Below are 72,089 nucleotides of genomic sequence, written 5' to 3'. Positions count from 1 at the left end.
TTGAAGGGGAAGGAATCGATTATGGAAGAGATGATAGGAAACCAGAGATTACGCACTGGGACTCCTAAATAGCAGAATGATGAGAGATTTGCTCCGTGGTGATCATTCCTTCACTGACTGCCCTACCTCTTCACAGATAATTTATTCAACATATCCAGAGGACACTCCTTTCCCAACTCCCAGGGGAAAGGATACGTATATCTCACTTTAGAGTGCTCTGCATGGGTAGATGAGAGAAAGAGTGTTGACTATTTCATCTATAGGCTTCCAATTAACCCTTCTCTTTTCAAGCCTATGCGTTGAATCTGTCCTCCTTCATATTTGTTCTCTTACAGCTTGCAATCCACTTAATCAGTATACTTGGTTATGGCCTTCTCCGCCTTTCTCCAACAGTCTTCAGACTCATCTGTCTGTTTTATTGTCTTATAAAATTTTTATGAAATTTCTTGATTACAGATGATTCCACTCTCATTCTCTTTGTTGCTGTGGGGTTATATCTATCTGTTCCTTTAGTATCAAGTATGACGGTGTCCCAAAAGAGAGAGGAGATAAACGCTGATCTCATATTGAGATATAAGCCCCTGCTACAATTTTGTCTAAGAAATTTTCTGGACTGTAAGTTCAGAAGAATTAAAGGCTATCAATATCCTAGCAAGACGCATACCATACAAGAGTTAATAGATACGTAGGTTTCATATAGCATCAGGCTACCAAGTATTACCCTAGAAGAGGAAGGAGGATATACCTTTTGATTGAGAGTGACAAGAGATTTGTTGCTTTTGAAAGGTGGTGGATTGTGATTTAGACGTTCACAGTCACAAATTCTATTCAATTGATGCAGCAATAGCTGACAATTATGAGGTATGTTGCATAGCAAAAATAGGTGATCAGAGGTAAAGTGATGTTTTAAATAACAAAGTAACAGATTATGGTATTTTTAATATATTGCAAGACAAAGAAAATGCACTAGTATATACTGACTGGGACTTTGAAATACTGAGAAACATCAAAGTTCCCTAAAAAGATAATTAGGGACCCCAAAATGTGCACAATGAATATAGTGGATCCTCTAATAACCGTTTAAAAGTTAAATACTCTCACATTAAGATAAGATCATTTCTTTCAGGAGGTAGACTGCTGCTATTTACAAAAGGCAAAGCATGTTCCAAGTGAGCAGACTAGCACTTTGTTTTGACTATTAATTTCTACAGGACACTCATTGATGTCAGCTATCATTTTCTAAGTGTTCACTTTATGCCAGCACTGTACTAGATACTTTACATGTATTACTAAGTATCTAGTATGACATATGCCTTTCCAATATATCTTAATAATTTTTAACTACATATTAATGCTATATATTATTTATTAATATAAATCATTGTATATCCAGTGAGCAATCTTATTCTGTCAGATGCATTACTTAACAAATCCAGTGATCAAAATCTAGAGAGAGCAGTAGTTAGTTGCCTGCACAAATGAAGTTTTATAAGGTACAAGTAGATTTTGTGAAGTGTCTCTTCTTATGAGACCACAGATATGCATAGAGTATTTTACACAGGTTGTATGCACTATATTATTTTTAAAATAAGGAAGAACATTTTAGCATTACAAGTTGTAGGAATTATAAGATGGAATTTTAAAAATTAAGTGAACAAATGCTTAGAAAAACGAATGATTTGTAAAGCAATCTCTTCATATTTCAGCATTGATATTGGAACTGATAGGCACAGTTTTCATATGATGTATGTTGCAGGCTTGGCCATGTGATCCCCAGGTAAACCTTCTGGAGACAATGAAAGCCACACTCAAATATGTTTAGATTTAGACTCTTCACAAAACCCTATGAAATAGAAAAAACTTTACTTGTTAAGCAGGACGGAAAACAGAAGCCCAGAAAAGTCACTTTGCCAAGAACATCAATGCTAGTTCAATGATAGAGTCAGGATTCAAATCAAGATCTAGGACTACAGGATCTCTAGCTTCTTTCACTACCTTGCCTTCATTCTCCAAACAGCAGGCAGTCTCAGTCCATTTGCCTCTTTGAGAGGCCCCTCACTTTATTTAAGAACTGGAAGGTAAGAAAAAAAAAAAAAAAGAAACACCTTACTTTTATGATTGACCCTGCAAAGGTATTCTTTATATGCTCACCTGGTAGGTCAAAAAACTCACTTCCACATTAGTTCCCTTCAATTCCATGCGACATAAGAAAGACAGGCCAGTGCAGTGGCCATGATGTTCAGAGAAAATTCTTCATCAAAATATTGAATTATGATTGCTATGAAACCTGACTGTCAGCATAATATTTTAAAAACCATCTAATTTGAGCAGAAGTATAGACAGGATGTAATTATTCACCATCAGCTCAGCTGAAAGGGTAGCCATTTCCTTCTGAAATTTGCGTCTGAAAACCCCAAAGTTTGAGCTGTCAGGGCACATCATTGCCCTGCCGCAGAGATGTTCTTCTGTTGCCATTTCTCTGAGCATCACTCTATTTCTCTGATCTTTGTTTTTCTTTCTTCCTGCACATTCTTGACAATGTGAAGGTCTGTGCAAGCCAATTCAAGTAGAATACCCCAGCTCTGTCTCAGCAATGCTCTAGTCTCCTGTTGACACTATTGAGGCTCTTACAGTCTATCACCATAATGCCCACATGGTTCTGAGTCTCTGGCCAAAGCAGAATTTTGCAACATGTTCCTTGTGCTGGGATGCCTGAAACCTTCTCCCCATTAAGGCACATCATCATCTTTCCTCTACACTTTTAAGCTACACCTTGACATAGAGTTATTTCTTCTTAAAATACCTTAATTTCAGTAGTTTTTTTCGCCATTCATTTTTGGCCCCTGGAAAGCCAGCCGATGGTCTTGAAAGAAAATGTCTTAGATTTAAATAGATAGTGCTTTCGTGTAAGTAACAATTTAAATCAGTTAGAATGAAGGGCCTAAAGTTGTTCTTCATGCAGAATTAAGCTCTCAATAAATGTTAGTTTGTTTATCTCCTCTCTGGTTTAGATATTGTGCTAGGTATTTATGTGTGTGTTGCTGTTGTTTTTGTTTTATAACTGTTAACTCAGATTGAATTCTTTAAGAATGTGCTGCTTACCTGGAGTTCTAGCTTGATCCAGGTGTTTTGTATATATCTACATCTTTCTGTAGATGCCTATAAGTCTATATCTATCTGTAGATACCTATTTATTTATCTATCTATGTATCTACATATATGTATGTATATGTCATTATATTAAGTGAATTTCTCTTATATCTAATGGAGTACTTAATAAATGTTCTTTCGTGGTGATTTGAGTCTCAGTTTCATCTTTATAAAGGAGTGGTGATAATCTTTAGAAAGCATAATTAAGCCAAAAGCCCTTGTGCCGGTCTGGTCCAGGTCGTCCTCAGAAGATGGTCTAACCTAGGATTTTGGCTTCATGCTTCAGGGCTCATGCAACTAATTTCTGAATGTTATTAGCTTTTAATTACATATGTGACCAAAATATAATCATTGCATAGTGTACTTTCCCCATAAACATCTGTAGATACATAATTGGTTTTTAATAGCATTTATGTAATAGGGTGACTAAGTGTATTGAGTGAGTTATGATATGTAAAATGCCCAAAGGAGTTCTGTGCATCTAATAAGGACCATGTCCGCATTTGGACTGTGAAGTCAGACCTCTTACATTCTGGTTCCAACTCTGCCACTTCCTAGCTGTGCTATCTATAACAATAGAACTGTTTCACAGGGTATTGTGAGATTAAATGTAGTAAAGTATTAAAATGCTTCAAATAATGCCCGGCAACAAAAAGCCAGCTACATTAGCTGTAGTTTATCAGTAGCATTAGAATCACTATTTTTAATGAAAGTTTGCATTTATCTACAGCTTTTGCGTATGATTCCCCTCCCTGATCTTCCATTCCACCCTTACCACTGGGCTCTCCTGTTAAAGGTGCTCTAACTTTACTTAGGTTGGCTCAGCAAATATTTTCTAGCTGCCCATTCTTGGCCTTACCTGCCCATGTATGTTTCACGTGATAAGCCATCTCTTTTCCTTCATTTCTTCTCTACTGCCTCCAAGAGCTTCACTTAAAACAAACAAACAAACAAAACTTTTTCTTGCTTCCCAAACCTGTTTTTATACAAAAAAGTTTATTTTTGCCCCAACTATCCCAACAGATGAGCTCATATACTCTCACATGTGACGTTGTCTCCCCAGACTCTGATAACAGACAGTGAGGAAGGTGGAAGGCAGGTGGATGATATTCTTTGAAAAATGCTGTCTGCCAGCTTTACTGCTGAACTGTGGAGGCCATCTCTCTAACTTAGGTGGTCTTTAGCTTTTGCCTTAGCCTTACTTTTTTTCTGCTCTGATTAGCATTCATTGCGACCTGCTGCTATTCAAGGGTGGGTGTTTTTAAACTCTCTTGTAGAAAGATAGTTCCTGGAGTTCAAGGTGACAGTGGCTTCCCGATTGTACAGCATAAGAAACTTCCTCTGTAATACCGTTAAATACCCCACTGGCATTACTCTTAGGTCAACTCCTGCACAACATGGTATGAGTTACACTTTCAAGTGTTATCACACACAATTCTTGCAACAGCCATTTGTAATATTATTACTGCTTAATAGACAAAGAAATGGAGGGGCACATTAGAACATCTATGCAGTCACCACTGTACTCTAGCTGTCTGAAGGCACCGGCCTCTTTACCAGTGTTGGAGACAGTAGAAATATCTCCTTTGCCATGACCCCTTGCATACCAACTAAAAGGTCAAAATGCTCACCTTCAGCTTCTGGGAACATGACCCTGTAATCAGCAACTTGGGAAGAGGCCCAGAACATAGTCATTTTAAAAGTTTCACTTAGAGTGAGTTCTAAGGCATGTAATATTAATATCTGTTTTGTTCTCACAGTTACAAGAGAGTTGGAAAATAAATGAGAGTTATTTTTCTCTATTTTTTAACTTCCTCAGAGCGACCAAGCCGAGAGTCCCAGAAGTTGGGCATTTTGCGCCCTTAGGGGCAAATGACCATTTTTATGTTTTTGAAAATCTAAACTCACCGAGGGAATGGATTGCCTAAAAGGTAATAGGCCTCAGAGTACAAGAAAAAGGAGATGTGATTTGACCTGGAAAGGAGAGAACTGGATTTCCTCACTCCTATTCAAGGTTAGCTACCTTCTAGATACTTTAGGTGGGAATGTTCACATAAATGCTTGAAAAAAATCTCTCCACTGCATCCCAGTCAGGGTAAAAGGTCCCATGCCCAAGCTTAGCAAGAGGCAGGGGGAAACACTTGCCTTCACAGAGCCTAGACTATGTGTAAGTATTTATGAGTGAATGTGTGTGTTTTTGTATGTATGCATGTACCCTACCTAATAAGCATCTCAAAGGCAGTCATGATGGTATGAAGAGACCTCTTTCCCCAATTTAAAGATTGGATATACCCTCTGGCTCTACTGAATAACTCCCTACAGAGAAGGAGAACTCCCTAAATATGAGAGGATTTCAAAAGGTTGATGGCGAATGTAATTAAAAGATAAAAACCAAAAATGTAAACTTTATTTCTCAACATAAGCTTCATCAATTCAAGACACTTTTGGAAGCAATGATATCAATCCCCCCTTAAGAACTGAGGGTCACGGGAATTTCACCATGTCAATGAAGGATTTTTCACATTATTAACTGCAGACAAATGGGTGCTTTTTACGGATTTTTTTAAGATTAGAAAAAAAAAAAGAGAAGGTACCAAATCAGGACTGTAAGGGGGATGCCTAATGATTTCTCACTGAAACTCACAAAATTGTCCTTGTTTGACGCGAGGAATGAGCAGGAACACTGTCATGGTGGAGAAGGGCTCTGGTGAAGCTTTCCCAGGCATTTTTTCTGCTAAATCTGTGACTAACTTCCCCAAAACACTCTCATAATAAACAGATGTTATTGTTCTTTGGCCCTCCAGAAGGTCAACAAGCAAAATGCCTTGACCATCCCACAGAACTGTTGCCATAACCTTTGCTCTTGACTGGATCACTTCCACCTCTTGGTAGCCATTGCTTTGATTGTGCTTTGTCTTCAGGATTGTTCTAGTAAAGTCACATTTCATCTCCTGTTACAATTCTTTGAAGAAATGGTTAAGAATCTTGATCCCACTTGTTTAAAATTTCCAGTGAAAGCTCTGCTCTTTTTACAAAGCTAATCTTGGTGCAATGGTTTTGGCATCAATCAAGTGGAAATCTTGCTCCACTTAAATTTTCCAGTCAGAATTGTGCACACTGAACCCATTGAAATGTCTGTGGTATGGCTATTGTCTGTGCTATGTATTGCTGGTCCTCTTCAATTAGGGCACAAACAGGATGCATTTTTTTCTCACAAACTGATGTAGATGGTTTGTCACTAAGGGCTTTATCTTCAACATTATCTTGTCCTTTGTTAAATGGCATATCCATTTGCAAATTGCTGATTTCTTTGGGTCATTGTCCTCATAAACTGTGAAGCATCAACAATTTCACCATTCTTCCACCCAAGCTTCCTTATAAACTTGATGTTTGCTCCTGCTTTAATTTTAGCAGAATTCATGTTGCTCTGATAGGATCTCTTTTCAAAGTGATGTCTTATCCTTCAAAGTGCTTCAAACTAAATCCTATTTAGACATGTTATAACAACTTAGTGTGAGTTTATTTTGGTGCAAAAAAATTTGAAATTCATAAATAGTGTGTGTCATAATTTTCCATAAACTTTTACAAAGAACATTTGCATGTCTAAGATTCAATTTATTAACTCTCTGATTAGTGAGGGGCTTAGCACAAGAGTAAATTTGATTTAGAACAAATGAAGCAAGGTAACATCTATTTTATCCCTATTATCCCTCAGAAATCTATTTTATCCCTGATATCCCTTAGACATCTATCAGTAAAACAGCTATCATAACTTGATTTTAGTATTCTATACAGATCCCAATTTAGTTCTGGATGGAATTGACGGCTGAAAAACTGGAAAATGAAGGAAGAATAGAAAAAATGTTAAGTAACGCAGTCGGAAAGAAGGAGAGGGATTTAAAATGAATGGTTAAGGGAGAAAGAGAAGGCTTCATTATGGCTTGTGAATTGTGGGTGCACCTGTGCAATGGGGTGACTGTGTGCAATACATGTGTGGGAGTGACTAGACATATTTACAATGGGTGAGAGAAGAAATGGGAAAGGCAGTAGACTTAGCACTATTTTCTAATTTTGGAGGTGGTTGAGAATTTCCCTGGTTGTTGTGGGACAGTTCTCTGAATAGCCTCAGACTGACCCACTTCCTTTTCCTTTCTCACTTATAGTTCTCAATAAAAACTGTAGAATGTGCTGGGAATACAACATCTTAATATAAAGAGAAATTGGCTGAAAACATCCTGGGCTTTGTTTCTGTCCCTCCTAGAACAAGACATTTTATACACTATAGCTCAGCGTGTCACATAATCCTGGGGTATGTAACCCATAGTGGGCTACTTTTCAGGGTCTCTCAGCTGAAGTATGATATGGAGAATGCACAGACAAGATTCCATCTCCCCTGTGTAGTTTTCCTGAGCCTTGGAGAACTAGCTTGTCTTAAATCATTGGCTTCTACTATCCCTTGCTGCCTATCTGTGAGTAATAAAGTTATTTCACTCAACTTGTTTTGTGAGTATTCTCTCTCACTCATGAAACTGGTAGAAATTACTACCCAAGATGAATGGGCTGAAGGGATAACCAGTGCAACATGAACTCGCTTTGCAGTTGTTTAGGACCAGACTTTCAAAGTTGCTCATGATCTAAGTTTTTAAGAGACGTGACAGCTATGCCTGCCCAATGACCAACAGCACTGTGCTGCAGCTTTATCAATGTCTCTGGGCTCTTGATGCATAAGAAACAAAGCCAAAGATAACATCTTATTGAGAAACTGAGTTGACCTTCTTTGGGTTGCATGCCTAATTTACACTTTCTTCCTTCCTTGGGAACTGCCCCGAGTCATAGCCCTTGCTGAAGGGATGGGTCTGAGTAGCTGCTTCTTCTGTTTCCCCCTCCTGTCACAACCTATCAGAATAGAGATAAACTCAGTTTGCCAGAGACAAGCCATATTGTTTATCTTGCAAGTCTGATGTTAAAGACACTGAGTGTGTACTCATAGGAAGGTGCATGCTTACATCCAGCTACCACATAGCAATAGGGCTGGGACAGGGTATATTTTCAGCCACGTGCTTTCCTGATTAGTAATAACAGCCCTCAAAGTGACACGGGTGAGGGAAGGAGACGAGAAAAGAGAAGCAAGGAAGGGAGATCAATTGGCTTCAGAGGAAAAGACAGAGAGAAGCAGAGCAGTTGCCTTGGTCACATGACGTTAGTGTTCCTAAGTCATCAAAGACCTTTCCTTGCACTTTCCCATATCCTTCCAATCTCCTTGCTTTATTTGAGCTTAGTTTAAATGAGAGTCTATTCTTTGCAGTCTGCAATTCCTGATGAAGAAGAGAAGCTATCATTTAACGAGGAGACTTTATAAAAAGGAAATTAACAAAAATGGCTTTCCCTATCCCAGCCCTCTATAGGAATACAGAAAAAGAACACTTATGAGAGGACCCTCTAATCCTAGGGAAAATAAATATTTATTAAGCCAAATTTCCATGTCTGCCATTGTGCTAAATGCTTTACAAATCATTTTTCATTTAATTCTCACAACAATCCTGCAAGGTATGTAATTATTTATCCCCATTTTACAGATAAAGGCAGAGACCCAGAAAAGTCAAGTAATCTTTCACTTTATAAGAAAGACCCAGGAATCAAAATCAGATCCTTTTATTCCTTCTAACATACTCTTTCATCTGAATTCATGTAAACTGGGATTTTGAAATTTTTCTTTCCCTATGGTACTGTTTTAAAATTTAACACAGTTTGTTAGTCTTGATAAGAAAAGTACTTTTAGTATTTGCGTCAGCATTGGCCTTTGTGTCCTTAAATTTGCTATTTTTGAACTCAGAAATGTTATTCATGATTCTCTGGGAACTTATGAAAAATTTTTACCTGTACTTCTACTTTGGGACTTTCAGACTCTGAAGCAGTTCTGAAACTGTTGAGAAAGTGTTGTTGAAACCAAAGGGATTCAGAGGATGCTAAAGGAATCTGGATAAATTTAAGAAGAATGCAGGATAATTATTCTGAAGAGCCCAATAATTCCTAGTGGTGGATTGTTAGCTAAGTAATTCGTGGGAGCCACCTGGTTGGCTGTGATTGTATAACATAAGAAATTACTGGAAGAATGTTAAGACGTTACTTATGAGACTTAAAACTTAGAGGGAAAAAAATATCTTGGAATCTGCCCTGAGGAAGTTCTGAATGGATTCCAGGCACAGCATACTGTTCTTTACTGATTGATGTTCTGTTTAGTTAAATCCTGCTGTTTTGCAGTTTCAGTGCCATCCTATAACTTCATAGAAATTCCCGGAGGCAAAATTAGCATCTGTCTCCTATTCCTCATCACCTTAAAGAATTAGTGCTAAGGACTGTGAGAAAATGTTTTAGGAAATTATGAGATGCTTAAATGTGTCCATCAATCAAAACCTTTTCTAATTCTTAAATAATATTTTAGGATATTTTCAATAAAATTTCAGGTGGCACTTAAACTAATTCAGATAAAATTATAATACTTAAAATCTATATTGCACATGCTTTTAACCCCTGAAGCATGCTAAACATCTTAGATATCTATGGATTTTGAAATGTATTTTTCAAGGAGAGAATTTTAATTTGAGCTCCTTTGCATGAATGCAGACTCAAAAGTCTGGCTGTTACGAGTTTTTATCATACAACATGAATGGGGAGACCTACTTATTAAAGATAGCTGTATTGGATTCCATTAAGGGATGCTCATGAAATGTAGATTTTCAGTTTATTGTAAACTGTCCAACAGGTTTTTAGCAGGAACCCCCGTGAGAGAGATCCACTTTCCCATCAGATTTCCATTAAGATCCATTTGCCAGAGCCGCTGTTTGTTACTCTGCTCTTGGAATGTCTTGAGAATCAATCATTCCATTTTATTTGCCTGAATGTCATGTGAATATAAAAACACATGGTCACAGGTTTGTGATCAGTTAATCATAGCAAGCGCTCCTTATATTTGTTTTTGTGTAGCTGTGCGTTTCAGTTATTGGAGCAAAACTTTTTGATGCTTGCTTCAGCGGGAGGTGTAAGGACTGAAAGTTGGCTTTGTTTGTAATAACTGCAGGCTCTGTCATGATTATTTTTTGCAAGTTTCTTCTAGGGTCATAATCACTTCCATGCTATGCTGTAGTACTAAACTCTGAAAGTTAATGCCATGTAGGTGCTGCCACAGACTAATAGCTGAATGTGCTAGTTTCTCATTCCTAACACTGCTCTAATTCTTCTTCTTTGGGATATAATTAAGTAGGAATGGGAATTCTGCAAAAGATTTAAACACTGACATGAAATAGTTGAAAGTTGCGATGGGCATTCCTTTCACAAGAGTCCTAAAACCCACTGGCCTCTGAGATTGAAGACCAAAAATTTTATCCATTTTTCTTTTTCTGGTTTTATAACTAAAATTGATTCAAACATTTGCCAAATATAATTCAGACTTTCTGGTTACAGACCAAGTTTTCACACTAAGCATTATGAATTTGCAATGAATTCATAACATTTAGTATTCATGGTAATAACACCGATCATTATGAAAAGATTTAATATTCATGAGGCTTACACTGCTATTTTCTCAGGTGCCATGATAATTTTTAATAATAATTCAGCATTTCTTAATGGGGAGTTGGCATAATAGAGTGTGATCCAAGAGTTTTGGTTAAAGGATATTAGAGGAAAGAAAGCAGGGCATTAATACAAATTTTAAAACTTGATCTTCCATGAGAACGTTTGATCAGTATTATTCTATATTATTAAAACAAGCTGTCTCTGTTAAATGGCTCTGAAATGTCAAACAAATCTCTCCATTGCGTATTCAAGCTGATGACTGGCACAGTTCACAGTTTAAAAGGGGAGGGAAAACAAAAATATCTTCAAGACCATTTTTCTGAGGGAAAAAATACTTTTAGTATTTGCTTCAATGTTGGCCTTTGTGTCCTTAAATTTGCTTTTTACCAGCGCATACACTTCAGAGTATTTTTTTTTTCAGCACGCCATCTGTTTCTTTGCAATTGGGGATGGTTGAATAATTTCCTGAGGAATTGCTGACAAGATGTGTCCCAGGAACAGTAATCCAGCAGGACTAGATTTCTCATTAAAATCGCTAAGCTCAGCTGTGTTATAGCAAGCTCTTGATTTAAGGTGGTCACCCTGGGCCAGCGAAGGTCAGTGGCCACCAGCTACCCATTTTTTTTTTTCTAAATATAGGACTGTAAAATCTATGCATGTACACTACAAATGATTCCAGGTACAAGATCATTTAGGAGGAAAAGTGTTACTCGTCCCAAAGGGATTTTCTTGGGGTCACCTTGGTAGCAGTGATCATCCTTGTTTACCTTCACATAGTACTATCTCTCATCACCTGAGGTGACTGATGTATGGGTGAACATCTCTCACTCATTACACCATTTTAGCGTACACTACTCTACTGCCCCCTTTTTCCCCAGTCCATAGATAAACTGGGATGCATATGTGCTTTTCTGGAACTTTCCATGGTTCTTTTAGCAGAACCTGACCCTTTTCCTGAGATGCTCTTGAACTGCTGGCTGATGGCAGGAGGCATCTAGAATTAGCAAGATTCCTAAGCAGGGCAGATTGGAATATGAACTTCAGCTATGTTATCTCACTTAATGTCCACAACAACCCCGTGACTTAGATATTATTATTTTTCTCTTTTTACAGATAAGAAAACTGAGTCTTGGGGCATTTAATAACTTGCCCCCAAACACACAGCTAGTTAGTAACAAATCAGGAATTTGTAACATCTTGCCAGCTTTCTTTACCACCTCCGGAGGCATGTAGTCTCATAATTCTATATTTCTAGACTAGTGTGTCCCAGAATGTTGTCAACTGATCACCAAAATCAGATGCAGCAGGAATGACTGTTAAAAATAAAATCCCTGCTCCACACTTCAGACACACTGAATCAGAATCTCTGGGTTGGTGGGCGCCTGGAGTTTTTAACAAGCTCCCCTGGTAATTCTGTTGCACACTAAAATATGAGAACCACTGCCCTACAGCATAATAAATGTTATTTAATTAATTGGTTCATTAAATATTGAACAGTTAAAGTCATTATAAAGCTAAGAGTTGAGCTGGGTGAAATTAAAAGTAAAACAAGAAAGCTATGGTGGAGGTGGGGGTGGGGTTGAGGCCCAGAAAAGAGAACCAGGCAGGGACCCTCTTCTGTGGAATAAATCGTAGCAAGATTTTTGCCATCAAAAATTTTGGTACTCAGTAACAATGACGGCCTTAAATGGAATAAATCCTGCTTTACTACCTTGTTTTGCATTTCAGTTGACCCAGTTGTAGGTGGACCCAACCATTCTGCCTGCATTTTTCCTATGGTGTCTCACTTCTCTGGAAGAAAACAGAAAAAGAGGCAGCTCTATGTTTGTATGGACTGTGCTCTGCTTAAGGAGGTCCCCATTTCAATTAAAGATTCATCATGTCATGTTTCTTCTTACCTCTCCATAAAAACTTGACTAAATTTGGATGGACATCTCTAAAGATATACTATGAGTTTCATTTTGCAGCCAGTCATTTTTAGGCAAAAAAGTTGTTTGGTTTTTATATCATACAATGTCTTGGATTGAACTTGATAAGGTTTGCGAAAGAGAATTACTGTTGAACTCATCAGTTCTTGATAACAGATTTGAACTGGCTTATGAAAGGAAAAGGAGTATTTGTTTTAAGGGTGTAGAATCGTCACAAGGAGCCCAACAGCCTGAATGCTGACAGGCAGTAGCATGCGTTTAGAAACATGAGCAGCAGTTCCCAGAACTTTCTCCCTGTCTCAAAGTATTGCTCCATCTCTGCATTACTCTTTGCTGTTTCTTAGGCTGATGGAAGGTTGCCACATCACAGGTGCCCATTTCATATCTCCTCTATTTAAAATAAAAACTCAGACTGTTTCTTAGATTCCACTTCAATTACGGGGGTAAAAAGATCTAATTGTTTAGCTTGGGGCAAATCTCTTGGCTTAGTGGATGCCTGTAGCAGGCAGGGAACCTAGGATGTGGGTGAGGGTCATACAACTGGCAGGGGAGGAAAAGATTCCTACCTTCCCAGTGAAGAGGGATGGGGAAGATGGTCCAAAAGTTAATCCTTTAAGAAGATGAACAGAACATACCTTGTCAATGCCTCGAATCTTGTTTTCTCTTTGGGTGGAAGGCAGGTGAGGATAGAATTGGGAAAGGAATGCAAGAAACACAGCTTTCCATAGAAAAACCAGAGTTTCACAAATCCTCTGAAATTTGACATCAGCTTTCTTCTTTGCTCTTGAGTTATCTTCTCCTAAGAGTGATAGTTATCCATCCTGGAGAAAAAATACACAAATAAAAACCATGTTAGCTATTTGAGGTATGGGTTTTATATGTAATGCATCTTGCAATTAAATCCTAATGACATAATATTATGTGCATAACTTTTTATGCATGACTTAATGTTATCATCTTGAAGGAATGTTCATCGTAAGTATGGGAAGGGTAGTAATGTTTCCAATTTGACATTTAATCAGGTGGTGAAAGTCCACACCTATTTCATCTATAATGACATCTTAACTAGGGATCTTTATGAAGTATTTGTATAACAGAGAAGAAATGACATTTGATGGCAACTTCTTTCAGTCATTTCCATAAATCTTAGCGGCCAATTCTCTTTATAGAACAAAGATGAAAACCAATGTTGTACCATTCCGACAATCCCAGCTGCTGGTCTGAAAATACCAGGACTGATGTATTCCTCAATTGGAGGGAGAAGCAGTGTATTCTAGGATAGTTTTGATGTCTTCATTTAGTAAGTATTTGTTGCCTATGGCACAGGTTAAAAAGTGGTGACCTGTGGGCTGGACTTGTCTTGAAAATGTGTGTGCATATGTATATGTACATGTGTCAGGGGCAGGACTATATTTATATCTGTATAGAGAGAGTCTAAAAATGTCTAATTGGTTGCCAACATTTAAAAGTTAGAATATTTCATATAAAAATCCAGATTTCAAGCTTTACTTGAAAAATCAAGAGATGTGGCAGCACCAATTTTACATATTTACAAGGTAATATTGGCTAGAAATCTGGAGTAGGAAGGGCCCTATAGATGAAGCATATATTCTCCAGTTTGCTACAATTCCCACCACTCCCTACCATTTGTACTTTTGACCAATTATATTCATTTGCATTTGCCATGCTTGTTCCTGTGAATGTTTGCATTTTCAATTCCGTATATGTTCATAGCACATTAAGTTAATTTGTATTAGAATGTTCTCTTAAGCTGTGTAACTTTCAAACAAGCTTCTTCTCATTATTTTTTTTAAAAATGCATAGCTTGAAAAAAACAGAGATCTAACACCAAATGAGATGCGATAGCTTTGTGACATAATTAATTCCAGTTCCTGCTTTATCTCTACACCGTGATGTGTGAAAAAGGAAGCATTGGAGTTAATCAAGTTAACCATTTACAGAGGGAGGCTACCGATGATTCTAGTTGCCTTACTTCTTGGGCCTTAATCCATAGAGCTGAGTTGTCTGCCTTTTATTCAAGTTCATTTGTGTGATGATTTCCCCAGATTCATGCCCTCTAAACAGAAGATTTCTTGGCTGGGGTTGGTTTGAGCCCAAAAGGTGAGAATAATATTTACTTTTCAATTCTTTCTCTTTCTGTATTTGGTAGCCTCCAAAATGATTATCATGGCGTAAATCTTTCTTCCTAATGTCTTAGTAGGGCAATGTTGGAAGTTGGTGGAAAGAGATACATAGGCAGAGAAGTGAATGAACACGACTTTTAATGTTGGAAGTTTTAGCCATGAAGTACTCCTATGCTATCTACTCTTCCTGGATCAGTAAATTGCTCATACTCCTGAAATTTGATGAGGACATCAGCTTAAAACAGATCATTTTACAGATCCCTCAAATAACTTGCTAAATTCCCCCCTGGGCCCAGACTAATTTAAATCCTACCTTCTCAGTAAATGAGTCCTTGTTTCCACCAACATAAGCTGAATTCACCCTACTAAACTTCTATTATACACCGTGTTTTACCAGCATTTTCCAAACTGCTATGAACTGAATTGCATCCCCCTCTCTCCACCCCTACAAACTCATATGTTGAAGCCCTAATGCCCAAGGTGACTGTATATGGAGATAGGACTTTTAGGAGTTAGTTAGGGTTAAATTAGGTCCTACGGGTGGGGTATTAATCTTGTAAGATTTGTGGCCTTATAAGAAAAGAGAGAGAGAGAGATCTTTCTTTCTCATCACGTAGAGACATAATGAAAAGATAGCCATCTGCAAGTCAGAAAAAGAGCTCTCACCAGAAACTTACCACACTGGCAACTTACTTTTGAACTTCCAACCTCCAGAACTGTGAGAAAATAAATTGCTTGTGGTTAATCCACCTAGTCTATGGTATTTTGCTATGGTAGCCCAAGAAGCCTAAGACACAAACCATGTCCTAAAAAATATTGGAGCCCAGCAGATGGTAATAAGTGCCTCAATATGAGGGGAAGGTTGCAATGATCAAGTAATTTTGGAAGTACTGAATTAATTTAAATAGGATTCTTTATCACATGACTTCTCAAAACCTTTAATTGTTAATGTACACTCATAAATCTCTAAAAGGAGATATTTTACGCAAGGTTTTCTGAACTTATTTAACCATAGAATACGTTTCTCGAGAAACACCTTTTAATATCTTGAGCAAAAGTAATATTCTATGAAGCACGATTTAGAAAATGCATATCTATTAATCTAAAAATTATTTTAAAACTGCTTTATGGTATCTTTTATTCTATTGGATTATTACTTTACTTATTTATTTAAGTTTTCCATCAACAAAAATTTACTTAGGACCTTCTGAGTGTCAAGTGCTATGCTAGTTGATCTCCCAGCTTCATGCCACTTAATCATCCTAACAACCCCATAATCATGATTTGACAGATTATGAGACTGAGGCTCAAATTAATTGGCTCAAAATAATGATTAGCAGAGAATATGAGTTGGTCTGATTTTATAGTCTATGCTTTTTTTTTTTAATAATCTCCCCCAAATCCACACAGAGATACTGCGACTGAGAAGTTCAGTAATCTGTACAACACCTCACAGTTAATACAGTGATGGTCTCGATTTCAAAACCTGGCTTCTTAGACTCCAAAGCCTCTGCTCTTTCCACTAGAATGTGTATATTCTAGGCCAGGGGATCTACATGAGCAAAGCCACAGGGGAGGAAAGGCACAGCATATATTTAGGAAATAGCACATTTGGCTGAAACACAGTTTGTAGAGGGTGGAAGGGTGTCAGGTGCAACTGAGAAGTAATGCTGGGAATGGATTGTGAATTTTTTGACACTATATGTATTAGTTAGCTTTTACTGCAGCAATAAGCAACCACAAAGTTACAGTAACTTACTACAAGAAATATTTATTTATTGCTCATGTTACATAAGGTACTCAGGCTTTTGCTAGCTCTTGCTGGGCTTGACTTGGTTTGATTTGTCTCAACTTGACTAGGTTACATGTGCCTTCTCATTCCCAGACCCAAGCTAAAGGCAGAGCCAACATATAGGATGTGTTGTTTTCATGGTAGGGGCTTAAGCTTCAGGGTGCAAGCAATGCCTCTTAAACTCTCTGTTTAGAACTGTCACACTCTCTTCCATCCATATTCTCCTGCTCAGAGCAAGCCACATGACCAAGTTGAGTGTAGCATTGTGTATTTTTTCTCATTCTGCCCGGTGGGACTGCAAAATCAGATGGCTAAGGGTGTAGATGCATTTTTTTTTTAATAGAAAAGGAGTAAAGTATTTGAAATGATAATCCACTCCATCATACTGTGATAAGGAGTATGGACTTTATATAGAAAATGAAGAGTTATCGAAGGTACTTAAGCATATTTATATTTCTTCTTTCTCCTTCCTAGATTAAAAAGCAAGAAGTGAAGTTTGATTCTGTTTTTATCTTTCATAAGACTTTTTACACCACCATGCATGTAGTAGGAACCCAGTTAATGCCCCTTTCCAACTCCATAAATATAATGTAAAAATAAGTTAACCACCACAGAGTTTTTCAGTTTTGGCCTCATAAGAGTTAAACTTTCCCTTTAAATCTGAACTTTGTCACTGATAGACAGCTGTTGACACATTTATTGAAAAGCAGAAATAATTCCTTTTGGTCTGGAAAAGTGGGTGTCGGCTGTATGTGTGAGAAAGAGTTATGTTGGATAGACTAGTTATTTTCCATCGCAGAGTGTGGTGTGTAGGTAAACTTTTGTGGCAGAGTGGAACTCTGTTCCCTTATCACTTTTGTTTCTCCCCATATTCACATTGGTATGAAGGGTTGTTAAAATCCTTCTCAATGTTACTAAGAGAGAAACTGAATTATCTTTTATGAACTCCAATCTAAAGAATATCCATTTCCAGTCGTACCTTACCAGGAGGAGGGGAAAGAAACCTGCTTCTATCACCTTGGACAGAAAGACAGCAGTAGAATAAACCAGAACTTTAGGTTTAAAGCTAAGAGGTAGAAAAGGGAGGAAAGAGATCAAGAAGAGGAGACATCTGGATACCATATAAGGTGCACATAATAAGAACACACAATTAATGTTTTGTGTTAGTTTTTAGATTCTGAATGGATTTACAATTAGTCAAAAATAGGGTGGTAGGATTGTTTCTGATGGTTTTGTTGTTGTTGCATGCTTTTCAAGACATTGCTCTGCAAACTGTCAGGATTATGCTATCTAGGTTTTTGACCATAACTCCATGGGTGAGAAAGGAGATAAGAGGGAAAAGGGAAGGAGGCGCTTTGCTTCAGGGTGTGCAAGGCAGTAAAAATTTGCCAGGTCAATCTGGACCAGTGATTGGGAACCTCTGGAATACGCAGTCTCCAAGGGAAGGGACTTGTCTCGAAGGCTTGGCTGTCAAATTCTTAGCCTTTTGGTGTTGATCCATACTAAACACTCATGCATATCTCCACCAGGTTGGCAAAAACTGAGGTTTTAATAGCCTTTTGTGTCTTAGTGTCTTCTGTTGGCTATGTCACTGGGGATTCTTTACTATTGTTAGTTAAAAGCTTGATAACTGTGTTCTGTTACAATATAATTAAATATTTGATTAATTGCTGCAGTTTTATTCCATGGAGTATGCAGCTTTCTTGAATCAAAGAGTTTGTATCAGCACGGTGTCAAAAAACACAAAGATTTAAAGCTCATCCAAGCATCAATTCAGAGCTAATACAGGCACCTTGACTCTCAAGGCTGCTGAATGGTAGGATTAAACAAACGTTTTTAAAAGGGGGACTGTTCCTGCTACCGGACAAGAATGGTAATAAAGTGGGATAAATATAGAAGAATGCAAACTTACATTTTTATATCTGAAATGTGTGCTCTGGCTCCCTGGTTTTGATCTTGCCTATTAATAGAGAAACAATGAAATCTAATCTATAAGAGAGAGATCAAGGTGTTGAATAAACTGAGATGTGAAGAAAGTGTTTCCCCAGTCACCAAACATTTAGTGATCACCTTTTGTGTAGCACATACCTACAGCAGTAAGATTGCTTTCAAAGTGCTCATGTTCCATTAGGGAATACAGATCTTTGTGAAATACATTACAGATAGATAAATACTAATAAATGCACAAACAGAGATAGTGTGATGAATGTGGTGGGGCAAGACAAGAGTGAGAAGGAAAGAAAATCAGAAAAATAAATACTAAAATAACTGACTTTTTAAAAAGGGTCTCTAAAGAAAAGCTAAATGAATGGAGTGAGAAGAAGGAAAGCAGTATGGGTAACTCAATGTCAACTTTAAGATGGTGACGTCACAAGGACATCTGAGAGCTGCCTGGATTTTGCAGACTCCACATCAGCAAAAACCAAACTTCTATTGTTTTGAGTCACTGAGCTTTTGGGGTTATGAATTGCAGCAGTTAGCCTAACAGGAGCAGTATAAAAATGCAAATAATAGCTATTCTACATTTCATATGGTTGTCGAGAGCCTGAAACATAGCAAATGGGAAAGACATTGTAAAATTTTAAGTACCAGACAAATGTTAGGGATCATGGTTGGAAAGAAAATCAAAACTTACCAATTGAAAATTCATATCGAATTTAATAAGAAATGTAATTGGATCAATTGAAAACATGTTTTCAATGATTACTCTGGTTATATGCTGTTATGAAAACACCTTTAAATCTTAACTGAAGGTCTTTTGTTTTGAGTGATTCTTAATGCTACAAAATAAGTTTAATAAATATCTACTTCTGAACATAAAATTGTATGATATCTGATCTGGGTTCTTTGATTTACTTTTTAACAAAATATAGACAGATTTTCTCAAGGGAGATACAACTTGAAGTTAGAAATAAAGAAGAGCAGGAAAAGACTAAGTAAGGAGGATTTATAGGGGAAAATGGTGAATTGGTCAGAAATCTTTCAGGTACAACTGACAGAATCTTGATATGAAGTGGTTAAAGCCAAAGCAGGACTTTATTCATATGACATAACTGCAAGAATGGCAAGGCTGCGGCTGGGGCTCAGCAAAAGACTAAAATGCCATTAGGTTCCCTCTACTTCCCCATTTCAGCTTCCCTCTGCAGGTTATATCATGCCTTTATTGGACATTGCTTTTTCTCTTCATGGTTGTTGACAGTTCCCTGGTTCCCTATCCTAAACCTTCAGTTACCAAGGTAGGCGTTACCTGCAATCTGTTCTCTTTCAAGTCCTAACATTCTATGGAAGGGATTTACTGGGTTATTTGAGTTACGTGCCCACTCCTGAAGGGGATGAAGTCATTAACATGGCTGCTTCTGGGTTAGTCATGTGTATGAGGAAAAAATTTACTAGGAAGAAATCTCAGAGGCAAATTTAGCAGCAAAGAGAATTTCTAATGCAAAATAGTCAATTAAAAATTACTGTAAAAATACTATTCTAGACTGTTAAAGGACTGTAATAAATGAACAGACACTACTGTTCTCTGGGAACATCTACTACTCTCTGGGAACTTAAAGTCTGCTGTTCTCTGGGAACTTAGAATCCACTGTGGAGATAAGACAAATAGACTTATAAAATGTTTATTTATAATGTCATTTGAGTGTACAAGGCAGATCTTTGTTTACTTTCCATTAACATACATGATATCTATTATGATTGAAAAGTCTTGATTCTTGGACAATGTACAGACTTGTGACTCATATATTTTGGGATTCTCACCAACTTTAAGATTCTAAAGAAAGTTTCCCAGCTTAGTATTTTCATATAACTAATTTCAGCCACACTTTGTAAAAATATACATATGAGATTTCTTAAAAAAACTTTTTTTTATCTCCACTGCTGAGATCACAAAAAGGGAATTTGTGTCTTGGCAACAGAAACTTATTATAAGAGATAATAATGTTTGACTTTGATTCTCTGAATCAGAATGTTGGTATGGATTTAACTGGATTATTCTAAAAGCATGCTAAAGTCAACATTTGCATGGTCAGAATTTGAGTAAATTTGCCTACATTCTGAGACATCTGATTAAGGAATCTTTAATCTTGTCTTTTGTTGTCTTACTGTCAGCATTTGCTATTACTTTCAACAAAATTTAATACCACCTAGGTTTGAGATGGGATGGAGGAGGATTGTGTTTAAGAAAGGGAAGGCTCAAAAGGATTTGCTTTCAAGGAACATTGAAGAGACTATTTTAGATGATCACTGTGGGTAGCCATAGATTCAATCTGCTTAGGGCATAGACACAGATGATGCTTTCAAACTGTTTTCAAGGATTCATTGCGTGGATTGCCAATGGTGCTGAATTCCAGGGTCATCTTTTAATCATTCCAAGTTCAGGTGCTGTTTTTCTTCATCATAGTTACCAACAAAAAGAAAAGTAATATGTAAAACATGAACGCACTGGACTCACCTCTTCACTCTTTGAACACTCAACGTTCATACTCTGGCACTTCCTAGATATGTAAACAGGACTTTTGGAATGTGATCTAAGAATCAGCAAAGAGTCGTCCATTTGCCTTCCTTTGTACCCTGCCTAGATGCACCCAAAGGCTTCATCATCAAACTCATTCAAGTTGGTTAACTCAGTGTCCATCTGGGATACTTTGTTGAACTGTAGAGGTCAATGGAATTGAGCAAATCTGGAGAGGCATTTAATGGAGTCCAAGAGACAACATATTTATAATTTGTGCCATTCTATAAAATGTGATATAGTCTACTTTCCTAGAAAAAATGGAATAATACTATGCTTACTTGTTTGTAATTATTTTTTCTTTTGAGACAGGATCTGTCTCTGTTGCCTGGACTGGAGTAGAGTGACACGATCACAGCTCACTGCAGTCTCGACCTCCTGGGCTCAAGTGATGTCCTGCCTGTGATTACCTCATAATTAGAGTGTATTTTACTATTTTGATAATTCTCATATTGTGGAAAATTTAGGTCATTTCTAAATTTTTCCTCATATAAACAGTGCTTCCCAAACTTTATCACTAAATCTTCATTTACCTTTTTGATATCAACTAAAATTTTTTTCCTAGAAATATAATTAATGAGCCAAAGGACAGATCTTTAAACATTTTATTTTTCATATATGCTGCTCAGTTGCCCTCAAGAAATATTGTATGGGCTTAGACTCCTAATATTAATGTGAGGGGCCTAATTATCAGCATCTTTTTTTGAAATCTCAGTGTTAAATTTATTTTAAACACTGACCATTTTATACATACAACATTCTGTAGCGTTTTGGTTTAATTTTTATTCACACTGTATGAGATTAAATATTTTTCATGTTTATTAGACATTTATGTTTGTTTACTTGCAAATTATGTATATACTCTGTGCTTGTTTTAATCTTAGGGTGTTTGAATTAAAAAATTGATTTGTAAAGACTGTTGATCTATTAAAGATAATAGCTTCCATATTTTTATTACCATGCAAATTTATAAATATATACTTTTTATATGGTCATATTTATTCTTTCTTTCATGGTTTCCCTCTTTGGTGTTATGCTAATAAAGATTTTCAAACTGCTACATTACACACACACATACACAAATTTTTTGTTTCTAGTGTATCTATATTGCAATTTATTACATCATCTTGAAGGTGTTATTCAATTGTCTTCTAATTTTCATTATTATTTTTGAGATATTAGCTGTAAATCTTATTAGGATTTCCTTTTAGGTAAGGTGCATTTTATTCTGGCTTCTTCGAAGATTTTCTCCTTGTCTTTGGGTTCTGGTAGTTTCACTATGATAAGCCTATGTGTGTTTCTCTTTGCATTTATCCTCATTGTGTATCTGTGTCTTGATATCTTTGATGATAGGAACCACTGATTAAGACAATCAGATCTGAATTCCCTTCCAATCAAACTTTTTCTTTGTGCAATTGTATGGAAGTAATATTTCTAGGCCTGTCTATCATGGAGCTAGATGGGACTAAAGGGCTTTTGAGAACGGAGAGTGAATGAGTTGGTTTGTGATTTTATGCCTGTGAATGTGAATCCTGGACTCTGTGTAAATAAAGTTGTATGTTTATGCTGGTAATGGGAACAGTATAAAAGAGAGGGAGAAAGAAACTCTCTGTTGTACAGATGAAAGTGTGTTTCATTTAGGATTTTTTGGATTATCCAAGACATCATAAACCTATTGAAAAAGAACTTGTTGGCTCTGGTAACTTAATATTCAGTTGTAGATTTAGCTTCAATCTCTGTTTTCTGCAGGGATCCAAATGATGTAATCAGGCCCTGGTTCTCTTTCAAAGTCTCTCAGCTACCCTTCTTTCTATTGGAGTTATTCTCAGATAAGTAGTCTGTTGTGTTAAAAATATTACCTCTACCAACTTTAACTTAGTTATTTCAGATTCAAGTCTCAAGAGAAATAACACCTCCCTTAGTTTCAGAGTTGCAATGTCTTATTTGCTCTGATTTGGCCTTTTGGTCATCCTTGAACAATTATTATGGCCAGAGAAAGGAAATGCCTTGATTGGCTGGACTAGTGTCACATGGTCACTCTATCCTAGGTCTGAAGAGGGGAATTAAGTCAATTTGAAGTTTGCTACTTGATAATGGGTGAAAGGGTTATTTGTTAGAAGAAAATTGGGATTCTGTGGTGACCTAGCCTTCATTTCTTCATCCTTTGGCCTTTTGAGATTTTTATAACTCCAGTATTTTATGATGCAAAATAGTTTTTTTTTTTCTTGAGTGGCTATCTGGAATTGTTATATGCTTCTGAAATACTTGAATATACTCATGTCCTATATCAATGTTTGCAGTTCTTGATTCAAATAATCTGCAATAATTTTATAGCTAGAGGCAGATTCAATGGTTTTGGACTCTGGATACGTATTAGAAGAAATACCTGGAGAACATTTATGGAAGATTACTGGCTTTTCTGTGGATATTCTGATATAGATCACCTAAAGTGAGAGCAGGGCATTGATGATTCACTGTAAAACCAGGATGAGAACCATAGGTTAACAAATTCGGGAGCAAATCAACTATAGAATTTCTTAGGAGGTGGGTGGATTTTAGTTCCTGAAGTGTTTGATAGTTTCCTTTAGCCATTATATGTTGACATCCTTTATTTCAATGCTGCTTGATTTTGAGTTAAAACTCATTGCTAGACATGCTGGGTTAGCAAAGGGGATGATGAGAATGAAGGTGGGAATGGCAGGAGAGTACATACAGCTATAAGTGAGATGCTTTTCCTTAAAGAACTCCGTGAAGCCACAATAAAAATAGCCCACCTTGAAATTCTACTTGGTGAAGCACTCATTTACTGATATCTAGGCAGAGAGCACATGGTGGATATTTTCCTTCGATGCTTGGCTGCCTGCCATTAACTGTTTCTTTCTAGCTGGGGGACTTCAAAAGATAACATAGCACTTGTATGTATATCCAGCTGTCCCATGCTGTGGACTTCGGTTTTAACTAGGTTCCTTTCAAGCCCTATTTTCAGTTTCTACAAGTGGCTTAGAAGAGAGGTGTTTCTCATGGACCATTTCAAATAAATAGATAGACTCAGAAAAGTAGCGACCCAGCCGGTGCCTGGAGAGCGTCTACTTCTTAGCTACATAAGACATTTCAGCATAAACACGATGGACACTAAATGTTTGCAAAGGTTTGAAGACAGTTTTCAAATAACAATGAATGAGACATTTCAGCATAAGCATGATGGGCACTAAATATTTGCAAAGGTTCGAACACTGTTTTCCAACAACAATGAATGAAAATCTTGTACTTTTTTTTTTTAACTTTTAATTCTATATTATTTCTTCCTTTGCCTTAAATTCATAGCCAGTTACAGTAACAGAGGTGAATATTTTCGTGAGCTCTCAGATGCCGACATCCAGAAGTACACAGCTGGCTCTAGTATTTTTAAAAACATAAGAACTCTTCTCTTAATATTTATTTATTTATTTATTTATTTATTTATTTATTTATTTATTTACTTTGAGATGGAGTTTCGCTCTTGTTGCCCAGGCTGGAGCGCAATGGCATGGTCTCACCTCACCGCAACCTCCGCCTCCCGGATTCAAGCAATTCTTTTGCCTCAGCCTCCTGAGTAGCTGGAATTACAGGCATGCACCACCACACCTGGCTAATTTTGTATTTTTAGTAGAGACGAGGTTTCTCCATGTTGGCTAGGTGGGTCTTGAGCTCCCAACTTCAGATGATCCGCCTGCCTGGGGCCCCCAAAGTGCTGGGATTACAGGTGTGAGCCACTGCACCCGGCCAACATTTATTTATGTGTTAATTTTTGCCAGAGAGCCAAGAGTTTGCCTTTGCCTTGCCAGTCTTCATGTCTGTAGATTGAGGTGGAGATAGGGACCCATTGGAGCTGTTGGTCTCCAGTCTACTGTCCTCCAATCAACCTCTCTCTGTTTTGCCTGTTTCGCCTTCTTGTCCATAGGCTCACAACGTTTTATCCTAGAGTCTGTTTAGTTCTGTCGGCTCCCTGGCTGCCATTAGCACTATATTCCTTTTGGTGCATTCTGGAATGTGGATTATTATACTGTTTTATCTATCAACATCTTTATATCTGCTTTCCAATTCCAGAAATGTGAAGAATTGCCCTCTTCTCCCATTGTCTCTGTTCTTATGCTTATAGTCCTTTGTGCTGATACACCCTTTTATGGGTGGGCTTTTGGATGGAAAGGGAGGGGAACACCTGGTCTCCCATCCTCTACCTGTAAGTTCTTTTTTTCTTTCTTTCTTTTTTTTTTTTTAACCATGTCATGTGTGATATGGTTTTTCATTCACTTAATGAAACATACCATAATAGTGCTTTCGGAAGTAAATTTACTCAAATCTGTTAGTTTTACACATAAGGATATGGATGAGGAACAGCATTATTCATGTGGAGGAAGGAAAAATGAAGCTTAATGTTGTTTCTACTGCCAAAGTCTACTATGAGACTTTGGAAAATAATTTAAAAACCAAATAGGTGAGAGCTTTTACAATGTAATTTGTAACATTTCACAAGGATGACAAATGTCTATAGAATTAAAAGAATGAACCTTTTGGGCAGACTATGGGACATTCACCTAAGAATAAATTACTTTGGAACTTCTGTTCCTTCTTTAACATTTGTAAGCAGTTTTTACCCAAGGCGTAATGCCAAGCAGTTTCAAAAGTATGAATTATTACCCATAGCTCACACCAGTTTATCCTTTTTTTCTATTTAATTAAATGTGCCTCTCATCTCTCTATCAAGAGGAATAAAACTCAATTGCGATGTATTTAGTCCTTTCTAGTTTATCTTTCTGGTACTTTTTAAAGGTAGCTCCATGCCATATGCTATGCACCAGAATGGCTGTAAATAATCATAAAATTAAATGCCAGAATTTACCACTACATGTGGTTTCTCATTAAGGTTTGATGTGGCTTCTCTAAACTGAAAATGGTTGAAGGGTTGATTTCTTGTATTATCAAGCTGTTTTCTGAGCTTTCTTGCTGGCCCACCTACCTGGATATATAATTAACTTCAGCTCTGAAAGGCTCCTGGTAGATTTGGGCTATATCTTTGGGAAAATAAGAGGTTATTCTCTGAAACACATATGTGCTTTGGAATAGCAATTCCAAAGTATCTTCACTGGCTGTTCCCTAATATGATGGCAACCATATGTTCTGGATATTCCCTACCAATCCTATGTCATGTAACCTGATCTGGGGTTTGGAAAATATAGCCAATACCATATGTAATACTAAGTAGGGAGAATAGGTCAGGCTGTTATTGCTAATGAGCTAAATGTTATTTTAAGATGAATCCCAAACTAACCCAGACTATATCAGTCGTTATTTTAGATTCATTACTTTAATTTTCTTCTTTAAATAATACTGTATTCTAGAGAATTAAAATTTTCATGACGAGAAACTATGGCTCTATGATAACAAATCCATTTAGGGAAGAGATTATAGACAGTAAAATCAATACGGATTAGACTATTCATATTTTGAGTTCAATTGTTTTGACATTCTTCTTTAGATATTGTATTATAGAGAATTAGGAATTTCCAAATATAGATGACAGTGGTCCTGTGCTCACAAGTCAATTTAGAGAAAAGATTATATAAATTAAACTTAAGTTTTTCTCTCTCTGTGTGTGTGTGTGTGTGAGTGTGTGTGTTTCTGTCATGATGGCAACAAGTAAAGATTAACTCCACTAAACAGTGTTTTAATATTTCCATATCTTCCAATGGACTGTGTTTCATTCTATCATCAGTAATGATCAGGGTAATTATTTCAATAAATATTGTTTTTGAATGACATCTGTTGTACAAGGTAGTGTCCTGGAGACTGAGGACATCCTAAAATAGATGTCTTAACTTTTGTTGCAAAGCAGCTAAGACTAGTGACTGGAGAAGAGTCAGCTTCTCCAGCCACAGTGGTTCAGTGTTACAAGCCAGACAGATAGGTGCTTGTCACTTATCAGGTGTGAGACTTGAGCAGGTTAAATAACTTCCTGTGAGCCTCGGTTTTCTCATTTACAAACTGGGGCACATAAGACCTACCCCACAGGTGGTTGCATAGGACAAATGAGGTGATATTAGTAAAGTGCTCAGCACAGTTTCTGGTACACAGTAATTCAACAAATATTGGCAAAAGGAGTCATTACTGTTGTAATAATATAGTTTCTATTAAAATTGGTCGACAACATATGTCAATATCTGGCAGTGCTTTCATTCGGCAGAAGGGATAGGAAGTATTTGCCTTGGTTTTATCAATATTACGTCAGAATAGGAGTGGAGGTGAAGTGTGGCAAGAATAACATAAAGCTGTGTCTCTGTTCCCTAATGGTTGGCATCACTAGTTCCTAGAAACTCCATCCCTGTTCATTTTTCTTGGTTTCCCCCCACCTCCTATTTTTGCCCATGCCCAGAGGTCTCCACTTGTTAATAGTCTACCCAGCTTCCTAGAGTGCTGAGCAATTTCTCTGCTTGATGGTGGGGCTGGTCTTATCCTAGCATCAAACATAAATTCAGCCACCAGAGCCAAGAATAGAGAAAAAGACAGAAATCTTTTTTTCTTGATTTTTGAATTTGTTACATAAGCAGCTTTACAACATAATACATTTTTATCATGCCCAATTAATTGGCTTTATTGATATAGCTAAAATTAAATGAAATAGGCTCTATACTGGAACATCTTGGTTGCTGCGAGTAGGGGGTTGTCTATAAAATGCATTACCGTAATGCAAAATAAAGAACTCACATAAGAAAGAAAGCTGAAGTGCCAGGGAGCTCATAGAGCATTTAATCATCTTTAGAAAAGAATTTGTTCCTATTTCAACAGAATCAAAAATCCAAAGTGATGATCAGAAGAAAGAATGACCATATACTTACTCTCTGTGTTTATTTCCTTTGAGAGACTCATAAGGTCTGTGCTGGAGAAGATCTAAAGACCATCTAGTCTGTAGTGTTTCCCAACATTTTTGTTTTAAGACTGTAGCAGCCCTTGTTGAAGTGAAGTCCTCCGTAGAGAGCTTGCATATGAAATAGAGAATAACTAACCTGCATGGGAATGGAGGCAGAGCTCCTAGAACCTGCCCGCTTGGTTTCCCACCTCTACTCCGTTCACAATCTCTGCTTGCACCAAGGTGTTAGCTCAGGGTTCTTGAAGGTTTTAAAAATCATAGACTATGGTGATCTCATAGAATCCTTTATTTTATATAAAAAACTGAGACCTAAAGGAAGAAAATTATATGTTTAAAATCATTAACTTGGTCAGGTGTGGTGGCTCACCCCCATAATCCTAGCACTTTGGGAGGCTGAAGTGGGAGGATCACTTAAACTCAGGAGTTCAAGTACAGCCTGCACAACACAGCAAGACCTCATTTTTACTTTAAAAAAATAATTAGCTGGGAGCGGTGGTGCACACCTGTAGTTCTCAACTACTCAGGAGGCTGAGGTGGGAGGATCACTTGAGCCCTGCAGCCTGGGTGACAGAGTGAGACCCTGTGTTAAAAATAAATAAACAAACATAAAATCACAAGCTAATTAGTGTCAAAACAGTAATAGAACCTAGGTCTCCTAACATCCAATCCATTGTGCTTCACTTACAGTATGGTAGCTCCTCATTTAGCCTGTTTATTTCCTTCAGTAGTCTCAGTAAAGAGAAAACAGGGAAGTACAACCGCCCATAAAGGATATTATTGCTGCTACTGCTACTACTACTACTTCAGCTATTACTATTTCTACAGAATGGAAAAAGGAAAACAAATAAATACATCCTTGATGAAAATGTTAATATAATCCATATATACAACCTGACATGATGTGCTTCTCTCTTCATAAACACGTATTTTTAATAGACCAAATTCTGATTGTATTTGAGGAGATATCAAATATAGAAGAAATTCTTCAACTAATGAAGATGATTAACTGCATCTGTTCTTTTAAATATAAGGTTGACTTTCAGTAACTTACAAATGAATCATTTCATGCTTTTCTATCTGAAATTGATTACGTGGTCCTTGAAAGAGAGTGACAACAAAGAAATGAAAATGCTTTTCTAAGCACTTAAACCATATCTTAGAATTGGGCAACAAAAAGAAGACATCATTGGATACTATATCTGACCTTTGCTTTTGCTACTAGCAACATAAAGTAATGCCATTTACTGCACAGGCAAGTAACAGATTCTGTTGACTGATAGGCTTTTACGTGTGCTTGCCAGTGTATTAGTTTTCTATTGCTGCGTAACAAATTACAAAAAGCTTTGTGGCTTATGGCAACAAATTTATTTTCTCACAGTTTCTGTGGGACAGGTTTCTAGATACAAGTTAGATGATGGGTGCCCTGTTCAGACTGTCACCACGCCGAAATCAAGTTGTCAGTCAAGACTTGAAGTCCCCTTGTAAGCTCACTGGTTGTTGACTGATTCATGTCTGTGTGGTTGTATGACTGAGGCTCCTGTTTTCTTGCTAGCTGTTGGCTGGGGACTGCTCTCTGTTTCTAGAGACCACTCTCTTCTCACAACATGGATGTTTTCTTGAAGGCTAACAGGAGAATGTCCCTCTGACATTCCACCTTCTTTTATAGAATACTCTGATTAGGTCACGCCCAACCAGAATAGTCTCCCTTTTGATTCACTCAGTCAGCTGATCAGTTACTGAATTATGGATGCGATATCCCATTACATTCACAGGTTCCCCCCATACCTAAGAGGAGGCAGGGGTTTATTCAGGGCTTGTACATCAGGGAGCTGTAATCTTGGGGACCAGTTTAGAGTACTGCCTACCACATTTGGATTTTTCTAAGTTATGGCCAAAGTAAATGAACATCAGGCAACATTTTCATTTAAACCAAGTTTGTATCTTTTTAGCCCAAGGAATAAATTTCCACAAATATTTGATTGTTGGGGGAAAGATGCAGGCAGGAAGGAAAGAAGTGAGAAGATCCCTTTCCAAACTAAGAAATACTTTCTTAGAAATTAAAAGTTTACACTTCAGCAGGTTTCTCAAAAACACGGAACTCAGTATTTTAGTGTGAAAATGTTTTTCCTGGGAGTCATCATTGTCATTAAAATAATTAAAAACAAAAACAAACAAAAGAAATCCTCTAGATTAAAATTCCATGTATTTTTTCTTTTTTTGTTTTTGGTTTGTTTGTTTGTTTGTTTGAGATGGAGTCTCGCTTTGTCACCCAGGCTGGAATGTAGTGCCATGATCTCAACTCACTGCAACCTCCACCTCCTGGGTTCAAGCAATTCTCTGCCTTAGCCTCCCGAGTAGCTTACAGGTGCCTGCTGCCACACCCGGCTAATTTTTGCGTTTTTAGTAGAGACGGGGTTTCACCATTTTGGCTAGGCTGGTCTTGAACTCCTGACCTTGTGATCCACCCGCCTCGGCCTCCCAAAGTGCTGGGATTACAGGCGTGAGCCACCGCGCCCGGCCTCCATGGTTTTACTCTATCCATGAACACAGCTCAGATCTTGTTACCAACTTATAGGGATACAAACCTAAGAAGCTTAATAAATTTCTGACTAAACATTCTGAGTTATAATAAGGTAGAGGTGGGCACTATTTTAGCAAGTGTGAGGTATCTATTAAATAGAGAATAATTTATGGTCATAACAATTTTTGCTATGTTTCACACAAAAAAATCATGTAATTTCTGACAATTTTTGCTTTAATTTAATTTGATGAAGAATTCTTTCCCCCTGATTTCAAGTTCTTTCAGAGTTTCAGGTTGAATTCTTTAAAAACTCTTTCAGACTTTACCATAAGTCAAAACCATCTCAGTGGGACTTCTGGAGCTGACTCCATTTCAGTGGAAGTTTGCAAGCTTCTGTCTATTGGGGTTAAGTTCAGATTGGTTATAAATTCTGAAACTGTGGTTTTGGTTTCAGGGAGGAGTGCCAGCACTTGGTTCGGTTGTTCTACAAATGCCTTTGGGCTCTAGTTTGCGGCCTAGTGTTTCAATGGAAGACAATACATGAGGAATTTGATTCTACTATAATTTGGCCATTCTTTGTGACTCTCATCAAACCTTAGTACTTTGTACTTAGGGTACGTAGTATTTCAGAGCAGTTGCTGAATGTGGTCCCCCATTTCAGTACTTTCAGCCCACAAAGCCTCCCAGATAGATGAGAAAATGGAAAACTTGAAGTACAAATGTGAATTATTCCTCTGTGTTAATATTATTGCCCTTCCTCTGCCCATGCCTCCTTTCCTTCCTTCCTCTCTCTCTGTCTCACAGTCTGTCTCTCTTTATTCACCCCCCAAACTACTTTGAAAACAATAACAGCAGACAAAGAACAGAGAAAAGAAGGGACCTACTCATTCTCAAGTGTCTAGGGTTGGACAGAGCCACATATAAAATGTGTGGTCCCTGGTCCCTAAGTCCTTAGAGCTCTGCTGAGACAAATGTCAAAGACAACAGCTGTGCAGCAGCTTCTCAGAGGAGTCAAAATTTGGCTACATCTTTAGGGATTCAGATCCTTGTCTAAAGAAGATTTTCTGGCCCTTAAAATTGAAGAAGTTATGACATATTACTGAAGATGTGTTCCCTCCTCCCCCCCGAACCCCGCTTCCTTTCTTTCCTTTATTCTGTGTTGGTGGTAAATATTTTATCACTGTGAAAATAACTTGGGTGATGGATGATTCTAATAGGTGTTTCACCCACCCTTACAATGATCTAGCCAGGCCCAGTTGTTTAATAATTATGACCCATGGTTAAATTGTTTCAATGACATTTGCATTGCATTCTGTAGATAAAATACCTAGGATGAATTAGCCCTGACTGTATTGCTCTTGGTATTAGTGAACTGGTTTTTAAACTGGCCAATACGTGGTCACCTAGGACATTTAACCTCAGTATGAGCAATGCGTTAAGTAACTCTGACATCATAAGGACATACGTTTTTCATCTTGTCTTGGGCCTGAGAAAGGCAATCAGGGCATTTTCTGAAGCCACTCTTGTCTTTGTCCCTTGGATGAAGTGATTCTGGTTCAGAGGAAATGGTATGAAAAGATTATCACCGCTGGCCTTGTGTGAATTTGAGGAAAAGTACATGGCTCACTTTTTGACATTAAAAAATGTACAGCCAAATCAGTGCAATACTGTACTTGTATCTCAAAAGTTTTGCCACTAATAAGATTATATTTTTCTTTTAAATTAGGCACATTAAACTCTAAAATTCAGACAAACCTCTTTCTATCCTACTCAAAACCCTCTGAGGAGCTTCATGACGTCAAAGATGTGGGAAATTTAACTGAGTTAAGTGTTTTATACTAGACTTAAGTTTTGAATTCTCATTGGAGTAGTGATTTTGCAGAGTTCACATAGCAATTTCAGAGTTTGTGGCATTACCAAAGAGTCACAGGACCGTAGCAGAAAATGGATAAATCAATAAGGCTCTCATGCCCAACATTCTATTTTCTCTTAGTTGATTGCTTTCTTCCAAAAAATAAAAAAACTCAAAGCCCTATATTCCCCCAAAGTACTACCTTGTGCTAAAATACTGCTTTTTGAGCCTAAAATTTCCTGTTCTTGCTACTGTGTAAAGCCCATGGTTCGTATTAATATAGATTATTGATTTCACTAACTCTCTCTGGTAAACTTGAGGTATTCTGGATAAGAACTTAGACTAAGCGTAGAAGTAGACAGCAAGTGGTTAAACCTGGGACACATGCCAAGTCTCATAATTCTTATAATCATATTCCTTAGGTCAAATCTAAAAATCATGTGAAGATGCCACGGCCCTTTTTTCCCAGCGCTACCAGTCACACTTCCTAAATCTTCATACTCAAGGAGGGTGACCTTCACAGACTACATGGTTCTCTAGCCAAATATATGCACTTTCCCGCTAGATCCACCAAACAAATAAATAATCGTGAAGCAAGAAAATACAGTCTCTTAACTACAGTAAAGTCATCCTGAATAGGTACAATAGAATAGGCCCGGCAATCCAGACAAAATGCTCGTTCCCCTTTTCTGTTGTGCATTTCAAGCCTGGTGCATGAAAAAAAGACTGCATGATTATATGAAAAAGGGTTCTCCTGATTTAGTGACAGTAAGACCTGTATTTTTCGTGTCTTCCAAACACACTGATTCAGGTTGTCTTTATGTAACAAGCATTTACTCTGAACCTACTAAGAACCTGGCACCATGCTGAGTGCTTAATGAACAGTTCTTGCTTTTAGCAGCTCACATCTAGTATAGCAACAACTGAAGTAGCGGGTAGCTATAATGTGATATTGTGAGTGCTGAACTAAAGAGATACAGGTCCAAATAGTTTTACAAATGCTAAAGAAATTGAATGAGTCAAGATTGGGTTCACATGCAAATGACAGAAAGTCTAAGTTTAGTTCTTTCCACATAGACAATTTTTGGCAGCAGGCAGTCCAAGCAGCCCGCTGTCTCTACAGTCACCAGGAACTCAGCTTCCTGATATCTAGATATTCTGCCGTCATCAACACTTGACTTCCACCTCATGGCTATTCAAGCATCAGCCACCAAATCAATAATCTAGCAAGCAGAAAGAGGAAAGAAGTGAAGAATGCCATGCCCTCCTCTCTTTAATGACACTTCTAGAACCGGCACAGCACTTCTGACTACATCCTGTTCACCAAACCTTGATCACATGACTGGCCATATCTGTCAGCAAGAGAGGCTGATACAGTCTTTATTCTGGAAAGCCATGTGCTGGTTGCAAACTGGAAGTTCATTAACCAAGTAATAAGAGAGATCGGTTACTAGAACATAATGGACTTTTTCTGCCTCAGGATTTCAGACCTGGGAGAAAAAGTTTTATCTAGAAAGGAAGAGCATGTCTGGAAGGCTTCCTGGAGGTGACATTTAGCATGGGTTTCCGAGGAAGGGAAGGAGTATATTGAATAAAAAACAAAGGAGGCACTATATAGGCAGAGGGAGCAGTACCAGAGTTGGCACTCAGAAACAGCTAGCCTGAGAATGAAATGTAGTCAGTCACAATAGATCCATTTTATGCTAAGTGAGGATCTAAAGGAAATATTTCACAATGTTCTCAATATCTGAGCAAGTTTGTCTAATCACATGCATCTAGCTGCTAAAGACTAAATTATCACATCATGCTCACAGAAGTGAAACATAATTAGAAAATATATTTATTGAAATCATTGTCCATGTATATTAAATTGGATAATCACTTGTTAAATTAGGAAAGATATTCAGAAAGTTAATTAATTCTGGATTTTGATTATGACATGTAGCAAGTGTGAAATAACCATCTCTAAGGCCATTTACACACATGTTCGTTTATTAATAGGCATCACAATAGCATAACATCTTGCTTAAAACAAAGAAACAATGAGTCCTGAACAGAAAAGCACACAACACAGAATAGGCAGGATAGCACAATGATAGTAATAACAACAGCACACACTTAGTAAATACTTGCTATGGGCCAGGTATTCTTCTAGGCACTTGGCACATGTGAGCTTCCTTAATCTTCATGACACTGCGAGCTAGGTTTCTATCACTGTCTCCATTTTTACCAAGGAGGAACTGAGGCTCAGAGAGGTTAAGTAATTTGCTCAAAGTCCCTTGGCTGATATATAGAGACACACAAACACAAATCCATGCAGCCAGATCCTTAACCACTCCACTAGGTCACCAATGGAAGAGGGTTATGGGATAGATCCCACCTCCATGACTAATTAGCAACGAGACTCTTGGGAAAGTTATTTCACCCCTCTTTGTCTTAGTTTCTTCGTTATGGTGACTGAATAAGAGGCTGTATGTGAAAGTTATCTCCTGGGGCCTGGCACAAGTAAGTGCTCAGTAGTTAAAAGGGCCTGGCATGGTGGCTTGTACTTGTAATCTCAACTACATGGGAGGCTAAGGCAGGAAGATCACTTGAGCCCAGGAGTTTGAGATCAGGCTGGGCAACATACTGAGACCCCTACTTAAATTTTTTTTTAAATAGCTAAAATGTTTAACGAGATCGAGTTATTAATTATAAACACTAGCCAATATTTGGTCCCTAAATACACTAACCAAAAGGCAGACCAAAAACTATTTCTGACACACTGTTAAATTCTCTTTCAAAAGAATAAAATCTCTCTTTCTTCTACCCATTTACCCCAATCCCCTGAGGTCTGCCTCTCTGCTGGTTCTTGAGTTTGAGCTGCTTTTTACAGCCATCTGTTACAGTGTTGTGTAACAACAAACAATATCCTCCTAAAAATGTTTACAAATGCTTCTTACATTAGTGCTGTATATTTTTTCATTATGCTGTGGCATCTCCATTGAAAAATTATTTTAATCATTGCAAACTGAATTACACAAGGATAATGCATAAAGAGATAGTACTTAAAAGGCTGAATGTACATTAATTGCTTCAGCTAATGAAAGAAACATGACTTAGCCAATGCACACAACATGAATCCTAAGATGCATGGACAATTGACTACGGTAATAAAACAAGTATTAGTGTGTTAAATCTGAAATCCTCATTATGCTTCATGCAGCAAAACCAACTGTGTACCTGCTGTTCAGTGTGCATTTCCTCCTCTTGACACCAAAAGCTAATTATAGAACGAGGCACAGAGTGAAAGCATGTGACCTACGTTTGGGGACCTTCAACAGCACTGCAAAGTTATGTTTGGTGACTTCTTATTTTCTTTTTAGGCTGATAAAATATGTGTTGGTCGAAATGATTTTGGAATATCTCGATGTTCCGTAGGCAATTTTAATTAAAATATGAATTATTTATATATGCACACAGTTTATTTCACTTACATTGGGATCTTGTTTTATCTCCCTTGGCTCTATCAACTAGTAAATTATTAATGCAAGGATAATTTATGTCACAGTGTTCAAGATGCTGGCCATTGATTTCTTTGCCTGTCTTTCATTTCATGAACCCAAAGTAAAGATGATGATAAAATCATGGCATTTAAGAGATAAGAAGAGAAGTAAATGTCTTATTATTACTGCTTATCTAGAATCACAGAGCATAAATGTTATAGTAAATTATAAACAGATTGCATTAACCTACCACCTTCCATTTATAGAGTAAAAGTATCATGTTATTAGGAACCTCACAAAAAGCTGATATACTTTAAACCAGCACCCCCATTTTTGAGAAACTTTGAGGGCACTAACAATATACTTCAAGGGATATGAACAGTTGGCTTAACTCAAAGTAACTGCTTGATATGGGTTGGCTTTGCGTCCCTACCCAAATCTCATCTTGAATCTCATAATTCCCACATGTTGTGGGAGGGACCCAGTGGGAGGTGATTGAATCATGGGGTTGGTTTCCCCCATGCTGTTCTCGTGATAGTCAGTGATTTCTCATGAAATATGATGGTTTTATAAGCATCTGGCATTTCCTCTGCTTGCATTCATTTTCTCTCCTGCTGCCCTGTGAAGTGGTGCCTTCCACCATGATTGTAAGTTTCTTGAGGCCTCCCCAGCCATGTGGAACTTTCAGTCGATTAAACCTCTTTTCTTTATAAATTACCCAGTTTCATATATTTCTTCATAGCAGCGTGAGAACAAACCAATTACCGTAAGTGGGAAAAGAAAATATTTCTTTTCTAGTAGAACCAGATCTAGAAAATAAATCTTTTTCTCTTTTGTAGTTTATACTATATGTTGTCTTTTTAAATTATTTTCTCAGTAAAGCCTTGGATATGTTCAAATGTATTTCTTTTGTGTTTCTTCCCAGGTTTGTAAATTGATGACTTTGGTACCAACTAGCCTCACATTTTGGATGGACACAAGGGCCTTTCAGAGTTCAATTTTTAAAAAAATGATGGGCAAAATTCTCTTTAATTGGCAATACTTTAAGAACTCAGTGCAGATCAGATTTTAGGTGATTTATTTAAATGTTTTTGTCTCTGAAGAAAATGATATACTGGCTTATTTCTTGTTTCAACTAGCTTGCATATATTCTTTTGGTCAATATTATTTCAATTTTTCAATTTTTCTAGTTCATTTATCAGAGTTCTTTAGAGATACCATTTTGAAGCATCTGTGAAGCCAAGTCAACAGCAGCCATACTTCAACAGCAAGAGTATAAATTAAGTAGAAACCCCAGGATCTCAATAAGTGACATTCTGGGAAATTTTACTCTAGGGGTAGATTATGGAAAAGTGGAAAATTTGTGGGGAGAGGTGAGAGAAATTATGGGAAATGTTTTTGATCTATTTAACATATGGTTCTAAATGTTAATGCACATCAGAACCGCCCAAAGAACCTTTCATACATTTGGTCTTCAGGACCTACTCTGCAAAGATTCATCACATTCCAGGAGGGTCCTGGAAATCTGTATCATTCACAGATCACCTGAAACTAGCATAGAAACCATCCAGAAGTGTTGATTTCCAAAAATTAAACATTTTTACTCATTTAGTTACTCAACAAATATTCAGTGAGCCTTTAAACCCTGCCCCCAATCTTAGCCCTCAAGGAGGGCTTGAGGGAGTCTGGTGAGGAAAGTAGATAAGAAAATAGCCAATTTCAATTCAGCAAGATAAGTGGATAAGAATGGGGTGTTCTGAGAAACATGGATCATTTAACACAGTCTGAGGTATCATAAAGGGTTGGAGGAGATGGTGTCTAAGCTGAAACCTGCAAGGTAAAGAATAAGCAAAAGGTAGGAGGACTTAGCCTGTGTGTGTGTGTGTGTGTGTGTGTGTGTGTGTGTCTGTGTGTGTGTGTGTGTGTTGTGTTTTGCAAGGAGGCTGTGGGTTGTGGGGCTGGAGGAGAAGGTGTGAGAAAGGTTAGAGAACTTGTAAGACACATTTTCAGGTCTCAAGGAGCTTACAATATAATTGGGGAGATAAGTGATGGCAAAAGATTTTGGTAACAGATGAAGACAAGAGAAGTGACTTCCTAGGAAGCCTTTTGATCAATTAACAATTGAATAATGCAGACTCAGCATGCTACAGGATTTCTCTGGAGAAAATATGTAGTTTCTTTCAGCAGTAAAATTCTGTGATCTACAAATTTCATTCTGTAGTGGGAAAAAAAGACTTCATAGAAGAGATAGGGATTCCACTGGGGATTGAAGAATGGGTAGATTTTTATAACTTCTTATTTTGATAGAATTTTAAGCTTAGAGAAAAGTTACAAAAATACTATAAATCACCTTATGTTGTATCCATATTCACAGACTTACATCTTGCCCTATTTGCTTTTGTGCTCTTTCTTGCTCTGTACACACACACACACACACACAGGCACACACCCACACAACACAGAGCCATTTTTTCTGAACCATTTGAGAGCAAGTCAGAGACATTGTGCTTCTTTACTCCTGAATACTTTGGTGTATATCTCCTAAGAAAAGAACATATACCTACATCTCACAGTAAAATAAACTTATGATATTTAATATTGATACAATGCTCTTATCTAATTGACAATCTGTCATCAAATTTTATCAGTTGCTTTAATTATGTTCTTTATAGGCTTTTCTTTCTCAATGTAAGATACAATTCAGATTCATGCATTGCATTTAGTTGTCTCTGTAATTGTCCTCTCACTTAAACAGCTCTTTAACTTTTCTTTGTCTTTATGGATCCTGGCATTTTTGAGGAATACAAACCAGTTATTTTGTAGAACATCCCTCACTTTGGGTTTGTCCATTGTTTATGATTAAGTTCAGGTTATACACTTTTAGACAGAAAGAAGAGAAGTTAGGTTGTGTCATTCTCAATTTATTATAAAAGGAGACACACAGTATAGGTTTGCCTGAATACTGGTGATGCCAACATTGATAACTTGGTGGGGTGTCCACTAGCCTTCTTCACTAGCATTATTCATTTCCCCCTTGTAATTAATGATAATTTTGTGGGAAATACTTTGAGGTTATGTAAGTATCATGTTCCTTATCAGGCTTTCATCTGATAGTTTGAGCATCCATCGATGATTTTCTAATCTATCATTGCTTCTATATTTATGTTACTATAAGGAAGAGCTTTCCTGGCTCCTCTGTCTATTTATTCATTTATTTATATCAGTATGGGCTCGTGGATTTTATTTTTTTAATGGATTATAATCCATCACTGTCATTACTTATTTTGATGTTCAAATTTTCTCCGATTTTACCACTTGGAGTCCCTTCAAATTGGTTTCCGTGTCCTTTCGCTAGGCTCCATTGTACTTTGAACACTTTCTTACTTTCTGGAGCAGTACACTACTTCAAGCATATGTTGTATTTTTCCTGTTCAAATCCTAGAATCTACCTTATGTCCAAGAAGTACTGGTTCCTGGTACCAAAATCTAGGTGCACTCATTGCTACTGTGGTCACAGTTTTTCTAGATTCCCTTGGTGGATAGGCTAGGATATAGATATTTCTATTTCTCTATTTATTTATCAGTATTTTAAAAACCATGAGTTCATTCTGATAATGGTTGATTCTAGTCGTTCTTGCCTTCATATTTCTCCAATCTCCAACAGTGAGAAGCCTAACTCAGAATACACGCATTTTTAAAAGGCGGAGAGAAATAAGGAAGTTTTTCTGACCTTGAAGAGTCTGTGAGATACCCAGGTGGAGATGGGCCTGGACCTGAGTTATTTCTATCAATGAGAAAATTTCCATTGACTTATGGCAATTTATGAAGTAGAATAAATGTTAAGAATGTTACAGTTGCAGGATCTGCATTGGACGGGAGATTTTTTATTCATATACATGCCTTCCATTTTATACACAAAGAAAACATCATCTCTGGCTTTCATTGGTGGAGGATGGAGAGCCCCCTCAGTGCAAGAGGCTTGCATTGAAGTTAATGGCTTCTTGTTTTTAACAGTGAGATATTTAAGGTTAACGTCTTACTGAACTATTTGTGGTGTCAGGTTTCTGTACCAGATGAGCTTGACCATAATTCTTATAAAACAAAACTCTCCTAAAAAAACCTTCTTTCTAATAAATTTGGTTAAGGAGTTCATCTGTCAAGCTAAATGGTAAAACCTCTTCAAAACATAATTGCCGAGCTTTTGTTCAGGACTGAAGACGTCTCTTTTTGTGACCGGTCTCCCTTCATAATCTTTCTAATCATGGACAGTCATTACAATGCTAGCCATGGTTGAGCAAGATTACTTTTACTAGTGATCAGTTGAAGGTAACTTGAGACTGCAAAACCCGATGCCAGAGTATCAGACAACTGGAATTTATTTTTCAGCATGTGGTGAGAGAAAAATCATTTTAAAGCTTTTTGCTTTAAAAAGTGTGTGGGGATCACAAAATGTTTCCTAGTTAGACCAATGACTATTTGCTTCTTATCGGAGAAGGTGCACTGAGTACTGGATGAACAAATTCTCTCAGCTGAGGGGTGTGATATTGTGACAACTGGAAAGAAATTTTCCCTCTTCCAAGTGAAAATAATTGTAGAAAATAATACTTTAACTGAAATCTGGGCCCAAGACACAGACTATTTCTTATAGGGTAACAAAGCTTGGAAGAACTTAACTCGATGACATGAAAGGTGTCAAGATCTAAGCTAGGCCAAAAAAATATGCCTGAAGCAGGGAAGTTAAATATTTATATCAGGACTAATGCTTTTTGCCTTTTAACTGGAAGGGCAAGAGAGATTAACACAGGCCTGGCTTCTGAAACAAATATTTTATCTATTTGGTGAAGCCTATTTCTGGGATAAATTTTTCTTTATATCTGAATTAGTTTTCCAGCCAGAACCAGACTAATCAATAAGCGACGCAGGCATAGATTGATGTCTCCTGTTCCCCTCCTCTTATGATCTCCTCACTTACTCCCCAAAGCCTGACACTCCATTAACAAATGGCTGCGTGTGTTCCATACTCATTTTGTAATACAGAAAACAAATAATGTAGATGAGATATTTAACATGGTGCATGTCACATAGAAAATAACAGTAATGATTATTATTTCACAGTTTCAAAGGTAGCTTCACAAAACTAGTTTTTGAGATGTCACATTATTTCCTTTAGGTAAACTTAAATTCAACTCTGAGTCTTTTTCTTTGTTCTCTTTCATTGGTAGGAAATTTTCTTTCAGTCATTATTAGGCTACCCCCTCCTAGTCCTGTGACCTAATAGAGAAAAGAGTAATTGTCTAAGCACATATGGCCTCTCACTGTTAGGGAACCCTGGCATCTTTGCCTTGCTTGATCCTGGGACTTTGCTGCACACTCTAAGGCCAAGGGCCAAGACCCCTGTGGGCCACCATTTAGTCCCTCTCCACTGAGGTCCCACAAGCTCTCTTTAGTACTAGGGGTGAGTTCAGACCCAGTTCCTGAGGGACCCTCAGAATTTGTCCTGGATTTGGGGGCTCCCCTCTCTCCTGTTACTTTCTTCTCCCTCATTTATTCCTATGTCATATTTGCAAAGTCTCTCTCCTTTCACCCCTATAGCAGGGTCTCCAGATTTAGAAAAAAATAAAAGAAAAGTCTGCCCAATTAAATTTGAATTTCAGATTAACAACATTTTTTTTTTCAGTATAAGCAAGTTCCATGCAATGGTTGGTATAAACACTAAAAAAAAATCATTTATCTAAAATTTATATTTAACTTGGCATTCTATATTTTATCTGGCAGCATTAGCCTAAGAGTTTCTGCTTTTGAAAGACCCAGGAATGGAAGTTGTGGGTAGGGTCAGATCTTTCAGTGCAAATATTCATTGAGACAGAAGAACAATCTGCATAGACTTAGAAAGGTACAGGGGAAAACCCAGGATTGACAAAACACAAAATAATATCCATAAATAATCCTGTTACTCTCATTATCATTGTAGTTTCCATCGTCATCGTCATCATTATTCCCATCATGATCATTGCCCAAGGTGAGTTGTTGCTAAAGACTCAAGCCCCCTGGGGAAGGCCATAATTCATGGATCTTTTTCTGAATACAGTTTAAATTAAGATAAAAGAAAGGGAGAAACGAGGAGGCACGGGAAGGCTGCAGGCTGAGTCGGTGGAATAGAAAGCAAGGGGAAGAGGTTAGGGCCAGAAAGGCAGCTTTACAGCTCATAATTTCACTGGTTGACTTGACTTGGGCAGCACAGGCTGGTAGAACACACTCTAGCCTGACTTCATTGAAGTCCCAGCACCACCACCACTAAGCCATGTAGCTTTGGGCAGGTCACTTGACTTGTTCCTCCAGTTGAAATCTCTCATGAGATTCAAACCCAGCAATGCACCCAAATGTTTCGTACGTGCCCCAAAGCAACATGTACAAATACAAACTCATCTTCCTCTTCTCCAGACCTGCCATCTCTGTATTAGTGAAATGATACCACTGTCTTCCCAGGGATCAAGGCAGGACACCTACAAGTCATCTCAGACCTGGCTGCAATGTCTTACCCATGGTGATTGCCACAGTGAGTCACCTGGCTGGTGAAGCCTACATCCTCTGCCTCTTTCTCTGCTATGAAAGGTGAGGAGCTTCTCAGACAGAAGAGGTCCATCTGAGGTAGGAGCTGGGACTTTAGTTTGGAGGCAGGGCTGAGACTCCAGACCAGATTGAAGACTGGCTCAAACAGGGAAGAGGAAAAGCACCTCTCCATAAGACATGCCCAACAGTGCCATGTCAGTTTACCATTGTCATGGTAACACCCAGAAGCTACCATCCCTTTCCATGGCAGTGAACCAATGATCCACAAGTTACCACCTCTTTTCTAGAAATTTCTGGATAATCTGCCCCTTAATTTGTGTAGAATTAAAATTAGGTATAAATATGACTGTAGAACAGCACCTGAACTGCTACTCTGGGCATACTGCTTGTGGATCAGCTCTATTCTTCAAGAGCAGTACCTCTGCTGTATACTACTACCTCAATAAAAGTTGCTGTCTATTACCACCACTTTGCCCTTGAATTATTTCCTGGGCAAAGTCAAGAACCCTCCCAGGCTAAGCCCCAGTTTGAGGGTTTGCTTGTCCTGCATCACATTCATACTTTTCCAGGAGGACAAAGACACAATAAAGTATTCAGAGAAAGCAGAAAATGGTTCTTCTGTACATTTAGGGGAAACGTTGAATTACACATCCTCCTGTATTTTTACAATGACTTTGTGATACTCCACTCTACCTTTCTTTTTTTTAATTGATTTGAACAAGTCTCTGTTCCTGTCTATCAAAATAACAAACAGAAAATCATTTTACTCTCTTTTTCTCCATGGACATTTTATCAGAAGATGTTGGACAAAACTAGAATGGCAGGGTACTACTAAGGGATATTTACAGCCTGGGGAACTTCTTGGGTCTTCAAGAGCTAAAAAATACATATTGGAACTTATCATAATGGTAATCTTCTTAAAATACCCCAACGAACAGAAAATTATTTTGAATGAATCCATTGAGTTTAGAACCCAATAGAACACGGTAAAAAGGCTTCTGAAAAGAAGTAACCAATCTTCTCTACTCTTGAAATAGCCTTTTCTTTCCCATGGAACATAGAGAAAGAAACCAAATAAGTGGGAAATGGATGAGAAAGCACAATCAATACTAATTCATGGTTCCTGCTTTGAAAGACAGCAAAAAATCATTCATAATCTCAAGCCCTTTTCTAGTTGTGTCATACAAAGGCCTATGGTAAAAGGATAAGAGGAAAAGCAGGGTCATTATCCATGTTTGAAAAATTGTTAAATTGTTTGCGAAAGGAAAAAAATCTATTCTTAATAATCTCGGAGACACAGGACCTAAGTGAAATCAATTTTGGGTAGTTTGGGATCATTCTAGCCCAGTCAAGAGAAAGTTTCAAAATGGACTGTAGCAATGAGGTTCATTTGTTATAAAACCACCCTAGAGGAGAATGCATATGTAGGCACACGAACACACATACACCTCATATTTTGTATTTTTAATGTATTTGTGTATATAAAGTGTTCTGTGTTTAAAATTATGTATATATATTATTGACACTCAAAGTATAAATTTTTGACACTCTCCCAGCAAAAATTAGATTCAGAATTAAGTTTAGATCTTTGGTCAGCTTTTGGTAGGGTTTGCAAATAATCGAATATAGAAAGCAAGTGTTTTCTGTTTTCTGAGTTCTATAAGAATCCAGTGTGTGTATATTTGCATGTGTGCATGCATAGAATTCTTTCCCTTATGGTTTGCGATCATCCTACTCTATGCCTCTCAGATATTTAGCTAAGAAAATGATTCAAGTTTCATTAATGTCATTCCAATATCGGATCCTATCCAGAGCTGTTGGTGTGTTTGATGGAGACATAGCTTAAGCAACTGTTTATTGAGTACCTGTTAGGTAGTAAGTACCTTCTTCATGACAATCCTGCTAGTTCAGATTTTTACCCATTTTTCAGGTTAAGTCACTTACCCAGGATCATGTCTGACCTCCAAGTAACTAAGTTGGAATTCAATTCTATGGTGCCAAACTTGGAAGCCCAGTCTTCCCATGGCTAGTGATGACTCTATGGATCCTGGAGACAGACTGACTTTGAATCCTGTCCCTGTTGCTTTCTAGCTGTTTTACCTTTGGCAAATTACATAACTTTTGTGCCTTAGTGTCCTCATTTGTAAAATGAAAATAATGTCATTTTAATATTATTTATTAATTTGCTAATCATTTATTAATTTAATAAGAAATTGCTTAATAAGATTGCTGGGAGAATTAAATCATATAATATATATAAGGTGCTTATCCCACCCATTGTAAGATCCCATCTATATTGGTCATTGTCATGATTATTCTGTACTTTGGCAAGAGATTCAAGCCTTGAAGCTCTCATGGCACATGGAGATGCTAGTTTACTAGCCATTTGCCCCATAGACTGATTGGTTCATGGCTAGCAGCAACTACTTTACCTGTCCTATCTCTACATGCTTCTAAATGGGGTAGGGGAGGGACCCCAGGATATGCACATCGAACACAGCCAGGATTTGTCCAATGCATTGCAGGCGACAGAGAACTGGCAAGCCCATGTTTACTTTCTAGATTACTTGGGAAAACTTGAGAACTTGGTGATGGTAGGATGGCTTTTCAATTAGAATAACCTCATTCAAAATCATACATATTTCTTCCTTTTGGGAAATATAACTTGTTTGATTCTAGTGTCCAAAACATACCTTCTCTGAATGCCTCCCACCGTGGCGCCCGAGCGAGAATGAGGTCATAAATATGCAATTATTCTTCTCTGTGGAATTGACTCTACCAGGCTCATTTACAAAGTTACTCAGCTGTGACTTGGCCACTTAAATAACCCTGTTGCCTAAAGATATCCCTTATTCTAGCCATTTGCCCTCTAAACCATGTTCATGTTATAGAAAAATACAAATACAAGCATGTTCTGCACCAGCAGTATTACAAAGCTGTATTTTGTCAGTTGTAAATTATATCTGGTTTTGAGAGAGGAAAGGGAGATCAACAATTCTATATTCTATGAAACAATTTCATAAGAAATATTAGACCCTCATAATTCAGAAGTCTCATATGCTAGTTTTATTTTGTTCTGGTAGATTTTAGAAGCAAAGAATTCTCTGGGTGCCTAAAAGTAATGCCTAGGTTTCTGTTTTTACATATTTAAGCTATGCATTTAGATACAATTCAAGCATTCCAGGGTGTTAACGGTGTTTACAAAGAAAACTGCCAGAGGCAAATTCAGGCAGTTTCTTAAATTAATAATGCTTTTGTTCAAACTCCAATTTTTTCTTCCAGTTCTGCTAGAACCAATGTGCATCTTCCCCATTTATTCAGAGGATAATGATGACAATTTCCATTTACACATTGCATTTCATCTGGAAGGCACTCTCTGTCACACACTACATCACTGACTTCCACCTTCGGCACAGCAACAGGAAATGCAAACTGCATTATCAGTCATTGGTCAGTGAGGAGAAGGGAACCCTCAAACCAAACACTGCGCCAGAGGCTGGAAGAAAGGCAGGAAGGCCAAAAGGGCAGTCAACACATTGCTGTGTTTGCTTGGAAGATATGCCTGGTTCAAGGAGCAGAATGTCTTCCAGTGGCCACCCCTGTATCTCTGTAGGAATAAGTAGGATTGGGGAGCTAGTGGTTTGAAGCTAGACAGATGTACATTTAAGTCATTGGCCTATCACTTTCTTGTCAAGTGTCTTCAGGCAAATCAGCTGATCCCTTTGAGACCTGGTTTTTGCATCTCATTAAAGGGGAAGAATAACTCCTACTTTCCAAGGTTATATATGTTGAATATATATGAGTAAAGCATGTTACAGGGGGTTACTAAATGGTCTCTAGGATTTGCTGTGATTACTAGTGTTGCTATAGTCACTGTCAGTCACTACTACCTATACAGTTGGATATGATAGGTGTTGAGGACTCTCTTCACTTGTCTGATCTTCAGTCCTACCAATGGAGACAATTGTGGTTTTCACAAAACAGGGAGGAGTGTTACCACCCAAGGCCCAAATTATAATGCCCTTTTATGGGGTAAGGAGAACATATGGTGTTCCATGAGCATAGGTTACACAAATACTTTACACAGTAATTGTCACATTTTGATTTGCCTAAAAGTCATCTGAAGAGTTTTTAAAAACACAGATTGAAGGTCCCTGCCCTAGAGTTTCTGATATGGTAAGTTTTGGGGCCCAGTAATTTGCATTTCTGAAGAAGTTTCCCGGTAGCACTGCTCTGGGGACCATACTCCAAAGACCGCTGCAATGCCGGGCACATTAAAGGTGAAGTCGGGGATAGGTTGAACACCTGCAAAAGGTAAAGACTGGGGGGCAGGGCAGGTGTCAAGATCCTGTGGCCCCTATTTCACAGTTGCATCTATACTTGCTTGGCTTGGCTTGACTCAGGGTTTCTGTCCTTTCTCCCCTTCCTCCTGGCTTTCTCTTTCTCTCTCAATCTCTCTCTCTCTCTGTAGGATTTAATACTTTTTATTATAATGTCACTTAAGCACAAATATAAAACTAGTTACAGTTACTTTGTGCCTATAGCTCTTGCATAGTCAGCTGGGACATAACAAAGCACATGGGCTGGTGGTTTAAGCAACAGAAATACATTGTCGCCGTTCTGAAGGCTGAAGGTGGAAATCAAGGTGTCAGCCGGGCTGGTTCCTTCCAAGGGCTCTCTCCTTGGCTTGGAGATGCTGTCTCCACTCTGTGTCCTCACATGGTCATTCCTCAGTGCATGTGTGTATCTTAAACTTGTCTTCTTATAAGGACATCAGTCAGGCAGGATTAGAGCCCAGACTAATGACCTCATTTTAACTTATTTACCTCTTTAAAGATCTTATCTCCAAACATGGTTGGTTATGTTCTAAGGTACCAGGGGCTAGGACTTTAACATGTCAATTTTCTGGGATGCATTTTACTGGCTTCCTCTTTCTAACCACTCTTACCCTCATGGAGTGACTCTTTCCACTGAGTTGTCTCCAGACTGGCTGATGAAGAGACAGGGAAAGAGGGCCTCAGATAGTAGAAACAGCATGCTAACTGGCCTGAAAGCTGGATTCCAGTAGCTAAAAGCAATTCAACTTTGTTGGAGCCTAGAATGCAAAGAGATAGCAGCTTGGGAGCCTGCTGTGTAGTGACACAGGTAGAAGTTGGGTCACCAACTGGACTTGATCCTAAATACTATGGGATATTACTGAAGGGCATTTATAGGAAGTGACACTACTTGGTTTGTAATTTAAAAGGCTCACTCTGCTTGCAGTGCTAGAAGCTGACTGGAGAGGCTTGAGCCTGGAGACAGGGAGACTGGAGAAGGGGATGTTGTATGTGTCTAGGCATGAGACCATGGAGGCCTCCACCTGGGTGAAGCAGCAGGGTGGGAAAGACTCATTGAATCACTGTTTAATTATGATAGGATTTTTTGAACCATTTCAGTCATTTATTCCAGTCGTTTATTGTAGTGACTCCCACGCTTTAGTAGACAAAGCAATCTGAGCAGGTCCCTGCAACACAGTTTTATGATTCAGTGAGTCGGAATGAGGTCCAAGAATTTCCATTTTTAATAATCTCCCAAGAGATGCTGATGCTGATGCCACTGGTCTTGGGACCAGACTTTGAGAACCACTGACTTATTACTATTTTGCTACCAAGAGAATTATAGCCTTGAACCCTTCCAGCTGATAGGGCCTCAGCTTTTGGTAACCAGCATCAGTGTGCTTAAATAAAACATTGAACCTGTTTGCTAAGATTCTGCTCCTCCACCATCTGCATCAGTTCACCAAGCTCTCTCAGGCTCTAATTCGTCTTCGTGAACCATCAGCCTTGCTCTAACTTTTCCAACAACTGCTTCCTCTCAGGCTTCACTTGGCTTCTACAGCAAATGGAACCTGCTCATCCCCAAGAGATTCTAATTAACTCTCTTGGGGCCAACTCCCTGAGTGAATGACTTGAATAACTCAGCATGATTGCAATGTTTTATTTATTTAAAGATTCCAAATTTTTCTACCCTGCATGCCTATGTTAAACAAGGACAACCCAAAAAACAATCATGAATTAAAGAAATGCTTCTTTATACCCCGAGTTGTTCCTCTGTTCTCCGACTCTTTCCATGTTCCTTTAACTTTCACAGATGGCCAATCTTTCTTGATTTTAATTTGGCAAAGGCCCTCCTTAAACATATTTTGATGATGGTAATAGAAAATAAAAATTAACTACAAGACTGCTGTCCTAATCTGTCATTAACAGGTTTTTCTTCCTTTGGAAAGATTAGCAGAGTATGAGTCACTTCAGAGGACTTCTTTTTCTTTTCTTTTCCTTCCTTTGTTTCTCTCTCCCTTACTTCCTCCCTCCCTTCCTTCCCTCCTTTCCTTCTTCCTTTCTTCTTTTTCTTTCTCTCTCTTTCTCTTTTACTTTAATCTTCCTCCCTCCCTCCTTTCTTTCTTTCTCTCTTTCTCCCTTCCTCCCTTTCTTTCTTCCTTTTTCTTCTTTTCCCTTTTTTCCCCCCTAGGCCCAACCCTTCCAGTCTCCGTTTTTTGCAGCGTCGAATTTCTTGCCACAAAGTTGATGGGATTGCCGCATTCTCTGCAATGACTATACAGGCTCCCTTCTTGATCTCAGAGAAGTGAAGCCTATCCTTGTTACCTTCAACTCCTTGCACGGATGAGCAACTTGGCCATGCAGGGACTTTAGGGCCTGCGAATGGATTCCTTGAAGTACTCTGCAGGCATTGATTAAAATGGGAAAGAGAAGGGCAGAGAGACGAGAGAGCCAGCAGAGGCAAATAACGTATTAGTGCTCCTTTGTGCCTTACTGAAGTCAAGGCTGACTTCATAGTGTCAGTCAGGGAAGGAGGCCGGGATTCTAAAGAGGAGAGATGATGAAGAGGGAAGCAGAGAGGAGGATGAATTCAGAACCAAGCAGGGAAAAAAACCTCATATCAGCCGTTATGATAAAATCAAGTAGGTGTAAGGAAAGGAATGGGCAATTTGAGAGTGAAAATTATTTTATATCAGGCAGAAGACTGGATTCAAGAGTACTTCTAGCTTCAGGTATCTCTCACCATGCAATGTATTGGTGTTGAGCTGTAAAATAAAGTACTTAGAGTCTAACTTTCCCATTGATGTTATTATTAATATAATTCTATAATATAAATACATTTAATATATACTTATATGAATATAAATATATTTATATTTTAAATATAATAATGTTATGTGTTTACAAATGATTCTAAGTTATATAAATTATTTCACTAAGCTATACATATCTTTCTAATGAGTGAGGTGAGGACTTTTGATGAGCAAGAGGATGAGTTGTAGGCTGCTTCTGTGGCATACTGGGTGTTTTAGAGAATTGAATGGGATTTGACTTTACTCTTTTTCCTTGCTTTTGTTCTTACAATCTGATTTTTAAATAATGGATCCTCTCTTTCTTTCTACCCTTGGTGGAAATAAGAAGTATTTATTTCATACTTAGAAGTCCATAGTTTCCACATTTATAATGCCAAATTTAATCTTCTTATCTTTTGCCTAATTTGAGCATAGAAATTTTTTTTTCATTAACTTGGATTCCAGATTTGCAATCTGTGAGCTTTTGGATAGTGTCACTTAAGAAAAAATCAATCAAGATAGGGTCATAAAATTTTTGTCCACTTAGGGAAACAAAGTGACATTGAGAATTTTTAAAACTTCAATTAAAAAACGAATTAATTGCAATTTAAGACAAATCACTACAGTATAAGCTGAATATTTGCTACAGTAAACAGAAATATTGTCCGTAAAGACCCAGATGAACTCACTTTGTGTCTAAGTCAAATTACCTAGAGTATTTGAATGAGGCAAAAGCGTGTAAAAGTGATGGTCTCCTACCACGGATTTTGCCCAGTTCAGTCTGGCTGTTTTCCATTGTGTCTGACTTCCAGAGGTTTTGTAGTACAATATTCAGCAGTTCTGGTTGAAAACACTACATTTCACCAATAGGTGTCACTGTCTAACACATGATATATTCAGACATTTAAAAAAATTATTATGTATGAATTTCAAGGTTCTGTAATTCTAATGAATTCCGTACTTTATCAGTGTGGCAGTGTAGAAACGTTGAGCATTAAGTTTCTATAAAGCGAAGACTCCAGAGGCTGCTGGGGGCAGAGGAAGGAAGTGGATCAGATACAGAATTCTAGCATGTTAGCTATTTCAGGGAGAAGTTAAGAGAACAGCATGGATCTTGAGCTCACTGGCACCCAGAAGACTGTGAACAAGCTGACGACATAAATAATTTGAACAATTGCTTCTTGAGGTTCAATTGGTTTTCTCCCCCTTTAATCAGTGAAGAGTTACCCTTGAACACTTGACAAAGCAGGCAGTATTTACGGATTAGAAAAAGGAAGAGAATCACTGTTTGGTCAAATTCTCTTAAATATTTAAAGGCCTAAGTAGAATTCCCCTAACCCTTTTTTTTTTTCTTTTTTTTGACAGGGTCTTGCTCTATCACGAAAGGGTCTTGCTCTATCACTCAAGATGGAGTGCAGTGGCATGACCAGTGCTCACTGCAGCTTTGAACTCCTGAGCTCAAGTGATGCCCCCACCTCAGCCTTCCTAGTAGCTAGGACTACAAGGTGCATGCCACCACACCCAGAAATTTTTTTAATTTTAATTTTAATTTTTTGGTAGAGGTGAGGCCTTGCTGTGTTGCCCAGGCTGTTCTCAAGCTTCTGGCCTCCTGGGATCCTCCCACCTCAGCCTTCCACATTGCTGGGATACCAGATGTGAGCCTCCACACTGGTCACTTTCATCTTGATGGTACAAGAGGAAAGTTGCCTTTTCATGAACTTTAGTGAATCTCATGGAAAGTTTATTTTTTATCAACTGCTTTAAAAATTATTACGGAAGTTTTTGAACCTATACAAAGTTAGAGAGAATAGTTTAATATACCTTGATGAGCATACGACACAGCTTTAACTATTATCAACATATGGTCAACCCTGTTTCCTCTGTACCTTCTCACCCCTGCCTTACTCTTCTCGATGATTTTGAAGTAAATACTAGACATGATATAACTCTACCCCTATATATTTATGTATGTATCTCTAAGAGACAAGGACAATATTTTTTAACCATTCGTAATATCTCAAAAATTAACATTATTTTAAACATCATCTAATATGCTGTCAGTATTCAGCTTTTTTCTTACTGCTCCATAAATATCTTTTCTTTTTTAACTGGTTTATTTGAATCAGGATTCAAATTGCATTTGGAGGATGGGTTTTATCAAACTCTTGTAATAGTTTTCTTCTCTCCTTTTAAAAATGTTATTTCTTTGCTGAAGAAGCCGGATCTTTTGTTTCATAGAATATCCTGCAGTCTGGAGTCAACCTATTACATCCCTGTGATGGCATTTGGTATGGTCATCTATCCTTTGTGTATTTCTTGCAAACTGAAAGTTGTATCTAGATGCTCGATTACATTCATGTTCAATTTTTTAGAAAACACTTTTTATAGATGATGCTCTATATTTGTCATTGTATCACATAAGAAGCATATGATGTTACACACACACACACACACACACACACACACTCTACTGTATTTAACTTTTTACTTTATTTTATTTTTTTTAATGTTAAGATTACCTAAGAGTTCAGGTGCTGTCAGCCTGATTCATGGATCTTTCCCCAAATAATTTTAGCAATCATGATGACCATTGTGTTGACCTATTATTTCATTGGGGATTAAAAATGGTGATATTCTAATTCAATCATCTCTTCCACAGTTCCTAAGTGGAGTTCTTCAAGAATTCTTCCTCAACAACTATTTGTCTCCTTTCGAATATAGTTTGTGTAGGAAAGGCAGGATAAATGCCTTTTTATCTCCCCTTTATTTACCAGATGTAAAATGAGGAGTTGCTGCTTTAACAGCTTTCAAATGAGACTAATGAGGTGTTTAAAAAATATATCCTTATTACCTCGATTAAAAAATTTTTGATGTGTTTTAATCTATTGCAGCTATCCTACTTTCTGGTGCACAAACTATCTCATCTTTAGTTGATAGGAGTTTTGCTTTAACTTGACTCTGATTATCTCTTGACATGACCCTAGTGAATGAGGATAGCCTCTTTGCTTTCTGGTATGACAAGATGTTTCAGGCTCATATTGCAAATTTACTTTACCAGACCTGAAATCAGTCACTTCTCCAATGATACAAAGTTCTTTTTGTGGAGATAGTATTTAGAAACCACAATCTCAACACTAGGGGTGCTCTGTACCACTGAGGTGGTCATTGCTTTTAGACCTTTTGTGTAAATAGATGTAGGTGATACACATACACACACACACATGCACACACACATTAAAAAATACATTATGAGAATATTAGACTTTTAATTTAAATGCAAATCTACAGGTCTCATTGAACAATATTTCCATTTAACCATGTTTCAGGCTTTTATAAGATTCAGCTTAGAGAAAATTGAATTCATGACACTTTGTTTGAGTTTAATGACAAATATTTATGTGATTTTTTTAGTTGCTATTGTATGTATTGAAGTTATTCTTAATATTCAGTGTATAGAAGAGCCATTACTTCTATGGTTCCAAGAAGTAGAAATATGAATGTTGGAGAGAAAAATAGATTTGCAATGTATGGAACCTGAAGCTGGTTTCTGAAAAATTCTTCTAATCATCAGACATGCTTAATTTTTAGTGGAGGAGTCAGTTCTCATCAACATCTAGTCAAAATAAAAGTGTTCTACTGTTAGGAATATATTTGATAAAGCAGTATATGTTACTGTAAAAGCAACATACACATTTTTAAAATTTATTTTATCATAATTCTTGTTTTTAGGGTACAAATTTACAATGGGAGTATACAAACAAGTACATATTTTTGTGAAGTTGCATATTTTATGTATCCCAGCTATCAATAACAAGACAAATTTTGATTTATTATTATAGAAAAGATTAAGGGCTGCGCATGGTGGGTCACACCCATAATCCCAGCACTTTGGGAAGCCAAGGTGAGTAGATCACTTGAACCCAAGAGTTCAAGACCAACCTTAGCAACGTGGTGAAACTCCATCTCCACAAAAAATACAAAAATTAGCAGGGATTGGTGGCATCTGCCTATGGTCCCAGCTACTCAGGAGGCTGAGGTTGAAGGATCACCTGAGCCTGGAAGGTGGAGATTGCAGTGAACCACAGTTGTTCCTCTGCATTCCAGCCTGGGCAACAGAGCCAGACCCTATATCAAAAACAAAACCAAAAAAGATTAAATTATCTTTCTATTCTTTTATAGGAATTGATATTAGGAAATTATTCTTATAGGAAGAGATGATAAAAAGATTTATAGTCAAAACTGTAAAGAATGCATATATTATAAAGGTATCTTAGGTACTTAGTTTATAAAACTGTATTGGGTTTTTAAAAAATTTTGTGACAGTGAGTATTTGTCAGCTATTTCAAATTCATTGTTAGTTGTGATTTCTTAATTTAAACACATAAGCACTTCCACCCCTAATTTGTATTTTAAATTTTATACTATTATTTTTCGAAGTGGTTCCCCCAAACTGTAGACATCCCAGATCCCACAAAATCTGGAGTCGCCAGGAGTTGGTTGTTTTTCATTTAACCTTTGCCGTTTTTCGCCCTTCTCTGCCCTATTCTGTGCCCTGGGACCCTACAGATAGTCTCAGCTGGGCTTGCTTGTTCTTTGGCTTCAAGAAAAGAAAAATTTCGGAATATTCATTCTTTCTGCTTCCTTTTGTCTCTCATCCTAGTTGCAGTAGTGAATGTACTCCACTAAGACCTCAGGATTTGGTGGGAGGCTCACACTTCACAGTTTCAGCTTTTATGGGGCCTTGTAACACCATTTTCCCCCTTTTCCCTTTCAGGCCTGAGATATAAAGACGTTCTCCCTGATTTCATTATCCTTACTGATTTCCTTAATTCTCTTCAGTACTTAACTATTTACTTCTATTGTTAAATTCTTTAGTTAAACTCTCTCGAGTATGGATTTTTTTTCTGCTGGAACTGATGTGGATATTGAGGTTAAGCCTGAGTAGAGAAGTCTGGGATGAGGAATTAGCCAAAGTTTATTGCCTCCTTTTGGTGCACGTGATACCTCAGTTTGCAAGTTCCCTTTGCATCAAAAAGCTCTTTTGTATCTAGACCCTGTTCAGGGCATGGGGCTCTTTGGCAAGGCAAAGATTTCCTGTGCTTAGGTTTTAGGCTGCACTGGGACACCAGTGCCTCCTGCCACCACCTGTGGGCATGCCTTTTTTCTAGAGTGTCACAACAGCATATGAGTCTTTGATACCCAGGATACCTGCATTCAGTCCTCTTTGCAATGTCTGGAATTATTCCCCTTTTGCTTGCCGCTCACATGGGTACATTCCTCTCTTCCCTCCTTCTCTAGTATCTTTAGTATGGTATCTGCCACTAGTCAGATATTTATTTTCTATAAGAAGAGTTTATGATTTCACATAACTTATGGTTTCTGTCTTGCTAAAATCTCTGAGGCAAAATGTTGAGGACTGAATAAAATGAGTAAAAGGGAAAAATATAGAGAAAATCAAAAAACTTAAAATTATGTTGTTATGTCCCAAGACTATCCAAAATTTTTGCAGGGTATTTATTAGTGTGATACAAACTGCTTCCTGGGATCCATGTAGGGCAGATCTTGGTCTGGTTATTTTCAGATCCATACTCTGTCTTTTTCTTCTGCCCTGGCCAGTGTTATAAGAAACTACATTTGTCAGGCTTCCAGTCCTCTAGTGTCTGTGCAGGTTTGGCCAGTGCGATACACTGGTACAAAGAATGTATAAAGTAGAGAAGCCACGGTATGCCTTCTCTTTTCTCTACTTTTGGTCAGGTCTTTGGCAGCATCTCTGCACGTCTTCTATGGATCCAGATCCTGCTGGAACACACTGCTCCTCATGATCCAACTTCTAGTCTGTAACTACCTCCTGGATTTGAAAGCATGGCATTTTCCTGTGTTTCTCCAGCCCTTTTTGTTGTTGTCAATCTCTGGGATGCCTCACCATCTCCTATATGACTTCTCAGTTCTTTAATCACCTGGATAATCCCCTAGATTAAATTTTATCTGGTTGAAATCGCTAGAGCGATTTCTGTTTTCTGATTGAAATTAAAATAACACATCATATTTCTCTCCAGTGGAAGAATTTATCTGCAGCTGAGGCTTCATTTCTGTCTGAGATTGTCTGTATATGAAAAATAGCAACGTAATCAATCTAAATAAAAAATGATTTATCAACAGTACACAGAGCTCATGAAATTCAAGATTGATTGAGAGTACGCAGAATGTGAACTCTGTTCTATTGTCTACTCTGGGCAGGTTTAGCCCTCAGATAGTTGTATGGATAAAGAGACCAAACTGATTCAGCAGCTGGCTATTTTACTGCAGCCTCAGGTCTGCTTGTACAAGGTTCCTGGAAAAAACTCTTTCCTCTTTCCAGTCCATGGTTGATTTCAAGCAGTGACTTTGACAAGGGGGAGAATGTGGTTATATAGCTATATGATTTGTTATCCATTTAGACTTGACCAGAGACAATGGGAGGACAATGGGGGTCCTCCAGGTCAATGGTACCTGGAGGACTTCCCCAGATACTTGCTTATGTTTACTGTCAAATTTCAAATTATTTTGCTTTATTTTAATCTATGTAACTAACTCCTCCCACACTTCTTTCCAGACCTCTTCTAATTAATTTTATTTTTGCTTTATTTTCATGTATGTTTTTCTAATTAGAGTATCTTTAGCATGGGGAAATATCTCTGCGTCCTGGACAAAAAAAGAATGGGTCATGCGCAGACATTTGGTCAAACTTCAGCTATAATGGTGAGGTCTCATTTTATTTCATGCAGCATTCTTCAGTTTTCCCCTTATTATTTTGACTGTGTTTCCATAAGATCTTAGTGACTTAAAAATATTCCTCCAATTTTACTGACTATACATATTTTATTTTTAACTGTATCTTTTTCCAAAGCAATAGCTTCCTCCTCTGATCTATACTGCTCCATCAACAAATCATATTTTAGGATGAATAAGAACCAGGGCAGTACTAAGGACCCTCCACAGCAAGAGTCTGTGAATTTCACTCTAGTGCCCCAATATTAATGTGTCTCAGGTTCCATCTGCCTCCAGTTCTGAGTGGTGGGCAACCTGGGCTCAAAGATGTGAACAAGATAGTCTCTAGGTGAGCATTCTGTCTTTGTCTCTTAGTTGATAGCTAGCTGTTAAGAGATTTGTATCTTAGAATTTTATCTATTTCTTCCCCTCTAAATCACAAGAATTGGCTTTTCCTGTATTTTAAGAAGCAAAATAATAATACCAACAATGGTCATTTTAACTAGAAGTGTTATTACTTTTAAGAAAAATGAGAGTAATTATAATAAAGTACTGTAAGCTTCAGAGACTGAATAACTCAACTCATGGAGAACTTGGCTAACTGAACACCTTGGCTGCTCGCCACCCCTCTCTTATTGACCCTATTGCATAGGTTGGTCTCGATGTGTCCTCCAGAATTGCTACCAAGAAAAAGAATCATAAAGTGGTTGCCTCTGGTGGGACTAACCTGTCGATTTGTAATCCCTAAACCCCAAAAGACCACAGTCTGGATCTCTTCTGTTGTTCTGCAGAAAGAGAAAGATGTTAATCAAAATTCCCACTGGTCGTTTATTCACTCATTAGTTCATGTGTATTAAATAATTTGCACAATCAATCAATAGCAACCTAATTGAGGCATTGAGGTCTACTGATGCCTTAACCACAGGTAGCAGGAAAGGCTTGAAAATAGCTACAGGTCCGGAACTTCAATAAGAGTCACATGTAAACCAGGGACCCAGGCATTAGAGATCACCAAAGAACAAAGAGTCTAAGGGAGGTAAACATCCATGAATGCAGCTTTTGCTGAGATGGTACCTTCACATTTATTTAGATGGAGAACTAAGGCCACTTTTCAGATTGTATGTATCAAGGCGGCACTGCCATCCTAAATATTTATAATGTTTATACATATTATAAATATTTTTATTTATAAATATATTTATAATGCAAAGTTTCTATTATAAATTTTTAATTATAAATATATTTATAATGCAAACTGTTTGTATTCTAAACAATTACATACAATTAACAAGGGATTATGTAGTAACTAGGGTTATATGTATGTTTGTGTGTGTGTGTGTGATCTAATTCTCTAAAGGAGTTTATAAGGGCAAGAAGAGTAGAAACCCCTTCTACCTCAAACTATACAGAGTAAGGCTCCTTTCTTACCTACCACTCCCACCCAAAATCTTGGGGCTGGACTAAATGTAGATCATGGCGGAATTTGTTCAGAGCACCAGTTACAGATCAGCTTAGATTAGTTATAGAATAAATGGATTGTGAACCACAGGACCTCATGTGTAGAGAGAAAGAAAGGCTTTCTACATAACTGGATTCCCCATAGGCATATTACTGCAAAGTATTTTGGTGGAAAATAAAGCCGCCTTAAAAATTAGCTGACAGGCAACCTATATTAATAGTCATCAATTAGAATCATTTCAGACAGACCTGAGAATTCTGTTTACTAATAACCAGGAACCTAGGACCCAGAAAATGAAAGTAAAAGCCTGCTAAACTTCGTGGAACATAGAGAAAGAGGAGCCAAAGAATTTTGAAGCAAAAATCTCAATTGGGTCAGTGCAGAGATAATTCACCTACCACATGACTAAAGGTTTCTATCAGCTTCTCTACAAGCTAAACTTAGATCTTAATATCAGACACCTGATGCATAGTATTTATAGTTTCTTATAGATAATGATGCCTAATAATTCTCTTTATTCTCTTTATAAGTTTAGTCATCCGTGATTTATTAATTTTGCTGCTTTCATTAAGTTAGAAAAAGTCGAGTTAAGAAACTGGTCCGAGTGTCGTTGAAGAAAGAGATCAGCACTGCAGGATCGTATGAGAGTTCAGTAAAGAATCGATTCTCAGTGTGCTAAGACCGGGTTGGGAGCATTACAAGAGGAATGTTGCTGTAGCGGGGGCTTCTTTAGGACTGGGTATGTCACAAACCACATACAGGAATCAAGTGAGAGACCAGTTTCCATTGAAATAAGTGGCTAGAAACAGGCATAAGTTGTAGCAGAACGATTTGTTGTTGGATGGTCATTAGGTTTAAAGATGGCCGTACATGAAGTTGTTAGTTGTGTGTAGTGCTCAAAGAAACTTAGCTCAATTGCATAACAGCTGTGTGGCTTTAGACTGGGCATTTATCCATTCTGTGCCTCTGTTTCCTCCTTTGTAAGCAAAGTTGGGCATAACAACTCTTTATGGATTCTTGTGAGAAGTTGATGAGTTAGTACATGAAAACCACTTGGAAAAACCATTCAGTAGAGATTAGCTCTTGACATTGTTACTAGCTCTTGACATTGATAAGAATTAATTACATCAATAATTTATTTCACTAAAATAAAGGCTGATATAAAATAAAGACTACTGGATATACTGGGTATAATCTACTGAGTATGAGTTTGAGAATACTCATACTCAGTAGGATATAAGTTTGGAAATAAGGCTTCTAGTCATGGCTCTGACAATTACACCCCAAGTGAGCAATAGAATTTTAGAACTGGAATGTGAAAGTGATTCTGAAATTATCTTATTCCAATTCCTCAATTTATGTAAAATATTAGGGCCAGGGGATTCTTGCTCAAGGTCACACAGCTACTTGGTAGCAGCATGCATTCCACTCTACTGCCTTTCTTAAATAAACTTCACCCTTAACTTCCTCATGTGGAAGTCAAAGTGTTGAACTATGTTAATTATTCCCCCAATTCAATTAAAATATAGGCCCTTTAAAGCTCAAATCATTAAATTAATTAACAGATATTTATGTCTAAAAATATCTGAACATATGTTTGTTCTATAACACAGCAATTCCACCCTAGATATATATCCAATAGAAATGTGTATATCAAATGATAAGAACTAGAATGTTCATAAGAACACTAGTTATATTACTCCCAAACTGGAAACTACTTAAATGTCCATCAACAGTTGAAAGGGTAAATATACTGGCACATTCACACAATGCAATATATTGCAGCAAGGAGAATGTATAGCTACAGAAACTACCAATGAGTCTCATCAACACAGTATTAATCGAAAGAAGTCATACCCAGAGCAATTCATGCTATGTGATCCTATTCATATAGAGTCCAAAAATAAGCAAAACTAAACTGTGCTGTTTGAAGTGGGGATGGTAATTATCCTGATAGGAGTTAGAAACTGAGAAAGGGTCCAGAGGGGTTCAGAGGTGAATAATAAGATTTTGTCTCTATTTTATTTTATTTTATATTTTATTTATTTTTGAGTCAGAGTCTCATTATGTCACCCAGGCTTGAGTGCAGTGGCATGATCTCAGCTCACTGCAACTTCCACCTCCCATGCTCAAGAGACTGTAGTGCCTCAGCCTCCTGAGTAGTTGGAACTATGGACGCACGCAACCACACTCAGCTGATTTTTATAATTTTAGTAGAGACAGCGTTTTGCCACGTTGGCCAGGCTGGTCTCGAACTCCTGGCCTCAAGTGATCCACCCACCTCAGCCTCCCAAAGTTCTGGGATTACAGGTGTAAGCCACAACTCCTGGCAGGTTTTGTCGCTTAATCTGGGTTTTGGTTGCATAGATGTGCTCAGTTTGTGAAAAATCAATGAGTTTTATGTTTATGATCTGTGTACTCCTCTGTACGTGTATTATTCTTCAATAAAAATAAACCAAACACAGTAAAACAAAAACTATTGAGTGTCACCTCTTGTCAGCCACTATTCTAGGTGCTGGAGATAATGAACAAAATGGACAATCTCTCTACCCTCAAGGAGGCTACTTTAGTGAAGAGTAAAGGAGACAGATTTGCATGATGAAAGGAAGCTAAAGTTATTTTGAAACTGTAGTTGGGCAGTGATTGCTTCATTTATTAAGTAATTACATTGTAGCTGCCATTGTTGTCTCTCAATTTATGGATTCTGATATTATAGTTAAACATTCGACAGTATATCATCTCTCATTCTGTCTCCGAGAGCTTCTTTTAAATACGATTTTTAAAAAAATCTCAAATGGTTTTTCTTTTCTTGGCTGTCTGCTACTTTCCAAGTGGTTTTAGACTCATTTTTCATCAGTATGTCAATGGGCATTGCCAATTACCACAAAGTGCTCATTTCTCATAAAAAATAGAAACAGCAAACTAGAAAAACTTGCTACAGCAGCCAGTGGTATATGGGACCTATTACAGCCATTTAAGTAACCTCAGTAGTGATCTGTTTACGAAAGAAAGACATTTGCTTTTTAAGATCTATTGCCCATTTAGCAACCTCACTGACAAAGGCAACGTTATTCAATATTATTGTCATATGTTTTCAAAGTTGGACTTTAATTGCCTTTCAGACAAAAAGGATACTTTAATTATTAAGCTTAATTGTGCAGAGAGAACAATTGCAAAAACTGGGATATGCATTGATGTTCCAATGTGCTTTTTTTTTTTTTTTTTTTTTTTTTTAATGGGATAAATGAAGCCCAAGAATCAAACGAAAAATGCTAAGAAAATAGATGAAGAACTCTTTAGGAAAGTACAGATGTTTATTGGTACCATATATAAGAGCCCCTAGACGATGAAGATTTTGATTAGCCTGTAGATAACAGTGCACTTTTTTTTATCACCTTTGATTGTATCAAAATGTCCCCGTGGACTGAAAGAGTGCATAAAGCCTCTAGCTTGAGTTTATAATGAGGTTAATGGTATTATTTAATTTAATGTTTTATGAGCACCGTATTATTTAATAAAGATTTCTTATAGAACTTATGGTGACATTTCTTGAGTTGTTATTGCAAACGATTGTTTTCTGGCAGTCTTCTCTTCTCACATCTCAGTTAATAGTGTTATGTGGCCCCGTTGACCGTTTTGCACAGCATGGCTCTGCCCACAGGTTACAATTGATTGGAGAAGGGGAAAACACACGTCTCAATCAGAGCACCATTTTCAGATTGTAGCCACAGTTGATTGGTCAAAAGGTTGGTATGTGACCCAAGCTTGCCCATTTCCTTCTCCAAGAAATTTGGTTTGGGTTTTAGGGAGAGAAGGTAGTTACACTTTGGCTGATGTATGAGTGTGATTGTTGTTTGTGGACATTTTTTCTGCCATGTGCCATACTCTATAACAGAAATGAGTGGTGCAGGTGTGTTGTGGGGAGCAGAGTTGGGGAGTGGACATTATTAAAGTCATCCCTGTCCCTGGTTCCTGTCCATTCACAGGGCCAAGTAGCATTCCAGTTCTTGGATTCCATGGGAACATTATTTACTCTGAAATGGTAGAATTGGTTTCCGTACTTGCAGACAACAGCCCTGCCTCATGTAGCTTTCTGACTTTACACCGCTCTCTTCCACCTGAAATAATATATGGACAACACTTTGCAAAAGTCCAGCAAGTCGGCTCAGCTTCCTTTTGAAATGAAATATGTTTTAAATAAATAAAATTTAAAAAGGGTTAAATAAATGTTTTAGAATTCCTAAAAGGGGTTTATATTTCGTTTCACATTTGAAATTATGTTTCACTTAATGATGAAGGGTAATTATAGAATCCATTCCATTTTAAAACTGAAAGGGATCTCCCTCCTGTTTTTTTTTTTTATCCTGGCTGAGGAAACTGGGACCCAACGAGGTCAACCTACCTAGATTTCACGGTTCATCAGTCCTAGTAGGGCTTTCCATTTGAGATAGTAAAGTGGAAGTACCTAGGCGGCTACAAAATCTGAGCCTAAAAGCAGAGAGCTAAATTCAAGAGAGAATGGAAGCCAGGGATGATGGGACATTTGTCTGGAATGCATGGAGAGTGGGGTTGTGAATTCGGTGTCAAGATCCCAAACATCGAATTCCATTGCATGCCTTCTCGTTGCTTGACATTGCCTGCTACTTTGTTTTTAGCAAAGACATCAGAAATCTGCATTTTAGCAAAGACATCAGAAATCTGCACCTCCTTTCCAGCTTTGAAACTCAGAACTCTTCTCCCTATCCTTCTTTAGCTCTCAACCTCTTTGGAGGGATCCTTAGGCTAGGGCTGAATGAACAACATCTTAGGAAGGTATCTGTGTTACCAGTTCTTTGAGAAAGGTGTGTATTGGTGAGATTGAAGACAGGTATGTAGATGAGGATGCACTTTAAAATAACGTATTATCAAAAGGAAAATAAATTCTGCATGATGAACTCATCTAGTCAGAGGTGATAGAAAGCTAAATAGAAATTTGTACGTTTTCTAGGTGGACGAGGACCCTTTTCTGAATTTCAGTCTCTTAGGTGGGCAAGCTACTTGACCTCTCCGAGGTTCACTCATTTGCCATTTTAAAGGGGTGAAATGCACTTGCAGAATTTAGCACTGTAAGCACTCGCTATATGTTAGTTATCAACACTGGATAGGATAATACCGAAAGGGTAAAATTTTTAAAAGATAAAATCATGACTGTCACAGAGATATAAAATCAACACATGTCAAAGATTTCGTTTAACCCATTATTAAGTGAATACAGCTGGTTCAAAGGGAAATCTAAAAAGCAGACTCATTTATAAACCAGTAATATTAAAATTAACTGCTCTGAACAGTGCATGTTTTCTTTTGAAGGCACTCAGTAATCTTTCTTGCTTGTTCCAAATTTCCTGACATTGCTATAATTATTATTAATTACCCTGACTGAGTCCCCCCATTCATGCTCACTTACCAGGAAGGACTCTAATTTTGACATATCATAAATCTCATGTGCCTAAAATCCACATTTACAATATAAATATTCTTGCCTGTTCTAGGTAGATTTTGCAATGGAGTTCCACTACTACAGCCCTTTATTATCAAGCCTTCAATTCTTGGCCATAACTTACTAGCTTGGATTAAAGTCAAAGGGTGAAAAATATGTTGAGGCTTAAACAAGAAAGAAAAACGGAAGTGGTCACGCTGGCAATTTACCTATTTAGAAAATGTCTGGGGCTATGAAAACTAAATCCACTGTTGGCAGAGCATGCTCAAGCAGGAGAGTCTATTTGGTGTGGGAAATAGTACTCAACCTTCCATTTTCAGCAATTTCATCAAATCTCTCCTGCTCGCTCAAATATTTATTTAGTCTCCTATAATTTATGGTAACCATGGCACTTAGTATTACCCAGGTGTTAAATCAAACACACAAAAAAGGTAAAAAGAATAGTAAAGAAGTATCGAGTGATGCCCAAGGGAACTTATTAAGTGTATTTCATTTAAATAATCCAATTCAACGGATTGAGGCAGAACTCTTTTCTTAAAAAAAGTACAACTTGAAAGAACTTGGCTCAAATTGGAGCAGTCACCTTACCTGCAAGCTGCCCAGATCATTAATTTTAATAATTTCTATTGCACACTTCTGAAGTAGACTGCATTGGTTGTTCTTTGCACTTGTTCTGTGATGTAATTAGGTTGCTATTAGGATCTACACTTGAAAGATGCACAATGAGGTCAGTGATTTGCACAAGGGAATAGTCAGGGCCAAAGACACACATTCTATTTCAGCCAATTTTTGTCTCACTTCTGTGGAACCTGGGATTTTTTCTTCTTAGAAACAGACCATTTTAGAAGGTTAGCCACGTGATCTTGAAGTACTGTCCTACAATCTCGTATCCTTCTCAGAAACCCCCTAGTTTCATGCCTTCCTCTCTACTAGTCAACACCAACTCCATGCACCTTCATAGATTCAGCTAGTCAACTTACTTATTGATTGCCACTCTACCACATCTAAGAACAATTTTTAGAAGAGGAGGAGGAATATTCAATACCATTAATCACCAGGGAAATGCAAATCAAAACTACAATCAGATATCACCTCATACTTGTTAGGATGGCTATTGTCAGAAAAACAAAAGATGAGTGTTAGTGAGCATGGCATGTGGAGAAATAGGAACCTTTGTGTGCCATTGGTGTAATGCTAATAATTATAATTTTGTGGGCTTCTGAGCATGTTTATCACCATTTGAACTAACTTAGTAGGAGAGAGATTATTATAATTGACTCTTCAAAACTAATATGTTAATATTGTAGGATGAAGAGAGCATAGACTTTGGAGTCTCAGTCCTTAAGTAGTTACTATTTAGTAAATAAAAACATTACTTAATGTTTCTGAGCCCCAGTTTCCATACCTTTAAAATGGAATGACAATATCATGTGGAGTTGCTGTAAAGATTATCTGCGATACATTGAACATACCTGGAACAAAATACATGTTCACTAAATAATAGCTATTATTTTTAACTTATAACTTTAGACATAAGTCTTCTGTGAATTAAGTATTCTTATTGTTTATCTACCACATATTAGAGAAAGGAGAATGTGAAGGTTTAAGTACGGCATGCTGCTGTTTTTTTTTTTAACTGTATAAACTAGGTTATTTACTAATTTGAGTGACATTTATCGAATATGTGGATAATCTGTGACAAGTGTTTTGTTTTAGGCTAAGTTTTAATAATGTATCACCAATCTACGTGAAGTCTCCTCTCTTGGGTGGTAATTGCTCGGTGAATGGAAAATAATTTTATTGGCATTTTCAGCCAAATCTGGACCATTAATTCAAATGCAGTAATCCAGGGAAATATTATTATAAAGACAAATAAAAATTAGTAGCATATGTTGGAAAGTAGGACTACACAGAGAGTGAAAAGTCACAGGTTCCAGTTCACCTGCCACACATAATTGCAAATGTGACCCAGAGTCATCACTTAACTTCTTCGTGTCTCCATTTAATCTGTGCTGTGACCTGTTGAGCCACATATTCTCTGATGGCAGATGTGTAGAGGCACATAGAGTCTATGCTAATTAGAAGTCAGTTACCAAAACATGAGGAAATAGATTCAGATTATCTGTGTTTTGAATACTACTGTTTCCCTTAATTAACATGAAAATCAAGGATATTTATAATCACCACTAAGAGTGATCACACTAGCATTTCTGTAGGGCTTTGTAGTGTATAAAGTGCTTTTCAAATACATTGGCTTATTTGGATTTCACAGCAACTTGTGAAATAGGTATTACCATTCTCTCTCATTGACGGGGGTGTGTGTGTGTGTGGCAGGGAGGGGAGTGGGGGGACAGAGAGAGAGAGAAGTAGGGGGTGGGTGCAGGGCGGGCTCAGAGAGCAAGTGCACAGGAGTGCACGAGGGCTTGTGAGCATGAAACTATTGTAGATATGAGATCAGTAACTGGCTTGTTCTAGGGCATTTACACTCCTACAGCTTTGCTGTTCCAGTCATCCTAGAGCTACTTATTTTTAGTCCAAGCCCATTAACTTAGGAATAATATTGGAAACTTTGCGTTGATAAAGTCTATGAATATGGCTCAGGGTAACTCAAATAATTAATCAATAATTCAAAGAACCATTGACTTTTATCACGTAGAAACAGATCTTATACCCTTTCCAGACTTCCTATTGGCTCTAAAGATGACTTTTCCTGGACAGGGCACAAATAAGATAGTTTAATGACTTTCTCAAGCTTCAGGACAACTGAAGGAAAAGTGGTCAAAACAATTTTTCCAGTTTAAAAAAAATTAAAAAGAGCTTTAATCTCATCACAAAAACAATACATATTTACCGCAGAAAATTAGAAAACACAGAAAACTACTTCAATTACACAAGCCAGAAGGCACTTCTCTTGATATTTAATAGTGTCAGTGATGACAACTGTGTTTGGTGCTTGTGCTTAAAATTAGCCACCTGTAATCAAAAAAGAATACTCATCTTTCACTTTTTTTCCCCTGAACCTGAATTTGGCTTCAGAATCTTTCCCAACACAGTGCCAGTGGGATCCATAATACTTGATCAGAGTTGGCCTGTGAGTTTAAACCTATTTTCTATCTCTCGTGCCTTTCCAAAGTCCGTACTCTAGCATACACAGAAGCAGATACATATATTTTAATAAAATTAACTTATTTGACTGGCTTCAAAGCATGCACCTGCCTTATTAAAGTGATGCCATCCATCCTGTTTTTTATAAAAGGTACAACTCTTGAACACCAATCAAAGGATTTTCTCTGCAGCTTCAGGGAATGGTGAGATAAGAGTAGAAAGTTAAAAGGACTTATACCGACAATCATAAAAACAGTTCTAAAAATGAACTTTAATTTGAACAGTTTAAGTGCAAAATTTTCAGAAAGAGACTTTTGTGGTGAAACTACTTAATACCCAACATTTCGTGTTAAGTCTGCGTGCGTTCCAAATAAGGTGTCCCCCCGTCCTTCTAAATTACTGAGCATAAAAGCTGTAATGTTATATGTTCCCGAGGGGCAGAGAGTAATTCAGACATGAAGTAATTTTAATAGAAATCATTCCTCTTTTCTTGGCAAGAGAAGAATTTCAGTAGGAATTTTTCAAAATTACAAAATATCCTTCCCTGGGGGATCCATGCCGCCACTTAGCAGATTTCTCATTTCATTTAACACAAATATTTTGATCCTCAAGGGGAAATCTGCTCAGTTACAGTTTCTGCGTTACTGTCTCCCAAAGATAAACGAGGTGCTTTTCTCCAAAATGGACACAGGAGAGGTAAGGTGGGAGGAAAATAATATAAATCCCGGGAAGAAATTTCTAAAATCGATTGACCAAAGCCCTTAAGAATGGAAACAATATTCAATTTCTATTTCATTTTCATCTCAGAATGTTTTCAAACAGGAGAGATACTATTTTTTTTTCCCCCTGGGAAAATTAGCTTGAAAATCTGCCTGGAGGGAACAAAGAAGAAGGTGATTTTGAAAGGCAATGGGGCTTCTCTTTCCTTCCTAGTTCAGGTTATCACAGTGGCCTTCTGGAAGGATGGGCAGAGAAGACTTCAGGCCTGCATCTGGTTTTAGCTGAAAAGTGTTCTCTCATAGAGAAGCCATGTCTACTGGGGAGTTGTGGGCGAGGATGCTTTCCATTTGCTGACCTTGAACTGGGTGCCATCGTTAGCATTGAGTGCTAGCACACCTGTGAAGAAGATGCAATTTGTCATCCGTGCCTGTTGCCAAGTGTCCTCTGCTCTCCAGATATTCTGAAACTGAGTATTTAAACCTGCACTTCTCAAGCAATGTTAAAAATGATAGCTTGTCTTATTGATAATTGTATTGGGATTCCACTTTGCCAAATGACAGGCAGACTGATCTCCCATTTGGGATGGTGAGGTGTAAATGGGTTACACTCCATTCTCTAGTGGTCCTGTAAAAAAACGCTGGGCTTGAAGTAAATAACTAGTGGTGATAAGCACCAGGAGTTGGTAGGGAAAATAGGTATTTCTGTGTTCATCAAACTAGGCATCTCTCTATTCTGTCACTCTGAGAGACTGACATTGCTTTTAAGGTCAACTTTAGCACCATGTTTTAGTAATAAAATCATTTCTTTCTTAGAAGGTAATGCTTTTAAGGCTTTCAGTGGAGGAGGCACTAAATGAGCTTTCAACTAAACTTTGGTGTCTTCAAATAAATTCAGGTTCAAAGCCCCTTACATGCTAACCTTAAGCATCAGGTTTCAGGTCCCAGCATTTGAATTAAAAACTCTAAACCTTAAAAACATGAAGCCATAGACCATGTATATCTTTTCATCATTTTACCCCAGTAATGATCACAGTGGCTGGGTACATAGTGATCAATACGTGTTTTTGCCCCAGCAGTCTAGAAGCGTTAGCAACACCAAGGGAAATTGCTTAAGAAGACTAATCAGAGCTCTGCTTCAGTCATGCAACATGTCTTCATGCAACCATGGATTCATGGTCATTACAAAAATTCAGGGTCAGAAACGATTCTAACATACTAGTAGTCCGATGTCACAGTGATCTTTATTTCCTAATAGAATATTAGAAGTTTCATTGCTTGACAGATAGGCATCAGTGTCCAAGGTATTTGCCAGATGTTTTGATATTAGGCTGTAAGCCCTTCTGCAGGAGAAGAAAAGCAGCTCCCCAAAACCACAAGCAGCCATTTAAAAAAAAAAAAAATTACTCTTTAGAGTTTTTATGAGCATTTAAGTTCTAAGAATTTTTAAAGTGGTATGTAAAAACACCACAATGTCACATCTTTAAATTAGATTTCAAATGAGCCCCTTTGTAAGGAAGCAGACTTTATTAGGCCAATAATCTCTTTACTCTTTTCTGTTGTTAAAGTGAACTAAATATGGCCTGAGAAGGACTCTGCACTTCTACATTGGAGTCCATGTGGACAAACTGCAGCCTAGCTTAATAGCTAGACAACACTGAAAACCTAATTTAGGATTATGTGCCTGTAGCTGAGTCTTGACCAATCCCAGTACTGCTGAGTGTTCAAACTGTGTAAAAATAATGCAAATGCCCACTTGTAACTAATCCAGCCGTTCTGTACCTCACTTCCAATTTCTGTACCTCATTTCCCTTATTTTGCCTATAAACCTTCTTCCACTATGTGGGTATGCTGGAGTCTCCATGAATCTGCTGTGACTCTGGAAGCTGCCCAATTCATGAATCGTTCATTGCTCAATTAAACTCCTTTAAATTTAATTCAGCTGAATTTTTTCTTTTATCACTGTCTTCTGTGTTGACTATTGTCAATTTTAGGCCTAGCAGAAGTCTCTCCTAAGTCAAGTACATAATTTAAGCCCTATACTCATGAGGCCAGGAAGAGGGTTAAATTTCCTTTGGCCAATTTCAAGAAGAACAAAAGCTCACCTAGTTCTTTTCATTTTTGCAAATGTGTGCTACACAGCTTGTCCCCTGAAATGTGGAACAAGAGAATATGACTACGTGAGTATCAACACATCTCTACTACTAGTGAATTAATATTAATAATAGTTATTAATATTAAGAACAAATATATTTTGAGTGTTTACTATGGACCAAACTCTGTGCTAAGCATTTAACATAAAATCTTCATGACAAACTTGTAAGGTAATATAAACAATACCCTTTTATAGAAGAGTAAGATAAGGCTCATAGAGGTTAAGTGTCAGATTTGAAGCCAGGTTTATCTAACTCCACGACCACCTTCATTCTGTTATGCCAGTCTGTCTCTCATACTACTACTTGTGAAGTAATTTATTATTGATAAAAGACTTTTAAAATTTATTCCGTTTCATTGAGTGAGGATTACTCATCAAGTGCATGATCTTTGTGGATTCCCTTATAAGTAGGGAAGCAAGGTTAAAAGTAGTGCAGTTCATCCAGATGTGTGCAGCTGGGACAAGCTGCATGAGGTAGGCCCAGTATCAAGGTACTCTCACTCTTCATCCTGTGCCGTTTTCCTTACATCAAAGACATCCAAGATTTCAGGGTCGGTGAATGTCCATAGCTTGCTACCAATGTACTTTTCCTTGGAGGTGCAACTTGAACTGAGAATCAGAAGACACAGCCAAACTTAGCAAGTGTTTATCAGACATACTGCATTAGGCATTTCATCCACATTCCTCAACTTCTAGGAGTTTACACAATGCAATACCCAAGCATACTTATGAAAGTTAACTCTTGGAAAATGGTATGCAATTCATATATGTGAACCCAAGTATGAAATAAATGAGTAAACATATGCATAATTTAAAAAATTACTAAGCACAAAAAGGATTCAAACTGTAATTTCTGCACAATTCCTCAGTTTAAATGATGGATCCCATTTCAACTCTTGCCAGTTCTAAGATAAGTAAACTGTTATTTATACTTAGCATGAGAGAAAGACCTGAAAGACTATACTATATAGGTGAGTTAGAAGAAAGATGAAAGATGTTGGGTGGGCCTGAGAAAAACTGTTGGTTCATATTTCTATGACCTTTTGCTAAAATGAGTTATTCAAAGATGGGGACCATGTGTTATTTTTAACTTCTTACCCCACTTCCTCCAATGCCCAACAATGTCTAGAAACAGTATTCTAACCAACAGTAATGAATGGGCTTGGGCATTTGTTTACCCCTGATATTGAAAGTAGAATAAATGGGGTATGTGGATTTTTCTGGAGAGTATGTTCACAGATCTTGTTGGATCCTTGGAATGTATGACTCCAAATAATAATAATAATAATAATAATAAAACCTAAATTTACTCTCCATCATGACTGCATGTTAAAATCATCTGTTCAGCTCTTGAAAATTGTGGATGACCCCTCACTGGGACTACTTAATCAGAATATCCTGGGAGTGGATGATGAGGGGTAGAAATCAACAAAATACTCAACAGGTTAGTACAGTGCACTAAAAGCGTTGACCATCCCTAATCTAGAACATAGTATTGTCAGCTATTTGAATGAGGAAGGAAAATAAAACTTGGAAAATTGTGTGTATGTAAGTGCAGGAGGAAAAAACAAACAGAAAAAAATATTTGCTTATCCTCAAATTTAATGGTTTTTATCTTTTGCTTTCTGTGAATAGCTTTTGATCTATTTTGCCAATGCTTTTCTTATGAACTGCCGCAAATATTTTCTATAAGTAGGTGGAGGTGTGGTATAGTGTTTGTTTTGGATTATTAACTGTTGTTTTAATGGCAATCAAGAGAAACAGATTTTGACTAGTTAAACAAAAAATGAGAGTATTGAAATGATTAGGGATTCTTACACAACCGGAGAAAAAGCGGAAGATCCAGGCCTCTGGGAAAGCCAGAACATAGAATGCCTTAGGAAGCCCCTGAAGACCTCCACTCCCTGTGTTCCTCTATCAAGGTTCAAAATCTGAGAGGCCAAAACTGGTTCAGGTGTCTTCCAGCTATGCCCAAAGGATGTGTATAGCCAGTGGGAGTCCACCTTTGTGTATAGGGAACAATTCCAGGAAAAACGTTTCAGAAACTTGCAATCATGGCAATTGATGTCTACTCTATTCATCAATGAATTCTGGTCTAACCTATTCAAAGACAACTTTCAAGATATAAAAATGCAGAGGAGATAGAAAAGTCATGGCTTCAGAGGAGGAAGTCCACTAGAGGATTACATGTATGGGTTATGGGTTGGGTTGGTTTTGGTTCACATTGAGACATGGTTATCAAAGGACAGCGATTTTATGATACTTACCCTCAGACAACTAGTAAAGGATCCACAGTATGAGCCATATGACTGGTTAATGCAGGGCTTACATGGTGGCTGGCAGGCCACAGAAATGGAGAGGGCTGGGGCCTAAGCAGGGTGTCTCAACTTCAGCACTGTTGATATTTGGGATCAGGATAATTCTTGGCTGTGTATGTGTGTGTGTATATATATGTGTATGTACGTGTGGGGGTTCTGGCCATTCTAGCAGCACCCATTCCCATCATGCTTATATAAAGAAAACTAAAGAAAGGAAAAGGAAGTTGCCCTTTTGAGAAAATTGAACGCTTCTCCCCTCCACAGGATGCAATTTACTATGTGCTAACTTCCCTACAGTCAGAAATGTCTAAGAAATTTATCCCATTAAGTAAGGGATGGGTGATGCTGCCTCATTTGAAAGTTGTGTGTGATGCTGCAGGGGTGTGGAGAAGGGTGCGAGGGAGATTGGGCCCGAGAGATGGAGAACCCAGGAAGGGGTGCAGGGAGCACCTGCAACAATCAGTATGCCAACAAGACCTGGGAGCTGGTGAGAGTAGTTGGGGTTTAAGTCAACTTGCTGGGAATTCCAAGAGGGTGGAACAGAGGAGTAGGTGGCTGAGGGGTTGACATG

This window comes from Macaca fascicularis, chromosome 9, assembly GCF_037993035.2.
Source record: "Macaca fascicularis isolate 582-1 chromosome 9, T2T-MFA8v1.1".
Taxonomy (NCBI): domain Eukaryota; kingdom Metazoa; phylum Chordata; class Mammalia; order Primates; family Cercopithecidae; genus Macaca; species Macaca fascicularis.
Note: the sequence above shows the minus strand (reverse complement) of the source record.